Genomic DNA, 72,089 nt, shown 5'->3' with positions numbered 1-72,089 from the left:
GCTAACAGGAGCCGTAGAAATAACATACGCATAATTGGTTTAAAAGAAAATATTGAGGGAACGGACATGACTGCTTTTCTTGCAAAATGGTTGCCTAAAGTACTCCACCTGGATCCTGCCTGTGAGATTGACATAGAATGCTCCCACCGGGTCCCTTCCCGTATGAAACAGAATCAACCTTTCCCTCATCTGATCGTCGCTAAGCTCTTCCATTTCCCACAAGCACTCCATATTCTGACAGCTGCAAGATCTCATGCTGGTCTCACCATCGATGGCAGAAAAGTACTGATTGTACCGGATTTAGCCCAAACAACCTCTAGGAAACGAAAATCCTTCCTAGCAATGCGATCCAGACTGAAAGCTATGAATGCCCGATTTGGTCTGCAGTACCCCGCCTGCATGGTTGTCACCATTAACAATGCTACTACGGTGTTTGACTCTCCTGAATTATTACAAGCCCATCTCGATCAGATTTCATCACAGAGCATGGGAACCTGAACACTCCTTTCACAACTCCTTCGGTTCTGTTTAATCTACAGCATTGGCTCGTTTGCCGCATTGTTATTGAAAATTACACTTGTTTATAAACGAAATTACTTTCCTTATCTGAAATTACTTTCCTTTCCTTACCTTGCAGTTGTATTTCTCTTTGATACTTTAATTTACAACGCGGTTTTCATGTTCATATTAATGCAATTATACAAAGATTTTTCAGCGCTCGCTGCCATTTTGTTATATAAGTGTTTCTTCATGCTCTAGTTGCTTTCCCGCATCGCCTTCGACACCATTTTTCTGTCCCTCCTCTTGTTTTTTTCATGTCAGCACTGTATTTTACTGTCTACTGAACTTTAATTAATATACATCCTGCTACTCAACTCCATGCTGATTTTTCCCTAGCTTTTTCATCTGTATATCTTATATAACTTTTGTTGTGTTTCTTCTGTCCTTCTTGTCAATTTCCTTTCAGTTTGCCGTTCCCTATCTCAGGATTAGACTACCGAATGAACTTCTTCTATGTATTGATTTCCCTAACCGATCCCTTTCCTGACAACTGTTTTAAATTTTCAAATTGCTATTTAACTTTGTTTCTTCTGCTATGCACTTCGAATCCATAAGCTGCATAGGTGCTATGAATCCTCTTTTTTTTTTTTTTTTTTTACCGCTGGTAACCTTTGCATTAACTTAACTTCTTTACACTCATTAACACCCCATTAGTTTTTTCTTTCTTGTTACGTGCACTGTGATCGGAGCTCATGAATTCTCTTTTCTAGTTTTCTATTCTACTAGAGTTGATTCTCATAGCTCTCTGACGTGATGAACTTCAAATCTATTTATTATCCTTTTCTAATATGTATTTTATGTTATATAATAAACACTCTATCCTATATAACAATTTAGTTTATTGTTTTTAGTGTAATGAAATGAATTACCTTCTCTTCTTTATACTTATGTATCTAGGTTGCTGATTATTATAGTTATCTTATTAAATGTACTTCTCTCTTTCTACTAGCCATGCTATTTATGCCTTTCACAGTTTTAAATAATATATGTTTACTCAACTAGACTAGTTTTAGAAAACTATCCTTTAACATTTGACTTTATTTTCATTAAATTCTTCACTGCCTTATTTATTAACTCTTAATCAAATGCTAGTTCTTAATATCGATTTTATTTTTCTTTAGTTTTTTTATTCTAAGATCCCTTATTGAATGACTGCCTGTTCAGATGATTTGTACTTACCAATTTAATTTATCCAATGTATTACTTTCACTGTGTCTCTGTGATTATTAATATATTAATACCTGCTATTTTTTGCCTTACTTTTTCTCTCTTTTCCCTCTTACTTCAAGCACTATTAATGAATAGATTGCGTGCTTTCTATTTCTAATCTTTCTACCTATTTCTGTCTATATCAACTACTATATTTGGATTTCTGAATTTAATACAGCTGTTTGTAAAGTAAAACCAAATTACACCTTGTACATTATATTTGCTTGTACATTTCTATTACCATCTACTTGCTTTTTTAATGGATTTTGTACTTTATTGAATTCCTACGATTGATATCTTGCTTATGATCTTATTCCTTTATATATTTCACCATGGTAAATATTGATTGATTGTTTTGTGATTCTCTTCTCCTACCTTTTATTTCTTCTATACTTTGGTATTATGGTCTTTACTTGTCTTACCTTTCTTCATTGAATATGTACAATACTTTTACACTTATTTCTGACGCTGTTCTGTGCATATGGCTTTCTCATATTATTATATGCTATGTAATGGAGGACTTTTTTCTACTGGTCCTTCAGGTGCCTCTTGTTTACCTGCTTTTCCCCCATCACCTAAATTTTTCTCCATTTTGCTGAGCCTCTCTTAGCTCTTCATGCCTTCTCTGTACCTTTTCCCCCAGAGGTCCTTCTTTCCTGCTCTGTTCTTCTTACTTTCCATTTTCACGCAGTTCCTATTATGTCTTTATTTAGCTTTATTTTATAATGGCCCCTAGTGATAATTTTTCCAAGCTTACTTTTATATCCTGGAATGTTAATGGATTGCGACATCCTATAAAAAGGAAAAAAATCTTTACACATCTTAAAAAACTCAAATCATCCATTGTCTTTTTGCAGGAAACCCACATTTCTAACCTCTCACATTTCATAGGTACTAATGACTGGTTTACCCACATTGCGGATGCACCAGCCCTTGGTAGGAAACACGGAGTTGCAATTCTATCGCATAAAAATATTCCTTTCCAGCTTTTAGACATGAAACGTGACACTGAAGGTAGATGGCTGATTGCTAAAGTGAACATTTACTCCCAGGAGGTACTTCTCGCCAATGTCTATGCCCCTAATATAGATTCCCCTGAATTTTTTCTGCAACTTTTCCAAGCTATTTCTGAATTTGAACCTCTACCCCTCATTATGGCAGGTGATTTCAATCTGCCGCTGGATACATGGCTTGATAGATGCTCATCTTGTTTTCTCTCCCCCTCCAAGGCAAACCATACTTTACATTCCCTGCTCAAACACTATGACCTTACAGAGCCCTGGAGGTTACAACACCCAGATGCTAGAGAATATTCTTATTTTTCTTCTCCTCATAATAATTATTCAAGAATTGATTATTTTCTTATTTCCTCCTCACTAATACCCAATTTAGAACGCTCTACCATCAATCCTATTGTCATCTCAGATCATGCCCCAATATCTATTGACTTGAAATGGTCATCCCTGACTTCTTCTAGATCTCCTCTTTGGCGTCTTCCTAACCATCTATTAACTGATGAATCTGTCAAACAACGGATCGATAAATTTATCACTGAATTCTTTCATTTCAATAACACAGATTCTATGGATCCCTTGACTATATGAGAAGCTTTCAAAGTTTCTCTCAGCGGTGAACTCATTTCATGTCATGCATACAAATTAAAACAAAATAGTATAGAGCAGCAAAATATTGAACTTCAAATCAAATCCCGAGAACAGGAGTTCTTCCGCACTAATGATAAAACTCTTTTACCCGGGGGGCGTGTCCGAGCTCTAGACAAGATGGACGCCTGAACTCTTTTCTCCTCCTCAACTCCTACTAAATTTGAAAGCTGGACTTATTTTATTTGCTTGAAAACAATTTTTTCTTTCCTGCACTAATCAAGGACAATGTCATCTTCAAAACCATGTAAAATGGATGTGACAGCTAGCTCCTCTGCTGGTCTTAAAAGAACCAAACCTGATCCACCAACTCCAGAAAAACTGTCACCTGAAAAGAAGGCAGCAACTGCCAGTGATATAGTTCTGGACGAGCTGAGAGCCCTGAGTGAATTAACTACCAAACATTTTGAAGCGACGAAAGAATTAAAAGATGATTTGGCAGAAATTAATGCCTCACTATCCAATTTCCAGATGCGCATAAAGAAACTTGAATCTCGTGCTGATGCCACAGCCCTGGAAATAACACAAACCCGGAACCATATGGAAAAACAAATTAAAAAACTGGAACAAGATATGGAAGATCTGGCCAATAGAAGCCGTAGAAATAATTTATGTATAATTGGCTTAAAGGAAGGAATTGAAGGAACTGATATGAATACTTCCCTGAAAAAATGGTTGCCTAAAATACTGAATCTGGATCCTGACTGCTCCATTGACATTGAACGCTCTCACCGAGTACCATCAAGGATGCAAAATCAACCTTTTCCCCATCCGATTGTGGTCAAACTCCTGCGCTTCCCACAAGCCCTTCTATTAGTTACCACAGCAAGAGCACATACTGGTCTCATCATAGATGGAAAAAAGATCCACATTGTTCCTGAGCTGGCTCAAACCACCTCCAAGAAGAGGAAATCTTTTCTAGCCATGCGTCCGAGGCTGAAATCCATCAATGCTCGTTATGGTCTGCAATATCCAGCACGTATGATTGTCACCATCAATAATACCACCAAAGTGTTTGACTCTCCTGATCTCCTACAAGCTCATTTGGATCAACTTCGGTCCTAGGGCATGGGAACTTGACTGTCTTTTCTACACCCACTGGCTCCAGTCTGAATGCAGCTACAGCTCCTGTTATTATAATTCATCTGACTATTTGTACTCGTTCTGACTTTTCTTGTACTGAGTTTTTTCCTATTTTAATACTGTTGCTCTTATGCTGAATGTTTGAAGTTTTATAACCTGGTTCGTTTAATTCCTGTGCTAGCATGTGCTATAGCAACCATTTTGATTTGCCTGCTCCCTCTCGTCTTCTTAGCCTTTCCTGCTCTCAGCATGACTCCATTTTCTAATGTTGTGAGCTGAGAGGGCTGCCTTGCTTTAAACTTTTGAGTTATTTACTGCTGTGGTCTATTTTATTTAGTATTTGACTCTTACTCGCTCTTTATATCAATTCTCCGTTTGCTTACTTTAACATCTTCCTCCTCTGTTTGATCCTGCTAGTTACCACATGTGCTGTTGTTTGTTTGTTTGTTTTTCTGCCTTGTAACCTTATAAAGATATCAGGCCACTACACAATGTGTTGACACTGCAGAAGAGAGTGCAGACCTCGGTGGCTGAAGGGGCGGGTAAGGAGGAGGAAATGGACTGCTTGAAGTATTTCAATTGCAAACTACCGCTGGGTGAAATGAGGGACACTATTAAAAAACAAACAAACTGTGTAATTAGTTTGGAGATCTCTGGCACTCTGGAGCTGTTCAGCAGCACTAGCTCTTAGCAGCACTAGCTCTTATCACTTCAGCTGTTAGGGGTGTGGGGTGGTAGCCCTTGGGTTTAACACCAGGCTTTTGCTAACACCTTAACCACTTAAGCATCTGTCGACCTCATGCTTTAGCAGTAGCTGCAAAGAGCTTTGAGCATGCCTGATTCGGCTCCATTTGCAGTTTCAGTTCTTCTCTTCCACCCTTGTCCTTCTTGCAGAAGTAATAGGGAAAAAATGAAAATCGTTAGAAACGTAAAAGAACTATGCTACTGTTATTTAATTATCAGCTGTGCAGTAATACCTTGCACCAGAAGAATAAGGCTACAGTGATAATCCTGCTTTTCCTGCTGACTTCATTTGTCCTAGAACTCCTTCCTGTTGATTTATGTTTCACCTGTCCTCTATATATTAATTGCAATTCTGCTCTGATTTTTTCACACTGTATAAGCCCTCATGCTACTTTGATTCATGGCACTGTTTTTTTGTTTGTTTGTTTTTCGGTCTTCTGTTAGAATATATTTAACTTGATCCCTGCTCCCTATTCTGTGATATCAAATAGTTTTTTCATTGATTCATGGCTTACTTCTACAAATCTCGAATTCTGATATATCAATCTGACATATTTATTTAGATGAATTTTGCTTACTAACTCTTTATATCAGGGGTGTCCAATGTCGGTCCTCGAGGGCCGCAATCCAGTCGGGTTTTCAGGATTTCCCCAATGAATATGTATGAGATCTATTAGCATACAATGAAAGCAGTGCATGCAAATAGATCTCATGCATATTCATTGGGGAAATCCTGAAAACCCGACTGGATTGCGGCCCTCGAGGACCGACATTGGACACCCCTGCTTTATATGTTGTTATTAAATGCTTAGTCCTCAACTAGATGATATTCTCCCTAACTATTGCTTAGAATACTGTCTTCTGTTTTGTTAGTGTATGTGCTTTCTGTATCCCTCATGCTGCTTGACTCCCATTTATGAGACCCTCAATTTATAACCTATCCCCCCCCTTATAATGAAATCTCGTTGTAGCTCTCTCTGCCTAGAATGTAACTGGTGTTTCTCCCTGATTCCTTTAAAAGATGTATTGAATCTGTTTATTCCCAAGATTTATAATACTGTATTGTTATTTAAGCTATTATTTATTAGTCTTTCTCTCACTATCTCCTTAATCTATATATTTTTAATCGCACTTCAATATGAACTATACCTATTTATAATATATATTATTTTCATTAGCATTTTTCAATTCATTTACATAGCACTTTTGCTTATTATCAATTTGTATATTTGAAAGAGTTTACCCTTAGCCTCAGTTTCTAAATAAATTGTATTCTCATGCTCCTCAGATACTAGGAATCCCTTCTCCTTCAGTATCAAGTGTATTATATTAATTGATTTCCCACATGTTTTAGTTCTTTGTACTTGTCCTTTGTATTTTTTAATTATTTCTATACTCCCGTATGTCATCCTATGCTTTGACTATGTTATGATGACTTCATCACTCTATTTTACCTTCATCTTTTTATATAACATAAATGCTTTATTTTTTCATTATCCTCTGGGCTTTACATGTTGCTATAAGTAGTTTTATGGAATAATACTAGGTTCCCTGTGTTCACTCCTTACTCTTTGAACTAATCATTGTTGCTTATTGTTATAGATGCATTGAATTTTCTCACCCCTGGCTTTCCCATATTGTGTGCTACCTATAGGAGGGTATCTTCTTCACAGGCGTCTCTTGTCTATCTGCTTTTCCCCCTTTATTTCTCAATTTCTGTTCATCGGCTGAGCTTTTTATAGCTCTTCATGCCTTCTCTGCTCCTTCTTCCTCAGAGGCCCTTCTTTGCTTCTTTCCTCTTCTTTCTTTTTTCCAAAATGCAGTGCTTCATTCATACCAACAAAACGTTAATTTTTTATGGCCTGCAATAATCTGCCTTCTAATCTGTCCTTCGTATCCTGGAATGTTAATGGCTTGCGACACCCTGTTAAAAGGAAAAAAATTCTCACCCATCTTAAAAAACTCAGGCCGTCAATTGTCTTTTTACAGGAAACTCATATCTCTAATCTCTCTCACTGTTTAGGTGCCAATAATTGGTTGATACAAATAGCAGAAGCTCCATCACTTGGTAGAAAGCATGGGGTTGCAATACTATCTCACAACTCTGTCCCTTTCCAAGTCCCAGAAACCAAACATGACACAGAGGGCAGATGGCTGATTGTTCGGGCACATATCTTTTCACAAGAGGTTCTTCTTGTTAACATCTATGCCCCTAATAATGATTCACCTGAATTTTTTACTCAATTATTTCAAACTGTAGCTGAATTTGACTCTCTTCCTCTTATATTAGCTGGAGATTTTAACTTACCTTTGGATACCTGGCTTGACAAACACTCTTCCAACTGCATAGTTCCCTCTAAAGCTAATATTGTATTGAATTCCCTGATTAAACATTATGATCTAACGGAACCACGGAGATTACAGCACCCTGACGAAAGGGATTATACCTTTTTCTCCGCCCCACATAAAAGTTACTCAAGAATTGATTACTTTCTTATATCTTCTTCCTTCTTACCTAACCTAGTTTCTACTACTATCAATCCTATTGTCATCTCGGATCATGCTCTAATATCACTTGAGCTAAAGTGGGATATAGTAACTTCTCCTAGATCCCCCCTCTGGCGTTTGCCCAACCACCTGCTGGCAGATGAATCCATCAAACAACGATTAGGCAAATTTATAGAAGAATTTTTTCAATTCAACAATACGGATTCCTTGGATCCGCTAATTATTTGGGAAGCCTTCAAAGTTTTGCTACTTGGAGAACTGATCTCTTGTCAAGCGTACAAATGAAAGCAAGACAGAAAGGAACAACATGAACTCGAACTGCAAATTAAAAATCTCGAGCAGAACTTTTTTCACTCCAATGATAAAACACTATTACCTGAAATATATAAATTAATCTAATCTAATCCTTAGGTTTGTATACCGCATCATCTCCACGTTCATAGAGCTCGACGCGGTTTACAGTAGGAGAAATAGGAAGGAACTACAACAGAGGGTTAGAGGTAGAAGTGTGAAGAAAATTTAGAGGACTTGGTATGCCAAGATATAAGAGTTTCCTTGATTCCTAAGTTGGAGGGAGACTTACATTTTTTAAGAAAAGCCAGGTTTTCAGATGTTTGCGGAAAACTTGGAGAGAGCTCAAGTTCCGAAGAGGGGAGGTAAGGTTGTTCCAGAGCTCAGTGATTTTGAAGTGAAGGGAGGTTCCTAGCTTTCCTGTGTGGGAAATGCCTTTTAGCGAGGGGAAGGATAGTTTTAATTTGTGGGAGGATCTGGTGGTATTAGGGTTTGAGGAATTCCAAGAAAGAGGGATAAAGGGAGGGAGGATACTATATAGGATTTTGAAAGTTAAACAGGCGCATTTATAGGGGACCCTGGCGATTATCGGAAGCCAGTGGAGCTTGGCCAGTATTAGAACCATTTCCTCTGCAAATTCGATACAATCAATGTTCCTCTTCCATCATAGGACAACTTAGACACCCCAAAAGCTTAATACAGCTGGTGTACTCCCCACTAATAAATGTTGGAATTGTAAGACCTTCCCTGGCACCTTCCTTCATATGATTTTCGAATGTCCGTCGCTGAAGCACTTTTGGTTAGGCGTCTAGTCTATTTTTGGTTCGATTTTTCATTTTAACTTGGATCTTTCCCCTTCGATTATCTTGCTCAAATTAGAAGCACCGACTGTTAATATCCCTCTTCTTCAACATTCGCTATTTGATACACTTTTTATCATAGCTTTACGACTTATACTTTCTAACTGGAAATCATTTGACGCTCTCTCAGTTCATTTTTGGTTTCAATCAGTACAAACGTGAAATGTTGATTTCTACTCTCTCACCTCTATCTACCAAAATTCTCACCAAATAGGCAGTGTTTACAGAGTACTTGAATTCCCTGTAATTTATCACTCTCACTGCATCTCTTATCTCCTTCATTCTTTCTTTCTTACTTACTTGTTGCTTATTCCTATCTTTTTCTTCTTCTTCTTTCTTCCTTTTCTTTTTTTCCAGGCCTCTTAGAATCTCTTTCCCTCTTCCTTTTCTTTCTTGCCCCTCTCCTCTTCCTCCCTTTCCTAGATAGCTTCTCCTTTCCCTCCTACCGATTCTATCTTGCCCTTCCTCCTTTTTTTTTCTTTCCTTTCCTCCCCTGTCTACTCATCCTTCTTTTTTCTGTCCCTACCTGTATTAGATTTGGGATTATTGAGTATTATATTTTATACCCCTTCCTCACTTACATTGGTGTACTTTTCATATGACACCAACACTTTGTCTGTACATTATTGACTATTGTACTTTTCTTGTGTACCACTTTCCCTTTTGCATTTGTATTTTGTAAAACTTTCAATAAATTTTCAAGGAAAAAAAACCAAAAAAAAACTCTTTTACCTGATATCTATAAACTCAAATACTCCTTTAACAAATTAGCCAGTATGGCAGCACAACAAGATATTTTTACTACTTCTACTAAATATTATGTGGAGATTCATAAGAGCAGCAAACTACTTGCTAATTACCGTACCTCAAAAGGAAGAGAGTCAAAGTACAGATTTCTTCTATTAAGAGTCCTTCTGGGACACTTCTTTCCTCGCAATCAGATATCTCTTCATCTTTTCATTCCTATTATAACCAACTCTACACATCTGAGAACATGAATCATCTGACCGGTTCAGATGACTTCCTAGCGTCTTTGCAGCCACCCTCACTAGCAGCAACAGATGTAGAGGTACAATCTCAAATTGATATCTCGGAAATATTACTAGCTATACAAAGCCTCTCTTCTGGAAAATCGCCTGGGTCTGATGGCATCACTGCGGAATTCTATAAACTTTTTAAAACTAAATTTTCACCGATTCTCACTACCCTATTTAACTCGCTGACTCCTCAAAAAGAATCTAAGAGTCACTTCTTAGATGCCATTATTACAGTAATTCCAAAGCCACACAAAGACTCCCAACAAATTTCAAACTATCGACCAATCTCATTGCTAAATGCGAATTACAAAATATATGCTACTGTTCTTTCTTCCAGACTTCAACATTCTATCGGCTCGCTTATCTCTGCTCATCAAGTTGGTTTCATGCCGGGTAGATTTATTACAGACAATTCTCGGCTTTTTTTTCCATCTCGCCTCTACTGCACGCGCTGCTAAAGATCCATGTATAGCCCTCTCTCTTGATGCAGAAAAGACGTTTGATAGGGTAGAGTGGTCTCATCTGTTCAGCACAATGTCCTGGTTTGGAATCCCACTTAAATTTATAGAATATGTTAAAATATTGTATTCATCTCCAAAAGCCTCCATTATCACAAATAACATTCTATTAGCCCCTTTCTCATTACAAAGAGGTACCCGACAAGGATGTCCCCTTTCGCCTTATCTTTTTAACTTAGCCCTTGAAGAAGATCTTCTAGCCATCAATTCTGATGTGCGAATCTCAGGTATTGTGCATGATAAACAGGAATATAAATTATCAGCCTACGCTGACAATGTGCTCTTGTACCTCACTAAACCAGAATCTTCTTTGCCTGCCCTCTTTGATCTAATTCACACGTTTTCCCTCTTCTCTGGCTACAAGATTAATCAACAAAAAACTGAGGTTTTGCCCCTCAATGACCTTTCTCTCCCAACACTAGTTCAACAGTTCAGTCTCCTATGGTCTCCAACACACTTCAGATACCTAGGAATCGACTTGTATGCCACTCTGTCCACAACAATTCATCATAATACCATGAATCTTATTAGTGCAGTGAAAAACACTTCTGCAAATGTGGCACCCACTCCATCTCTCATGGTGGGGCAGGGTTGAAACTGTTTAAAATGGTTATTGCTCCTAAGATTAATTTTATACTCAGTATGATCACCAGATTATTTTCTGCTTCGTTCTATAAGCAAATAGATAAGCTTATCTCTAATTTTATTTGGAACCATAAGCCACCCAAAATTGCTCTTAAACAGCTCAAAGCTCCTAAAGAGTGTGCTTGAGTGTTATTCCCTGATTTCCTTACATATCACAAAGTTTTTATACTGCAACAATCTTGTCAATGGTTTTCTTTGACTCCTGCCTATTGTCCTCTCTGGTTACGACTAGAACAAACTCTTTGCAATACCTCACCTTCTTTAATTGCACTTTTGACCTCTGTCACCCTCTCCATAAATCTAATCCCATCATATCTCAGTCAGTGTCCTGCTTCATAGAATTAGATAAACTATTAGATGTATCTATCTGCAACGCTACTGCTACTTCTCTATGGTTCAATCCACTTTTTTTGATTGGCAATAAGCCAATATATTGGCCTACCTGGGCCCCAAAAGGGATCTGGTCCTTAGCAGATATTTGCACGCCTTCTTTACAACTTTTGACCTTCGCAGAGCTACAACACAAATTTGCTCTCCCTGCCTCATCTTTTTTTCAATGGATACAACTGACTAGTGTAATCAAAAAATCAAACGTTCTACATACCACTGTTTTGGGAGTTCCGTCCCTGATTTCCCTATGTCCTAAACTGCTCTCTACTGGACATCTGGCATCACAAATATATAAATTGTTTCTCACATCCCACGTTACCACTGATGCCTCCCTACGTAGATCTTGGGAACTTGATCTAGGATTTCCTATAAATGATAGGCAATGGACAATCCTTTGGTCTAAAATTATTCGAACGATTCCTTCTGCCAACTCAATTCAGTCTTTATATTTTCTGCATCATAGGACTGTTTGGACTCCTCAAAAATTGCATGTGGCTGGTCTTGCTCCCTCAAATAAATGTTGGAATTGTAAATCGTTACCAGGTACCTTGCTACATATGATATTTGAATGTTCCTCATTAAAACAATTTTGGACAGATGTCTGGTCCATTTTCCAATTAATATTCCAATTACATTCTGATTTATCTTCAGATATCATAATACTAAAATCAGAGGCTCCCTCCATTACTATTTCTAGACCTCAACATTCTTTGTTTGATACACTCCTTATCATTGCGTTCAGACTTATACTTTCTAACTGGAAATCTTTTGATTCACTTACTGTCCATTTTTGGTTCCAATCGGTCTTATTACAACATAAACGCGAGTTATTGATCTCCTCCGAAATGCCTCTTCTGCTAATGTTCACTCTAAATGGGCCACGTTTACAGATTATTTGTACTCTCTTTGAGAACACAATACATCTGAGCATATTATTGCTCTCTTTTTCAACTTTCTTCCTCTTTTCTTCCTTCTCTTCTTCTCTTTGGCCTCTGGGGGATCTTTTTTCCTTCTTCCCTTTTTTCTTTCCCCTGATTTAAGATCTTCTTCCTCCCCTTTGGCTTTTTCTTTATCACTCTCTCCTCTCCCTTTCTTTCCTCTTCCCTTTTTTATCACTTTCCTCCCCTTTCTCTTTTTGATTATCACAAGAATCCAATGACAATATTATTGTTATATATATACACATAATTTTTTTCTTTTATATATATTTCTGGAATTCTTTTGTCTTGATTATGGTAATCATTTATTGTTGACCTGTCTTGTTTATTTTTTATTTCTGTATTTTTGAAAATCTTCAATAAATTTTCAAGCAAAAAAAAAAAAAAAAATATATAAATTGCACTCAGGCAGGGAGAAACTTTGGTGCCCATCCAGTCTCTCCCCCAAATCAGCTGTATATGACTACGCCACTGAATACAAAAATAATTGTGATGCACATATCCCAAAGCTAACATATTCCAGTTAATAAATTCAAAATAAAACAATTTTTTCTACCTTGTTGTCTGGATGTTTTGTTTTTCCATCATCCTGGCCCCAGTTTCTCTTTCTGCTTTTTCTCTATCTTCAACTAATTCTCTTTCCTGTGTCTGCTGTCCATTTTTTTCTCCTCTTCTCTCATTCCATTTCCATCTTATGCCTGTCTCCAATGTATTGATTTTTCCCTTTCAGCTTTCTTAACTTTTTCTTTTCTCTTTTGCCTCTGTCCACCCAAATCTTGCCTTCTTTCTCATCCTTCTTCTTTTTAAATGTTCAGCTACCTCTCAATTCTCCATCTTCTCTCAGTCCCTAGCTCTCCCACCTCACTCCTTTCCCAGCCTCCTATTTCCTGCTATTTACTCCCCATTACCACATTTCTACCACTGTACTCACTGCTCTCTCACTCATCTTATCATCTCCCTTTTGACTTCATTCACATGGCTCACCACTTTAAGAATCCCCCTCCCTCTCTCCTCTGGTCAGGCTATAATTCCATGTCCCTTTCTTTCCATCCCTTTTCTTATCTCAGTTCTCTTCTCTCCTGCCCTCCCATGGTCCATCTCTCTTCCTCTATCTCCATGGTCCAACATTTTGCTCCCTCTCTTCTGTTTTTCTTCTTCCCTCTCCCCTTGATGTTGAACAATGAAATGGAGGGAAAAAAGAGAGTTGCTGCAGCTCTCTGCCTTCCATCCACAGGTCTAAAATTTCTCCCTATCTCCCTTCCATCCCCAGATCCAACTTCTCTCCCTTTCTCTTCTCAACTGCCCCCCACCCCATCTCTCCCCCTGCCTCCCTCCCCCAAGTCTACCATTTCTCCCTTTCTCTTCCCAACAGTTCTCCCTTCAAGTCTCTTTCCCTCTTCCTCCACACCACCCCAGTTCCAACTTCTCTCCCTTCAGACCATTGCACACCATCTCTCTCTCTGTCCTCTGTTTCTGGCCCCATAAGCTCTCCCCCACACCCAATCTAGCACTTCTTTTAATACCCTCCCCCTCTGTACTTTAAAAAAAACAAAACCAGTCCAGGAGGCTTCCTTGGCCCAGCATGTTCTCCACCTCCTCTTCGCACCCATGCATCTCTATCTCACTCCTCTCCCACCACCATGTCCAATAATTATCTCTCTCCCCCCTCCCTCATCTCTCTGTCCAACAGTTCTCCTCTTTCTTCATCTCTCCATGTGCACCATCTCTTTCCCTCTCTCAGACACCCAATTCTCCCTTACTGTTCCCTCCCCCTCACTCCCTCCATTCTTCAATCCTATGGCTCATGCGCCCTCCTTCATCATTTGTCCAAAGTTTGTGCTCCTTCCCTCTGGCGTTCCAACATGACCTTCTTCCTCCCTTCTGGCCGGCTCCCATACTGCAATTGTTTTTCTGGTGAAAGCTGCGGGCGGTGGTGGCTGGCTTCTCACGCGCTCCGTGGCTGTGCTGGAAGTATTTATTTTATGGACTTTGGCGATCTGAATAGGGGTCTGGATAAAAGACGGATTCCCCATGTGCTGTATGGAAACTAATCACTAACCTACCTGGCTCCCCCGTTTACTTCCTAAATCCACCACCTGTAGTGCCCACACAGTATATCCATGAACAATCTGCAGCACGAGAGATAAGAGGAAAAAAAAATTAAAAAAATCTCATTTTACAGAAGTTAACCTCCAACAGTCATTCTAGCCTACTATAATCCTTCTCTGAACAGAAACCCCACACTTTTTTTTTTTCTAGAAGACACCAGCACAAAGCATGCGCAATAGTGCAACTACAGAACTGGAAGCGGTGCGGGTAGTTTTCTGGAAGCGATGCGGGTAGTTTTCGGGCCAGCTCCCTTGCTGCAGTTGTCCGTGGGAGGCGTTGGCTCCTCGCGTGCGATTCATGGCTGATTCGGAAGCCTTCACTCTGACATCATGACGTCAGAGGGTACGCTTCTGACAGAGCCGCAAATTGCGCACGAGGAGCCGACACTGCCCACGGACAACTAACATAAGAATTGCCGCTGCTGGGTCAGACCAGTGGTCCATTGTGCCCAGCAGTCCGCTCCCGCGGCGGCCCTTAGGTCAAAGACTAGTGCCCTGAGACTAGTCTTACCTGCGTATGTTCTGGTTCAGCCGGAACTTTTCTAACTTCTCAATATTCATTCCTACCAGAACACAGATAAAACCCCATGCAACTACGGGACCAAAAACTAAAAGTACTAATATATACAAACAAACCCTAAGATGCAAGACTCTGCATGCAGAACAACCCCTGAGAAATAGAAATAAATGCATTTCTTCCTGAACAGCGTAAAATATAGACAGCAGATGTAAATTCTCAAAATTGACAATCACTAAATTAAAAATAAAATCAATCCCCCTACCTCCATGCTGTGCCTTGCCTTCTGGCCTGCCCTTCCCCAACCCCAGTGTTATCTTCAGGACGGCTACCTCCTCCTCAGCGCACAAAGTCATGGGCTGCGGCTCCCTGCGCCTCATCTGGAAGCCTTCCCTCCGACGTTGTGACATCAGGGAGGTCTCCAGTCCAGTCCAGGTGTGGGACACACGTAGGAGCCTCCGCCAACGGCTCCGTGCACTGCAGCACTGAGGAAGAGGGAGCCAGCCCAAAGACAAGGCCGCGCTGATTGCACCGTTGACCGGCAGCTGAAGAGCATTGTCTGGGCCCAATGCATGTGCCGGCCCTGTGAACTGGCACCAGTCCACAGACCAGCGGTTGAAGAATACTGGTTTAGTGTGCTGGACCTAAAAGGCTCGAGAGACTGCTGTGCACATGATGCCACCTGAACAAAGGCTACTCTCCTAAGATACTCCAATCAAAGTTAGTCTAGATCACGGGTCTCAAAGTCCCTCCTTGAGGGCAGCAATCCAGTCAGCTTTTCAGGATTTCCTCAATGAATATGCATGAGATCTATGTGCATGCACTGCTTTCAATGCATATTCATTGGGGAAATCCTGAAAACCCGATTGGATTGCGGCCCTAGAGGAGGGACTTTGAGATCCCTGGTCTAGATGAAGTTATATTCATGCTAGACATATTATCATTTGATATTAAGTGTTTCAAGACTGTGTAGCTGTTTAAACAGATGTTGGCTGGGAATAAATTTACTATGGCAGATTCCCCTAATATTGGAAAAGAAGGCTGAGTGGCAGATGCTTATTGATGAAAGTAAAGCTCATGCTTTATAGGTCTCTTCCATGGAAATGTCATGACCGACTTAATTACACATTCTGGAGGGCAAATGTATGGAATACATATAAATATGAAAGAATGCATGTGGAATGTTTGGGTTTTAGTAACCCATTGACTGAATATGTTAACATACAAAAATGGCAATGTATCTTTTCTTTTTTAGATTTCCTTGCACATCCAGGGAGGAGGGATTTTGATTTGAAGATTAAAAATTATTTAATTATAATGTTGTAATACATAATATGATTTGGTATCTAAATAATTGGGAGAAGGGTGGGGAAAATGATTGGTTCCTTTAATATTTGTGTGAGAATGGTGCATTTTATGTAATCTTTTTATGTTTGTAATGCGCTGTCAAAGACTGGAAATTAATAAAGATTTAATTGAAAAAAATCTCTTCCTACGTTTCTTCATCTGTCTCTACTATTGTCACCGTTTCCTTGACGTCTCCCCAAATCGTGTTTAAGTGCTGATCGTACGTCGAGGTGCCAACAATAGAGACAGATGAAGAAACAGAGGAAGAGATTTTTTTATTTTATTAGATCTTTATTAATTTCCAATCTTTGACAGCGCATTACAAACATAAAAAGATTACATTAAATGCACCATTCTCACACAAATATTAAAGGAACCAATCATTTTCCCCACCCTTCTCCCAATTATTTAGATACTAAATCATATTATGTATTACAACATTATAATTAAATAATTTTTAATCTTCAAATCAAAATCCCTCCACCCTGGATGTGCAAGGAAATCTAAAAAAGAAAAGATACATTGCCATTTTTGTATGTTAACATATTCAGTCAATGGGTTCCACGTGCATTCTTTCATATTTATATGTATTCCATACATTTGCCCTCCAGAATGTGTCATTAAGTCGGTCATGACATTTCCCTAGAAAGCAGGAGCTTTACTTTCATCAATGAGCATCTGCCACTCAGCCTTCTTTTCCAATATTAGGGGAATCAGCCGCCCTCGAAGCTCCCCATCGCGACGTATTCGCCCGTCCAGCCTGAGCCCGGCGAGATCCGCGTTCGTTGTCCGCCATCTTGCGTAGCGGCCCCGCCCTCGCGAGATTGCCAGAGCGAGGCCCTCGGGCGCGCGACACGTCCTTCACCAGCGTCGACCCCGGAAGAACCTGGCGCGTCGGAGGCGGCCGGGCTACGGCCAGAGCGAGGCGCGGAACGCACGCGGTGGGGGGCCGCTTCGGTTTCCGCAACTGGAGCTCAAGGAAAGGGAGCGCCGGGACTTCTTATACTGGAATAGAAGCATTTTCTAAATTATCGTGTGCCGTGGCTTCCAAAGGCGGTGTGAGAGGCAGTTAGAGATCTTTATAACCCCATCCTATCCATGTCCGGCAGCGATGCCCCGCCTCTTCCGCGGCACGCCCCCTCTACCACTACTTCTGCCTCCACGTGGGTGGATCGCGAAAGACTGCAGAAATGCTGTCAGAGGAGCATGTTGGAGAAGAGAAATTGGCATTTTAAAAGGTGAGGGCTTTTTTTAATTACCTGAACGGCGCTTGGGGAGGACAGTCATGAGGGGCTTCCTCCTTTATTTCTGCTCAGGGACCTATTATACCAGAATGTAGCATTATCTAAATAATTTGGTGCTTTCTCTTTTTCAAAGGGGTGTGAGGCTAGTTGGAGACCTTCCAACCCCACCCTAGCCATATATCCCTTGGTTCTGTAGGGATCTCACAAAATTAGTGGTCAAATTAATTGGTTAATGGACTCCAATGACTTAAATTACTTGGGCAGCTGAGTCTAGTTGGAGACCTTTCAACCCCACCCTAGCTATATATCCCTGGGTTATGTAGGGATCTCACAAAATTGGTGGCCAAATTCATTGGTTAATGGATTCCAATGACTTAAATTACTTGGGCAGCTGAGTCTAGTTGGAGACCTTTCAACCCCACCCTAGCTATATATCCCTTGGTTCTGTAGGGATCTCACAAAATTGGTGGTCAAATTAATTGGTTAATGGACTCCAATGACTTAAATTACTTGGGCAGCTGAGTCTAGTTGGAGACCTTCCAACCCCACCCTAGCTATATATCCCTTGGTTCTGTAGGGATCTCACAAAATTAGTGGTCAAATTAATTGGTTAATGGACTCCAATGACTTAAATTACTTGGGCAGCTGAGTCTAGTTGGAGACCTTTCAACCCCACCCTAGCTATATATCCCTGGGTTCTGTAGGGATCTCACAAAATTGGTGGTCAAATTAATTGGTTAATGGACTCCAATGACTTAAATTACTTGGGCAGCTGAGTCTAGTTGGAGACCTTTCAACCCCACCCTAGCTATATATCCTTGGGTTCTGTAGGGGTCTCAACAAAAATGGGTGGCCAAATTCATTGGTTAATGGACTCCAATGGCAGCTGAGTCTAGTTGGAGACCTTTCAACCCCACCCTAGCCATATATCCCTGGGTTCTGTAGGGATCTCACAAAATTGGTGGTCAAATTAATTGGTTAATGGACTCCAATGACTTAAATTACTTGGGCAGCTGAGTCTAGTTGGAGACCTTTCAACCCCACCCTAGCCATATATCCCTGGGTTCTGTAGATCTCACAAAATTGGTAGTCAAATTAATTGGTTAATGGACTCCAATGACTTAAATTACTTGGGCAGCTGAGTCTACTTGGAGACCTTTCAACCCCACCCTAGCTATATATCCCTGGGTTCTGTAGGGATCTCACAAAATTGGTAGTCAAATTAATTGGTTAATGGACTCCAATGACTTAAATTACTTGGGCAGCTGAGTCTAGTTGGAGACCTTCCAACTCCACCCTAGCCATATATCCCTGAGTTCTGTATGGGTCTCACAAAAATGGGTGGCCAAATTCATTGGTTAATGGATTCCAATGACTTAAATTACTTGGCCAGCTGAGTCTAGTTGGAAACTTTTCTACCCCACCCTAGCCATATATCCCTGGGTTCTGTAGGGGTCTCACAAAATTGGTGGTCAAATTAATTGGTTAATGGACTCCAATGACTTAAATTACTTGGGCAGCTGAGTCTAGTTGGAGACCTTTCAACCCCACCCTAGCTATATATCCCTGGGTTCTGTAGGGATCTCACAAAATTGGTAGTCAAATTAATTGGTTAATGGACTCCAATGACTTAAATTACTTGGGCAGCTGAGTCTAGTTGGAGACCTTCCAACTCCACCCTAGCCATATATCCCTGAGTTCTGTATGGGTCTCACAAAAATGGGTGGCCAAATTCATTGGTTAATGGACTCCAATGACTTAAATTACTTGGGCAGCTGAGTCAAGTTGGAGATCTTTCAACCCCACCCTAGCTATATATCCTTGGGTTCTGTAGGGGTCTCAACAAAAATGGGTGGCCAAATTCATTGGTTAATGGACTCCAATGGCAGCTGAGTCTAGTTGGAGACCTTTCAACCCCACCCTAGCCATATATCCCTGGGTTCTGTAGGGGTCTCACAAAATTGGGTGGTTAAATTAATTGGTTATTGGACTCCAATGATTTAAATTACTTGGGCAGCTGAGTCCAATTGGAGACCTTTCAACCCCACCCTAGCTATATATCCATGGGTTCTGTAGGGGCCTCGCAAAAAATGGGTGACCAAATTCATTGGTTAATGGATTCCAATGACTTAAATTACTTGGGCAGCTGAATCTAGTTGGAGACCTTTCAATGCCACCCTAGCCATATATCCCTGGGTTCTGTAGGGGTCTCACAAAAATGGGTGACCAAATTCATTGGTTAATGGACTCCAATGACTTAAATTACTTGGGCAGCTGAGTCTAGTTGGAGACCTTTCAACCCCACCCTAGCTATATATCCCTTGGTTCTGTAGGGATCTCACAAAATTAGTGGTCAAATTAATTGGTTAATGGACTCCAATGACTTAAATTACTTGGGCAGCTGAGTCTAGTTGGAGACCTTTCAACCCCACCCTAGCTATATATCCCTGGGTTCTGTAGGGATCTCACAAAATTGGTGGTCAAATTAATTGGTTAATGGACTCCAATGACTTAAATTACTTGGGCAGCTGAGTCTAGTTGGAGACCTTTCAACCCCACCCTAGCTATATATCCTTGGGTTCTGTAGGGGTCTCAACAAAAATGGGTGGCCAAATTCATTGGTTAATGGACTCCAATGGCAGCTGAGTCTAGTTGGAGACCTTTCAACCCCACCCTAGCTATATATCCCTGGGTTCTGTAGGGATCTCACAAAATTGGTGGTCAAATTAATTGGTTAATGGACTCCAATGACTTAAATTACTTGGGCAGCTGAGTCTAGTTGGAGACCTTTCAATGCCACCATAGCCATATATCCCTGGGTTCTGTAGGGGTCTCACAAAAATGGGTGACCAAATTCATTGGTTAATGGACTCCAATGACTTAAATTACTTGGGCAGCTGAGTCTAGTTGGAGACCTTTCAACCCCACCCTAGCTATAGATCCCTTGGTTCTGTAGGGGCCTCACAAAATTGGGTGGTCAAATTAATTGGTTATTGGACTCCAATGACTTAAATTACTTATGCAGCTGAGTCCAATTGGAGACCTTTCAACCCCACCCTAGTTATATATCCCTGGGTTCTGTAGGAGTCTCACAAAAATGGGTGGCCAAATTCATTGGTTAATGGATTCCAATGACTTAAATTACTTGGGCAGCTGAGTCTAGTTGGAGACCTTTCAACCCCACCCTAGCTATAGATCCCTTGGTTCTGTAGGGGTCTCACAAAATTGGGCAGTCAAATTAATTGGTTATTGGACTCCAATGACTTAAATTACTTGGGCAGCTGAGTCCAGTTGGAGACCTTCCAACTCCACCCTAGCCATATATCCCTGAGTTCTGTAGGGGTCTCACAAAAATGGGTGGCCAAATTCATTGGTTAATGGATTCCAATGACTTAAATTACTTGGCCAGCTGAGTCTAGTTGGAGACCTTTCTACCCACCCTAGCCATATATCCCTGGGTTCTGTAGGGGTCTCACAAAATTGGTGGTCAGATTAATTGGTTAATGGACTCCAATGACGTAAATTACTTGGGCAGCTGAGTCTAGTTGGAGACCTTTCAACCCCACCCTAGCCATATATCCCTGGGTTCTGTAGGGATGTCACAAAATTGGTGGTCAGATTAATTGGTTAATGGACTCCAATGACTTAAATTACTTGGGCAGCTGAGTCTAGTTGGAGACCCGTTCAACCCCACCCTAGCCATATATTCCTGGGTTCTGTAGGGGTCTCACAAAATTGGTGGTCAGATTAATTGGTTAATGGACTCCAATGACTTAAATTACTTGGGCAGCTGAGTCTAGTTGGAGACCTTCCAACTCCACCCTAGCCATATATCCCTGAGTTCTGTAGGGGTCTCTCAAAAATGGGTGGCCAAATTCATTGGTTAATGGATTCCAATGACTTAAATTACTTGGGCAGCTGAGTCTAATTGGAGACCTTTCAACCCCACCCTAGCCATATATCCCTGGATTCTGTAGGGATATCACAAAATTGGTGGTCAAATTAATTGGTTAATGGACTCCAATGACTTAAATTACTTGGGCAGCTGAGTCTAGTTGTAGACCTTCCAACTCCACCCTAGCCATATATCCCTGAGTTCTGTAGGGGTCTCACAAAAATGGGTGGCCAAATTCATTGGTTAATGGATTCCAATGACTTAAATTACTTGGGCAGCTGAGTCTAATTGGAGACCTTTCAACCCCACCCTAGCCATATATCCCTGGATTCTGTAGGGGTCTCACAAAAATGGGTGGCCAAATTCATTGGTTAATGGATTCCAATGACTTAAATTATTTTGCCAGCTGAGTCTAGTTGGAAACCTTTCTACCCCACCCTAGCCATATACCCTTGGGTTCTATAGGGGTCTCACAAAATTGGTGGTCAAATTAATTGGTTAATGGACTCCAATGACTTAAATTACTTGGGCAGCTGAGTCTAGTTGGAGACCTTCCAACCCCACCCTAGCCATATATTCCTGGGTTCTGTAGGGGTCTCACAAAATTGGGTGGTCAAATTCATTGGTTATTGGACTCCAATGATTTAAAATACTTGGGCAGCTGAGTCCAGTTGGAGACCTTTCAACCCCACCCTAGCCATATATCCCTGGGTTCTGTAGGGGTCTTACAAAAATGGGTGGCCAAATTCATTGGTTAATGGACTCCAATGACTTAAATTACTTGGGCAGCTGAGTCTAGTTGGAGACCTTTCAACCCCACCCTAGCCATATATCCCTGGGTTCTGTAAGGGTCTCACAAAAATGGCTGGCCAAATTCATTGGTTAATGGACTCCAATGACTTAAATTACTTGGACAGCTGAGTCTTGTTGGAGACCTTTCAACCCTACCCTAGCTATATATCCCTGGGTTCTGTAGGGGTCTCACAAAATTAGGTGGCCAAATTCATTGGTTATTGGACTCCAATGACTTAAATTACTTGGGCAGCTGAGTCTAGTTGGAGACCTTTCAACCCCACCCTAGCCATATATCCCTTGGTTCTGTAGGGGTCTCACAAAATTGGGTGGCTAAATTAATTGGTTAGTGGACTCGAATGGCTTAAGTTACTTGGCAGCAATCTGAATTGGTGGTATTCTGTAAAAATGGGAGGGGGGGCCTAAATTAGCTTATGTGGGTGAGACAGTTTTTCAGAGTAGCTGTATTGGGTCATAGTAAAGGGCCATCTGGCTCAATCCAGGTTGTAAGATTCCAGTCTATTTATCCCCAAAGGTAAGCAGTGTTTTTCCCCAGGTCTTTCTTGAAACAAATTATGGATTGCTTTTCTAGAAATGTATCCACTCTTTTTTGTAATGCCACCATATTAACTGTCTTAATTCTCTAGTTCCTGAGCCTATGTACTGAGTGAAATATATCTTCCATTTGTTTTAAGTGTACTACTTTGTATCTTCATGGCATTTCCTTTAATCTAGTACCCAGTCAATCAGATAAGTGGGAGACCCGTAAGGAATATGCATGGGTGAGATTTGCATGTGCCTGGATGACTGGGCAGAGAAACACTGATCTAGTCTCAAGTGATTCATGGTCTGCCCGTTCCTCTCCACACCAGTTTTTATAGAAGTCATCTCTTCTCCAGAGCCTCCAGCTGTTTGGCTTTCCTCAGATGAAAATCCTTCTAGCCCAGTGGTCTCAAACTCACACCCTTTGCAGGGCCACATTTGGGATTTGTAGGTACTTGGAGGGTCTCGGAAAATATAGTTAACGTCTTATTGGACAATTTTGCATGAGGTAAAACTCTATAGTTTATAAATCTTTCCTTTTGGTTAAGTCTTAAATAATAATATTGTCATTTATAGCTAAAGAGACATATGATCAAGAAACTGTTTATTTTGCTTTTCTGATTATGATAAATATACTGAGGGCCTCAAAATAGTACCTGGAGGGCCGCATGTGGCCCCTGGGCCGTGAGTTTGAGCCCACTGTTCTAGCCCCTTCTCCCCACCTTTTCTAGTTCCCACTATCTTTTTGGAGAGATTTAATTTTATTTATGTAACAGACTTATATACCGCCTAAAACCTAAGCGGATTACAAAGTACGTACATTAAGTGACATTTTAATTTTAGACTACTTATCCTGTATCTGTTTCCCCAATAGATAATGCTCTTCATCTATTTTTAATCTTTCACAAATGATACCCCCCCTTTTCAAAACTGTAGCGCAGTTTTTATCGCCAGCCATGGCGGTAACAACTCCAACACTCAGAATTCCTATGAATGTCAAAGCTTGTTACCACCATGGTTGGCCGTACTACAGTTTTGTAAAAGGGATGGGGGGGGAATATTTTTTAAAACTTTCTTAAAAGTGCTATATGTTGATCAGAATTGCTCATATACACAGTTCACACCATGGGGCGAGAGAGGCATTTTGATATTCTCTCTTATACTCTCGATCCCTTTCTTAATAACTAAGTATTCTGTTTGGGGGGTGGGGGTGGGGGGTGAGGTTAGCACACAGCGCAGAAGACTTTAACATGTAATGAGTATAAACTAACCTGGTCGTGCATGTGCAAGACCGGAGGGCTAGGACTTCGATAGGAAGGCAGGACTTAAATGGGAAACCAAGGTGGCAAGGGAGCCCTTTCTGATGATTCAGACAGGTCTTGACCTGTTTTGGGCCGCCGCGGGAGCGGACTGCTGGGCGGGATGGACCTGTGGTCTGACCCGGCGGAGGCACTGCTTATGTTCTTATGTTCCCAATGGTGAAATCTTCTAAATTCTTTTCCTAGGGGATTCCTAATATTGAACCCTAGCATTGTGTAGATCAGTGTCCTGCAAACTTTTCAGTGCCGGGGCACACTAAATCCAGTGCCACGGCCGGAAGGCATCTGAAAGTACACGGATGTTTGTTAGTTAAAAACCTTAATATACCGCCTGGAGTCTCAGCGGTTTCCCAATAAACATAGATCAAAAACGAAAGCAATACAAATTATTCTTCAAAATATCAACCCATGTGCAAACAAAACCTACAAAATCTTTAGTAACAAAAGTTAGGAAAGATATATCAATTAGTTGCCTAGTAAGCTTGTTCCAGCAATGGGAAACATTTGACGTTGAGTTGCCTCATATCTTAATTATCAGCTGTCATTGCTACCAATTTCATTTTCCCCTCGTTGATGCAGTGACATCACGTGCAGGCGTGATGACATTGCGTTGATGTCCATGCATGCGTGGAAGCCTTCCAGCCGCGACCCTGAACATGTCACTTCACCAGTGGGGGATCCAGGGGGAGAGGAGGAGAGTCGTCGGTGCCGGTTGACTGCCTACAGGAAGTGCCTCTCGCCATGAGAATCGCATTCTGTAAGCAGTTGGCTGGTGCCAGAACCTCTCCTTGTGGCAGACCTGGAATCTGCTGTGCCACACACTGGTTTAGGTATAACTTGTGTGGTTCTTTCCCTAAATTTCATCTGCCAAGGATTGATGCCAACACAATCCTCACCTACCACTTGCATTTTAGTGGTTAATTGCAGATACCAGGGTCCTTAAGTCTTATCTACAGGAGCCAGGAAATATTTTCCATACTCGGCCACCTGCTAGATTTTAGCACTCAGAACATTGACGTTTCAAGGTGTCCAGATAACCTTGGAGAAAACGAAGGTCAACGAGTCTGCCACCTAAACTGTAATTCTCAACTTGAAGACCAAATGACTGAAATCTAAGAATGGTGAGCTCACAAGGTTGCTCATGCCCTTTTTCATATTCACTGGTTTCTAGTAAGTGGTTTTTTAACACTTCTATGCTTTAGTAAAGTGATTTCAGTCAAAATAAATGCAAAAAGCCCAGGTTTTTAGTAATTTTCTCCCCCTTTGCTTTAACTACACTGCAACAAATTTTTTCTGAGCCAAGAAGAATCAGATTTACTTTATAATTTGACCTATGTATGAAAATAGCCTCACTTTTCTCCTATCGCTTATAGTTTTTGAGCAAATCGCAAATATTTATAGCATGAGGCGTCATAATGTAACGCATTGCGCCGATTGAAGAGTTCCTGTAAATATTTTCTAAAATCGTTTTGACACTGAAGTGTGTTTATAAACGAGATTAGGAACATCTCTAATGTCCAACAAAAGTCATCCAGCATTGATGAATTCCATCTGCCCTGATATCGTTTCTCCGTTGTAGCAATGTCCTGGTGAAACCTTTCCCCGTGCTCATCACTAACACTACTGAGATTATCGGGGGGAGAAATCAAATTTGGAGGCAAACTGTTAATATTTCACATATTGTTATAACATTTACTCCAAGCATTAGAAAATATAGCAAAAATGTGAATTTTAGTATTCTAATGCTCTTTTGCCAAAAATCAGAGGGTTATACTGAAAAATTAAGGTCAGTTTTGAATTCAGCAACCCACAAATCACTATAGAACACCGGCTACAATTCATGCCCCCAAACCTCTGTTGTACTACCGTGATACCAAATCTCTCATTAGGTAGGAGTGTCATCAGTAGCATAGCAAGGGAGATTGGTGCCGGGCATCGCTGCACCGTGTACCTCATGAAACGTTCGCTGATGCAAACATCTTCCGCCTGCTGCTCGCGCTGGCCTTGGCTCCCTTTTGACATCATGTCCTGGTCCTGCAACCTGGAAGTAATGTCGGAAGGGAGCCAAGGCCAGTGCAAGAAGCAAGTGGGAGAAGCTGCTTGTGCGGCAAACATTTAAAGATGCATGTGAGGGAGTGGAGAGGAGGCCAGTCCCCAGCACCCTTACCATGCCACACTGTAGGGAAATACCTCTAGAACCAGTAGGAGGATAGGTAAGTTCTGGAGGTTGTGGTAAAGGTGGATAGTGTAGCTGGTTTTAAGAAAGGTTTGGACAAATTCCTGGAAGAAAAGTCCGTAGTCTGCTCTGCTTGCCCTGGATCAGTAGCATGGAATCTTGCTTCCTCTTTGAGATTCTGGAATTTCCTGCTTTTGAGGGGGCATCTCTAATGTCAGGCGACCTCATTGTCAAAATCTGACCCTACGGTGGCCATTGTTGAAATGCCTGTGAGCATGGAGTTTGTGCCCAAGTACTGTGACTTGTTCTTTGAATTAAGGAAAGTTTCAATGTCTTGTGGTTTAAGCTAGTAAACATGTCTGCTTTTTTAATTGTTCTAGTGCAGCCTTGGATGTTCTGCAGCTTAGCAAAACACTGGATGGTCATCATCGACTTGGGCTGGGCTGAGCAGACTTGCCACCTAAGAACAGTGTGGAGTTGAATTCTAGTAGGAGATGTTTGGAGGAAGAAAGAAGTTTGAATGTAGAGGAGCAACATCGAAAGATAAGTATTTATGACTCTTCTGTAACATTTCAAACTGGGATGCACTTAAAAGCGTGCAGCTCTTGTTCTTGTCACTGCCCGCTTGCCAAAGTCTGGAGCTATTTAGTGCACTTAAAGCATTCAGCTATATTCTCGCCGTCACCATCACTGCCCACTTACAAAAATGATGTAAAGTCAGGGGTGACTCCTGGCCATTTGATTACATCCCTTTGGCAAGAGGGCGGTGATGGCCGAGAACATGAGCTGAACGCTTTAAAGGGCGCTGGATAGCCCCAGACTCTTTGGCAAGAACAAGAGCTGGATGCTAAGTGTGCTGGATAGCCCCAGATGAGATACCTAATCAAGGGTGACTCTTGGCCATTTAGATCCCTTGTCTGGGGCTATACTGCACACTTAAAAGCTTGCAGCTCTTGTTCTTGTCAAAGTGATGTAAACAGTCAGGGTCGACTTCTGGCAATTTAGATCCCACGCCTGGGGGCTATCCATGTTTAAAAGCGTGCAGCTCTTGTTGTCGTCACTGCCTGCTTGCCAAAGTGATGTAAACCATCAGGGTCAACTCCTGGCCATTTAGATCCCTCGTCTGCGGCTATACAGTGCACTTAAAAGCGTGCAGTTCTTGTTTTTGTCAAAGTGATGTAAACAGTCAGGGTTGACTCCTGGCCATTTGGATTCCTTGTCTGAGGGCTATCCTGCACACTTAAAAGCATACAGCTCTTGTTCTTGTCGTCACCGCCCTCTTGCCAAAGAGTCTGGGGCTATCCAGCAAACTTAAAAGCATGCAGCTCTTGTTCTTGTCGTCACCGCCCTCTTGCAAAAAGAGTCTGGGGCTATCCAGCAAACTTAAAAGCATGCAGCTCTTGTTCTTGTCGTCACCGCCCTCTTGCAAAAAGAGTCTGGGGCTATCCAGCAAACTTAAAAGCATGCAGCTCTTGTTCTTGTCATCACCGCCCTCTTGCAAAAAGAGTCTGGGGCTATCCAGCAAACTTAAAAGCATGCAGCTCTTGTTCTTGTCGTCACCGCCCTCTTGCAAAAAGAGTCTGGGGCTATCCAGCACACTTAAAAGCATACAGCTCTTGTTCTTGTCATCACCGCCCTCTTGCCAAAGGGTCTGAAAGCTATCTAGTGCACTTAAAAACATGCAGCTCTTGTTCTTGTCAAAGAGATGTAAACAGTCAGGGTTGACTCCTGGCCATTTAGATTCCTTGTCTGGGGCTTTCCTGCGCACTTAAAAGCATACAGCTCTTGTTCTTGTTGTAACTGCCCTCTTGCCAAAGGGTTTGAAGGCTATCCAGTGCTCTTAAGTGTGCAGCTCTTGTTCTTGTCGTCACCGCCCTCTTGCCATAGAGTCTGGGGCTATCCAGTGCACTTAAAAGCATACAGCTCTTCTTGTCATCACCGCCCTCTTGCCAAAGAGTCTGGGGCTATCCAGCGCACTTAAAAGCATACAGCTCTTGTTCTTGTCGTCACCGCCCTCTTGCCAAAGGGTCTGAAAGCTATCTAGTGCACTTAAAAACATGCAGCTCTTGTTCTTGTCAAAGAGATGTAAACAGTCAGGGTTGACTCCTGGCCATTTAGATTCCTTGTCTGGGGCTTTCCTGCGCACTTAAAAGCATACAGCTCTTGTTCTTGTTGTAACTGCCCTCTTGCCAAAGGGTTTGAAGGCTATCCAGTGCTCTTAAGTGTGCAGCTCTTGTTCTTGTCGTCACCGCCCTCTTGCCATAGAGTCTGGGGCTATCCAGCGCACTTAAAAGCATACAGCTCTTGTTCTTGTTGTAACTGCCCTCTTGCCAAAGGGTTTGAAGGCTATCCAGTGCTCTTAAGTGTGCAGCTCTTGTTCTTGTCGTCACCGCCCTCTTGCCATAGAGTCTGGGGCTATCCAGTGCACTTAAAAGCATACAGCTCATGTTCTTGTCATCACCACCCTCTTGCCAAAGAGTCTGCAGCTAACCAGTGCACTTAAAAGCATACAGCTTTTGTTCTTGTCGTCACCGCCCTCTTGCCATAGAGTCTGGGGCTATCCAGTGCACTTAAAAGCATACAGCTCTTGTTCTTGTCGTCACCGCCCTCTTGCCATAGAGTCTGGGGCTATCCAGTGCACTTAAAAGCATACAGCTCTTGTTCTTGTCGTCACCGCCCTCTTGCCATAGAGTCTGGGGCTATCCAGTGCACTTAAAAGCATACAGCTCTTGTTCTTGTCGTCACCGCCCTCTTGCCATAGAGTCTGGGGCTATCCAGTGCACTTAAAAGCATACAGCTCTTGTTCTTGTCGTCACCGCCCTCTTGCCAAAGAGTCTGGGGCTATCTAGTGCACTTAAAAACATGCAGCTCTTGTTCTTGTCAAAGAGATGTAAACAGTCAGGGTTGACTCCTGGCCATTTAGATTCCTTGTCTGGGGCTTTCCTGCGCACTTAAAAGCATACAGCTCTTGTTCTTGTTGTAACTGCCCTCTTGCCAAAGGGTTTGAAGGCTTTCCAGTGCTCTTAAGTGTGCAGCTCTTGTTCTTGTCGTCACCGCCCTCTTGCCATAGAGTCTGGGGCTATCCAGTGCACTTAAAAGCATACAGCTCTTGTTCTTGTCATCACCACCCTCTTGCCAAAGAGTCTGCGGCTATCCAGTGCACTTAAAAGCATACAGCTCATGTTCTTGTCGTCACCGCCCTCTTGCCATAGAGTCTGGGGCTATCCAGAGCACTTAAAAGCATACAGCTCTTGTTCTTGTCGTCACCGCCCTCTTGCCAAAGAGTCTGGAGCTATCCAGCGCACTTAAAAGCATACAGCTTGTCGTCACCGCCCTCTTGCCAAAGGGTCTGAAAGCTATCTAGTGCACTTAAAAGCATACAGCTCTTGTTCTTGTCGTCACCGCCCTCTTGCCATAGAGTCTGGGGCTATCCAGTGCACTTAAAAGCATACAGCTCATGTTCTTGTCATCACCACCCTCTTGCCAAAGAGTCTGCAGCTAACCAGTGCACTTAAAAGCATACAGCTCTTGTTCTTGTCGTCACCGCCCTCTTGCCATAGAGTCTGGGGCTATCCAGTGCACTTAAAAGCATACAGCTCTTGTTCTTGTCGTCACCGCCCTCTTGCCATAGAGTCTGGGGCTATCCAGTGCACTTAAAAGCATACAGCTCTTGTTCTTGTCGTCACCGCCCTCTTGCCATAGAGTCTGGGGCTATCCAGTGCACTTAAAAGCATACAGCTCTTGTTCTTGTCGTCACCGCCCTCTTGCCATAGAGTCTGGGGCTATCCAGTGCACTTAAAAGCATACAGCTCTTGTTCTTGACGTCACCGCCCTCTTGCCAAAGAGTCTGGGGCTATCTAGTGCACTTAAAAACATGCAGCTCTTGTTCTTGTCAAAGATGTAAACAGTCAGGGTTGACTCCTGGCCATTTAGATTCCTTGTCTGGGGCTTTCCTGCGCACTTAAAAGCATACAGCTCTTGTTCTTGTTGTAACTGCCCTCTTGCCAAAGGGTTTGAAGGCTACCCAGTGCTCTTAAGTGTGCAGCTCTTGTTCTTGTTGTCACCGCCCTCTTGCAAAAAGAGTCTGGGGCTATCCAGGGCACTTAAAAGCATAAAGCTCTTGTTCTTGTCATCTCTGCCCTCTTGCCAAAGGGTCTGGGGCCTATCCAATGCTCTTAAGTATGCAGCTCTTGTTCTTGTCATAACCGCCCTCTTGCCAAAGAGTCTGAGGCTATTTAGCGCACTTAAAAGCATACAGCTCTTGTTCTTGTCGTCACCATCACTGCCCACTTAACAACATGATGTAAAGTCAGGGGCGACTCCTGGCCATTTATTTACATCACTTTGGCAAGAGGGCAGTGATAGTGATGGCCGAGAACATGAGCTGAACAAAGGGGCGCTGGATAGCCCCAGATTCTTTGGCAATAGGGCGATGACGACAAGAACAAAAGCTGTACGCTAAGTGTGCTGGATAGCCCTAGGTGAGATATATAATTGGGGGGGGGGGGACTCCTGTCCATTTAGATCCCTTGTCTGGGGCTATCCTGCACACTTAAAAGCTTGGAGCTCTTGTTCTTGTCAAAGTGATGTAAACAGTCAGGGTTGACTCCTGGCCATTTAGATCCCTTGTCTTGGGCTATCCTGCACACTTAAAAGCATACAGCTCTTGTTCTTGTCGTCACCGCCCTCTTGCAAAAAGAGTCTGGGGCTATCCAGCACACTTAAAAGCATACAGCTTTTGTTCTTGTCGTCACCGCCCTCTTGCCAAAGGTGTCTGGGGCTATCCAGCACACTTAAAAGCATACAGCTCTTGTTCTTGTCGTCACCGCCCTCTTGCAAAAAGAGTCTGGGGCTATCCAGCACACTTAAAAGCATACAGCTCTTGTTCTTGTCGTCACCGCCCTCTTGCAAAAAGAGTCTGGGGCTATCCAGCACACTTAAAAGCATACAGCTCTTGTTCTTGTCGTCACCGCCCTCTTGCAAAAAGAGTCTGGGGCTATCCAGCAAACTTAAAAGCAAACAGCTCTTGTTCTTGTTGTCACCGCCCTCTTGCAAAAAGTCTGGGGCTATCCAGGGCACTTTAAAGCATTCAGCTCATGTTCTCGCCGTCACCATCACTGCCCACTTTACAACATGATGTAAAGTCAGTGGTGACTCCTGGCCATTTGTTTACATCACTTTGGTAAGAGGGCAGTGATGGTGATGGCCAAGAACATGAGCTGGACAAAAGGGCGCAGGATAGCCCCAGACTCTTTGGCAAGAGGGCGATGACGACAAGAACAAAAGCTGTACGCTAAGTGTGCTGGATAGCCCTAGGTGAGATATATAATTGGGGGGGGGGACTCCTGGCCATTTAGATCCCTTGTCTGGGGCTATTCTGCACATTTAAAAGCTTTGAGCTCTTGTTCTTGTTCTTGTCAAAGTGATGTAAACAGTCAGGGTTGACTCCTGGCCATTTAGATTCCTTGTCTGGGGCTATCCTGCACACTTAAAAGCATAAAGCTCTTGTTCTTGTCACTGCCCTCTTGCCAAAGGGTCTGGGGGCTATCCAGCAAACTTAAAAGCATACAGCTCTTGTTCTTGTCATCTCTGCCCTCTTGCCAAAAGGTCTGGGGCCTATCCAATGCTCTTAAGTATGCAGCTCTTGTTCTTGTCATAACCGCCCTCTTGCCAAAGAGTCTGAGGCTATTTAGCGCACTTAAAAGCATGCAGCTCTTGTTCTTGTCGTCACTGCCCTCTTGCCAAAGGGTCTGGGGCTATCCAGCAAACTTAAAAGCATACAGCTCTTGTTCTTGTTGTCACCGCCCTCTTGCAAAAAGTCTGGGGCTATCCAGGGCACTTTAAAGCATTCAGCTCATGTTCTCGCCGTCACCATCACTGCCCACTTTACAACATGATGTAAAGTCAGGGGTGACTCCTGGCCATTTGTTTACATCACTTTGGTAAGAGGGCAGTGATGGTGATGGCTAAGAACATGAGCTGAAGAAAAGGGCGCAGGATAGCCCCAGACTCTTTGGCAAGAGGGCGATGACGACAAGAACAAAAGCTGCATGCTAAGTATGCTGGATAGCCCTAGGTGAGATATCTAATTGAGGGGGACTCCTGGCCATTTAGATCCCTTGTCTTGGGCTATCCAGCGCACTTAAAAGCATGCAGCTCTTGTTCTTGTCGTCACCACTCTCTTGCCACAGAGTCTGGGGCTATCCAGCGCACTTAAAAGCATGCAGCTCTTGTTCTTGTCGTCACCACTCTCTTGCCACAGAGTCTGGGGCTATCCAGTGCACTTAAAAGCATGCAGCTCTTGTTCTTGTCATCTCTGCCCTCTTGCCAAAGGGTCTGGGGCCTATCCAGTGCTCTTAAGTGTGCAGCTCTTGTTCTTGTCATCTCTGCCCTCTTGCCAAAGAGTCTGGGGCTATCCAGCGCACTTAAAGGCATACAGCTCTTGTTCTTGTCGTCACCGCCCTCTTGCCAAAGGGTCTGAAGGCTATCCAATGCTCTTAAGTGTGCAGCTCTTGTTCCTGTCGTCACCGCCCTCTTGCCAAAGAGTCTGGGGCTATCCAGCGCACTTAAAGGCATACAGCTCTTGTTCTTGTCGTCACCACCCTCTTACGAAAGAGTCTGGGGCTATCCAGCGCACTTAAAGGCATACAGCTCTTGTTCTTGTCATCACTGCCCTGTTGCCAAAGGATCTGGGGCCTATCCAGTGCTCTTAAGTGTGCAGCTCTTGTTCTTGTCGTCGCTGCCCTCTTGCCAAAGGGTCTGGGGGCTATCCAGCAAACTTAAAAGCATGCAGCTTTTGTTCTTTTCGTCACTGCCCTCTTGCCAAAGGGTCTGGGGGCTATCCAGCAAACTTAAAAGCATGCAGCTCTTGTTCTTGTCATCACTGCCCTCTTGCCAAAGGGTCTGGGGGCTATCCAGCAAACTTAAAAGCATGCAGCTCTTGTTCTTGTCATCTCTGCCCTCTTGCCAAAGGGTCTAGGGCCTATCCAGCACACTTAAAAGCATACAGCTCTTGTTCTTGTCATCACCGCCCTCTTGCAAAAAGAGTCTGGGGCTATCCAGCACACTTAAAAGCATACAGCTCTTGTTCTTGTCATCACCGCTCTCTTGCAAAAAGAGTCTGGGGCTATCCAGCACACTTAAAAGCATACAGCTCTTGTTCTTGTCGTCACCGCCCTCTTGCAAAAAGAGTCTGGGGCTATCCAGCACACTTAAACATACAGCTCTTGTTCCTGTCGTCACCGCCCTCTTGCCAAAGGGTCTGGGGGCTATCCAGCAAACTTAAAAGCATACAGCTCTTGTTCTTGTCGTCACCGCCCTCTTGCAAAAAGAGTCTGGGGCTATCCAGCACACTTAAAAGCATACAGCTCTTGTTCTTGTCGTCACCGCCCTCTTGCCAAAGGTGTCTGGGGCTATCCAGCACACTTAAAAGCATACAGCTCTTGTTCTTGTCGTCACCGCCCTCTTGCAAAAAGAGTCTGGGGCTATCCAGCAAACTTAAAAGCAAACAGCTCTTGTTCTTGTTGTCACCGCCCTCTTGCAAAAAGTCTGGGGCTATCCAGGGCACTTTAAAGCATTCAGCTCATGTTCTCGCCGTCACCATCACTGCCCACTTTACAACATGATGTAAAGTCAGTGGTGACTCCTGGCCATTTGTTTACATCACTTTGGTAAGAGGGCAGTGATGGTGATGGCCAAGAACATGAGCTGGACAAAAGGGCGCAGGATAGCCCCAGACTCTTTGGCAAGAGGGCGATGACGACAAGAACAAAAGCTGTACGCTAAGTGTGCTGGATAGCCCTAGGTGAGATATATAATTGGGGGGGGGGGACTCCTGGCCATTTAGATCCCTTGTCTGGGGCTATCCTGCACATTTAAAAGCTTTGAGCTCTTGTTCTTGTTCTTGTCAAAGTGATGTAAACAGTCAGGGTTGACTCCTGGCCATTTAGATCCCTTGTCTGGGGCTATCCTGCACACTTAAGCTTGCAGCTCTTGTTCTTGTTCTTGTCAAAGTGATGTAAACAGTCAGGGTTGACTCCTGGCCATTTAGATTCCTTGTCTGGGGCTATCCTGCACACTTAAAAGCATAAAGCTCTTGTTCTTGTCACTGCCCTCTTGCCAAAGGGTCTGGGGGCTATCCAGCAAACTTAAAAGCATACAGCTCTTGTTCTTGTCATCTCTGCCCTCTTGCCAAAAGGTCTGGGGCCTATCCAATGCTCTTAAGTATGCAGCTCTTGTTCTTGTCATAACCGCCCTCTTGCCAAAGAGTCTGAGGCTATTTAGCGCACTTAAAAGCATGCAGCTCTTGTTCTTGTCGTCACTGCCCTCTTGCCAAAGGGTCTGGGGCTATCCAGCAAACTTAAAAGCATACAGCTCTTGTTCTTTTGTCACCGCCCTCTTGCAAAAAGTCTGGGGCTATCCAGGGCACTTTAAAGCATTCAGCTCATGTTCTCGCCGTCACCATCAGTGCCCACTTTACAACATGATGTAAAGTCAGGGGTGACTCCTGGCCATTTGTTTACATCACTTTGGTAAGAGGGCAGTGATGGTGATGGCCAAGAACATGAGCTGAAGAAAAGGGCGCAGGATAGCCCCAGACTCTTTGGCAAGAGGGCGATGACGACAAGAACAAAAGCTGCATGCTAAGTATGCTGGATAGCCCTAGGTGAGATATCTAATTGAGGGGGACTCCTGGCCATTTAGATCCCTTGTCTGGGGCTATCCAGCGCACTTAAAAGCATGCAGCTCTTGTTCTTGTCGTCACCACTCTCTTGCCACAGAGTCTGGGGCTATCCAGTGCACTTAAAAGCATGCAGCTCTTGTTCTTGTCATCTCTGCCCTCTTGCCAAAGGGTCTGGGGCCTATCCAGTGCTCTTAAGTGTGCAGCTCTTGTTCTTGTCATCTCTGCCCTCTTGCCAAAGAGTCTGGGGCTATCCAGCGCACTTAAAGGCATACAGCTCTTGTTCTTGTCGTCACCGCCCTCTTGCCAAAGGGTCTGAAGGCTATCCAATGCTCTTAAGTGTGCAGCTCTTGTTCCTGTCGTCACCGCCCTCTTGCCAAAGAGTCTGGGGCTATCCAGCGCACTTAAAGGCATACAGCTCTTGTTCTTGTCGTCACCACCCTCTTACGAAAGAGTCTGGGGCTATCCAGCGCACTTAAAGGCATACAGCTCTTGTTCTTGTCATCACTGCCCTGTTGCCAAAGGATCTGGGGCCTATCCAGTGCTCTTAAGTGTGCAGCTCTTGTTCTTGTCGTCGCTGCCCTCTTGCCAAAGGGTCTGGGGGCTATCCAGCAAACTTAAAAGCATGCAGCTTTTGTTCTTTTCGTCACTGCCCTCTTGCCAAAGGGTCTGGGGGCTATCCAGCAAACTTAAAAGCATGCAGCTCTTGTTCTTGTCATCACTGCCCTCTTGCCAAAGGGTCTGGGGGCTATCCAGCAAACTTAAAAGCATGCAGGTCTTGTTCTTGTCGTCACCGCCCTCTTGCAAAAAGAGTCTGGGGCTATCCAGGGCACTTAAAAGCATTCAGCTCTTGTTCTTGTCATCACTGCCCTCTTGCCAAAGGGTCTGGGGGCTATCCAGCAAACTTAAAAGCATGCAGCTCTTGTTCTTGTCATCTCTGCCCTCTTGCCAAAGGGTCTGGGGCCTATCCAGCACACTTAAAAGCATACAGCTCTTGTTCTTGTCATCACCGCCCTCTTGCAAAAAGAGTCTGGGGCTATCCAGCACACTTAAAAGCATACAGCTCTTGTTCCTGTCGTCACCGCCCTCTTGCCAAAGGGTCTGGGGGCTATCCAGCAAACTTAAAAGCATGCAGCTCTTGTTCTTGTCGTCACTGCCCTCTTGCCAAAGGGTCTGGGGGCTATCCAGCAAACTTAAAAGCATGCAGCTCTTGTTCTTGTCGTCACCGCCCTCTTGCCAAAGAGTCTGGGGCTATCCAGCAAACTTAAAAGCATACAGCTCTTGTTCTTGTTGTCACCGCCCTCTTGCAAAAAGTCTGGGGCTATCCAGGGCACTTTAAAGCATTCAGCTCATGTTCTTGTCGTCACCACCCTCTTGCCACAGAGTCTGGGGCTATCCAGTGCACTTAAAAGCATGCAGCTCTTGTTCTTGTCATCTCTGCCCTCTTGCCAAAGGGTCTGGGGCCTATCCAGTGCTCTTAAGTGTGCAGCTCTTGTTCTTGTAATCTCTGCCCTCTTGCCAAAAGGTCTGGGGCCTATCCAGTGCTCTTAAGTGTGCAGCTCTTGTTCTTGTCATCTCTGCCCTCTTGCCAAAGGGTCTGGGGCCTATCCAGTGCTCTTAAGTGTGCAGCTCTTGTTCTTGTAATCTCTGCCCTCTTGCCAAAAGGTCTGGGGCCTATCCAGTGCTCTTAAGTGTGCAGCTCTTGTTCTTGTCATCTCTGCCCTCTTGCCAAAGGGTCTGGGGCCTATCCAGTGCTCTTAAGTGTGCAGCTCTTGTTCTTGTCATCTCTGCCCTCTTGCCAAAGGGTCTGGGTGCTATCCAGCAAACTTAAAAGCATGCAGCTCTTGTTCTTGTCGTCGCTGCCCTCTTGCCAAAGGGTCTGGGGGCTATCCAGCAAACTTAAAAGCATGCAGCTTTTGTTATTGTCGTCACTGCCCTCTTGGCAAAGGGTCTGGGGCCTATCCAGCAAACTTAAAAGCATGCAGGTCTTGTTCTTGTCGTCACAGCCCTCTTGCAAAAAGAGTCTGGGGCTATCCAGGGCACTTAAAAGCATTCAGCTCTTGTTCTTGTCATCTCTGCTCTCTTGCCAAAGGGTCTTGGGCCTATCCAGTGCTCTTAAGTGTGCAGCTCTTGTTCTTGTCGTCACCGCCCTCTTGCCAAAGAGTCTGTGGCTATCCAGCAAACTTAAAAGCATGCTGCTTTTGTTCTTGTCGTCACTGCCCTCTTGCCAAAGGGTCTGGGGCCTATCCAGTGCTCTTAAGTGTGCAGCTCTTGTTCTTGTCGTCATCGTCCTCTTGCAAAAGGGTCTGGGGCCTATCCAGTGCTCTTAAGTGTGCAGCTCTTGTTCTTGTCACTGCCCTCTTGCCAAAGGGTCTGGGGGCTATCCAGCAAACTTAAAAGCATGCAGCTCTTGTTCTTGTCGTCACTGCCCTCTTGCAAAAGGGTCTGGGGCCTATCCAGTGCTCTTAAGTGTGCAGCTCTTGTTCTTGTCACTGCCCTCTTGCCAAAGGGTCTGGGGGCTATCCAGCAAACTTAAAAGCATGCAGCTCTTGTTCTTGTTGTCACCGCCCTCTTGCCAAAGGTTCTGGGGCCTATCCAGTGCTCTTAAGTGTGCTGCTCTTGTTCTTGTCGTCCCTGCCCTCTTGCCAAAGGGTCTGGGGGCTATCCAGCAAACTTAAAAGCATGCAGCTCTTTGTTCTTGTCGTCCCTGCCCTCTTGCCAAAGGGTCTTGGGGCTATCCAGCAATCTTAAAAGCATGCAGCTCTTGTTCTAGTCGTCACCGCCCTCTTGCCAAAGAGTCTGGGGCTATCCAGCGCACTTAAAAGCATACAGCTCTTGTTCTTGTCGTCACCGCCCTCTTGCCAAAGGGTCTGAAGGATATCCAGTGCTCTTAAGTGTGCAGCTCTTGTTCTTGTCGTCACCGCCCTCTTGCCAAAGGGTCTGGGGCCTATCCAGTGCTCTTAAGTGTGCAGCTCTTGTTCTTGTCGTCACCGCCCTCTTGCTAAAGGGTCTGGGGCCTATCCAGTGTTCTTAAATGTGCAGCTCTTGTTCTTGTTGTCACCGCCCTCTTGCCAAAGAGTCTGGGGCTATCCAGCGCACTTAAAAGCATACAGCTCTTGTTCTTGTCACCGCCCTCTTGCCAAAGGGTCTGGGGCTTTCCAGTGCTCTTAAGTGTGCAGCTCTTGTTCTTGTCGTCGCTGCCCTCTTGCCAAAGGGTCTGAAGGCTATCCAGTGCTCTTAGGTGTGCAGCTCTTGTTTTTGTCATCCCTGCCCTCTTGCCAAAGAGTCTGGGGCTATCCAGCGCACTTAAAAAGCATGCAGCTCTTGTTCTTGTCGTCACCGCCCTCTTGCCAAAGAGTCTGGGGCTATCCAGCGCACTTTAAAGCATTCAGCTCATGTTCTCGCCGTCACCATCACTGCCCACTTGACAAAATGATGTAAAGTCAGGGGCGACTCCTGGTCATTTGTTTACATCACTTTGGCAAGAGGGCAGTGATGGTGATGGCTGAGAGCATGAGCTGAACAAAAGGGCGCTGGATAGCCCCAGACTCTTTGGCAAGAGGTCGATGACGACAAGAATAAAAGCTGCATGTTAAGTGTGCTGGATAGCCCTAGGTGAGATCTAATTGGGGATGACTCCTGGCCATTTAGATCCATGTCTGGGGGGCTATCCACATTTAAAAGTGTGCAGTTCTTGTTCTCGTCGATACCACCCTCTTGCCAAAGTGATGTAAATAGTCAGGGGCGACTCCTGGCCAATTGTTTACATCCCTTTTGCAAGAGAGCGGAGACACGAACAAGAGCTGCGCGCTTCTATGTACACTGGTTAGTCCCAGACGAGAGATCTTAATGGCCAGGAGTTGCCCCTAACTGTTTACATCACTTTGGCAAGAGGGCAGTGATGGTGACAATTGGAACATGAGCTGAACGCTTTAAAGTGTGCTGGTTAGACCCAGATGAGGTTTCTAGTCGGGGGCAACTCCTGGCCACTTAGATTTCTTTCTGGGGCTATGCTGCCCACTTAAAAGCGTGCAGTTCTTGTTCTCGTCGTCACCGCCCTCTTGCCAAGTGATGTAAATAGTCAGGGGCGACTCCTGGCCATTTGTTTACATCCCTTTTGCAAGAGAGCGGAGACACGAACCCTGCAGTAAAGATTATATTTAATGCAAAGAAGTTTGACCATGTCTTCCCCCTCCTACATAAAGCTTATTGGTTGCCAGTAGAATACAGGACTATAGGGGATAAGACTAAAATTCGGGTTCATTATTTTGTCTAGTTTTAAGTTAGTAAAAGAATTTTCTAAGTGTTCTAAGACTAAGAACGTCTGCCAAAAATCTTATTTCGATCCCTTCTCTGAAGTATATCAATACAATGAGATCTACCATTTTCTCTGTTAGCGCTCCATCTCTTCGGAATAATATTCTGTCCCATTTACGGGAAGAATCAATTCTTAATAATCAAGCTATGGAGCCCTGAAAAGGACATTAGGTCTCAAACATGTCAAAAAAAGAAATACTTTTTAACTTAGTCTGAATTGTTTTCAGCTACCCTTCCTTTTGTTTTCTTCCCTATGGTTTTCTCTGTACTTGATTATTGTAGCTCTTGCTCTTTTCCCTTTTGTTCCTGTTTGTCTGTTTTTGAAATGTTTAATAATAGTTTTTAATGATGTTCTGTCATCTTAAATGTTTGTCCATACATGTTTTTATTACGTTGTACACTACCTAGAAGGCTGATTGGGTGGTATATGAAATGTTAAACTTGAAGAGCTGGATAGCCCTAGATGTAAAAAGTCAGGATTGACCCTGACCATTTAGATACATCACTTTGGCAAGAGGGTGGTGATGACAAGAACAAGGAACGCTTTAAGTCATTTTCCAGGCAATCTAATTTTAATGTGATATCTTATTTTTCTAGATGGTTGCAAGCAAGACAGTGTCATAGCGAACTTCACTACACCTATATCAGGTTTCAGAAACACTAACCCCTGAAAAAAGAAATATGTGAAACGGATGATCCTCCATCTGGAGTAAGTAAAGCTAAGTGTTTCTCAGAGTGCTGTTTATTGAATATGGAGCTATCTGTCTTGCTTCTCAAACAGCAGAGATGGATACGTTTGGTAATGACGGCAGGTCGACTTGTATTGTCATCTGCCTCGGAACAACCAGATCTTCCGGCATTTTGAGTATTGTTGACTAAAAAACAATTTATACAACAAATGTCAAAATTGACCGCTCTTTGGAGAAATCAGATACATAGCTATAATACCATTAGGGGTGCATGTGAAACTTGGATCAGTTCCCTTGGGGGTACTTCCATTGATCATTGATAGTTTTTATATTTCTGCATCTTATGAATCTCCTGCACACATCCTCTCACCGGGGTGGGGGGGGGGAGGGAGGGTATGGCTATAGAAGTTATATAGGAAAATGGATGCACTTCTCCCTCCCTATTCACAGGGGTTAAGGGCAGAGCCGGCCCGCGAATAGGGAAAAATCGCCAATAACTTTTGGCCGGCTCTGACCCACCCCCAGACCTTACCCTGGTGGTCTCGCAGTGATGCGGGGCAGGAGGGATCTTCCTACACTCCTGCCCTGTGTAGAGCTGTGCTGTGAATTCCTGTGGTCTCAGCAGCACGGTTCTGCACAGGGCAGGAGTGTAGGAAGGTTGCTTCTGCTACACGTCACCGCTAGACCACTGGGTAAGTTCCATGCTCCGATCGTCCCCCTGCCGCCTCCGATAGCCCCCCTCCAAGTTCTGGGGACATTTTTTTTTCGATGCCAATAAGCGATTCTCAGGGGGGCGGCCAGGGTAAAAAACCGCAGATAATCAAAACCTGTGAACATCAAAACTGCAAATAGGGAGGAGGAAGTGTACATTTAAATGCATTTTTTAAACGTCTTAAAAAATTAATGTATTGTTTTGTCTGGTTATATAAGTATGGGGTGGGGGGGGGAGAAGAAATTTGTGAAAAAGCTTTAATTACTCCCAGATCATCTAACTGTTTCTCTTGTTTGAACAACTTGCAACTGTACAGATTATCCACTAATTTTCGGGTATGAATTAAGCACTAACAAACTTGAGTATTAAAAAAACTTTAGAGTGCAAGAAGGTATTGGGAGATGGGTGATATTCATGACCCCAGCAAGATGCGGGGTTTGTTCCCACGTTCGGGTGTTTGAGGTCCCCACCCTTCTTGCTATAATATTGGTCCATTCTTACTAGATCCAGTTCTGTAAACATAAGTTTGTGCATTTGATTGTGTATAGAACTTTTTGCTTCTACACCATTTCCTAATACGTATATCCTGGAAATGTATGCCATCATATGATGAGCTGCATTGGTGACATTTGTAAATTATGACTAACGTTCACTATGCCAGGACAAGCAGGCAGCCTATTCTCACATGTGGGTGATGTCATCCGCGGAGGTCGAGGAGACAGGATGACACACTGTAGCACGCTTGACCGAATCGGAGGTCGAGGTTGTATTAGGGGGTTTCCATCAGTGTTCCCTCTAAGCGGGCGGGTGTTGTGAGCAAACTTTTTTCACTGTGAGCTAAAAATATCGGGCGCCAGCAAGTTATGAGCCAAATAAATATGTTGCTTTCTACCACAGAACTTCCTTACATTTGTATGGAATCTATCCCCTTTCAACTTTAGAGAGTGCCCTCTCGTTCTCCCTGCCTTAGCTACTAAGTCTATTCCCTTCAGTACCTTGAATGTTTCTATCATGTCCCCTCTCAATCTCCTCTGCTCAAGGGAGAAGAGGCCCAGTTTCTCTAATCTTTCGCTGTACGGCAACTCCTCCAGCCCCTTAACCATTTTAGTTGCTCTTCTCTGGATCCTTTCGAGTAGTACCGTGTCCTTCTTAAAGTACCAGTGCTGAACGCAGTACTCCAGGTGAGGGCGTACCATGGCCCGGTACAGCAGCATGATAACCTTCTCTGTCTCTTCAGTCCAGCATCTGCCCCTTCCATTCACTGTCTGTCTTTCCCTGCCATCTCTCCTCCTGCCCCCCCCCCCACCCCCCAATTTGGTCTAGCATCCATCATCTTCCTTCTGTTCCCCTCATGGTCTGGCATCTCTATCCTTCCCTCCCCCCTGTGGTTTTTAGCATATCTCTCTTCTCATTTCCTCCACTCAGATCTGATCATTCTCTGCTCTCTCTTCCCTTTTCTTCTCTGGTCTTCCTTCTCTATTTTCTGCCTCCATCTAAATTAAATTCTTTCTTACTATTTAGTCCCGTTTCCCTCTTTTCACTGTGTCTACACACAGCTTGTCACCCCTTTCCCTCACCCCTCCATTATCTTACTATTTTCTTCCCCCTTTATTTATCTCCTCCTTCCATCCAGTATGTGTTCTTTCCCCACTTCCATTCAGCATCTGCTCTCCCTTCTCAACTGACATCCATCTGCCTTCTGCTCTCTCTCCCTTCTTCTCACTTCCATCATCTGTCTCTCTCTCTCATCTCCTCCATTCCATCATCTGCCCCTTCTCTCTCTCTCCCCCCCCCCAACTTCCATCATCTGCCCCCCTTCCCCTCACCTTTGTGGGTCACTTTCTTTCCCCTGAGGGTGGCTCATGTCACAGGGGAAGCTTTGGCCGAGCAGAACCGCTTGATTGACAGTGGAACTTACTTGATTGATGTCGATGCTGGGGCCCGTTGCCGTTTGAAGGAAAAAAAAAAAGGTGGAAAAAAGGAACCTGTAAAGGCGAGAGGAAGGGAAACCTCCAGGACAGCTGCTTTTTGCCCTCCTTCAGCGGCCCAAGAGTTCAGACCAGCAGCGGCAGCTGTGTATGCTTTTAACTTCGGCACAGAGCTGCCCCTAATCAATAGTTTAGCGCGGTTTCATGAGGCAGCCTCGGGGCCTTTGATAGCCGGCCCGCTTCGATGATGCGATGTGGGCCGGCCTAGCAAAGGCCCCGAGGCTGCCTTATGAAACCGCGCTAAACTATTGATTAGGGGCAGCTCTGTGCCGAAGTTAAAAGCATACACAGCTGCCGCTGCTGGTCTGGAGGTGCGGAGACAAGGCAGGAGGCAAACGCGGTGGAAGGCAGGAGTCCCGGCGAAGGCAGGAGTCCCGGCACAGCGACTGCAACAGGAAGTTGCAAGTCAGCTGACGCCGGCCTTTCGTTGCGGCGGGGACCGAATCCTTCGCGGACCGGCAAGATTTTGTTTGTGGACCGGCGGTTGAAGAACTGTGCTCTACACTGTGTGCGCTGTGACGAGAAACTTGTGTGCTGCGAGGTAATATTTTGTGCGCCAACGCACCCCAGCGCAGCTTAGCGGGAACACTGGTTTCCATACCAGAAAACTTCTCCACTTTAACTTAACGACATTTGAAGGCTCAAGGTTGAAGGGTAGCACAGCCAATGCACAATTCCGGGCAGTAGTCGGGGCCCAAACACTGAAGGCACCAACGGTGTGGGTCAGTGAGGGATGTTGCGCACTGGCTATACTTCTTAAAGCCCGTGACCGGCAGGGATGTAGGAAAAATAGCTGCCACAAAGTGAAAGCCCGCATGCTGAGGGCAAGCAACAGGCACCGCTGTCACTCGACGAAAAAATTAACTTTTTTTATTTTTTTAAACAATGACCGAAAGAAAACAGTGACACTGTAATAAAGAAATAGAACACGAGCCGCGGTGAGAAAAGGCACAACAAACTTCTCGGCTCCGGAAAACTGAGAACTAAGGAAATATGCCCTGTGCTGGGTGGGAAGGCACTCGCGCATGTGTGGTGCAGCAGACTCAACTTCTAAGTTTCTTTGAGCAAGTCTGCTTGCGAGGTTTCCAGGCTCCTCGGACGACGTTGCCCACATGTGAGAGAAGCTGCCTGCTGTCCCTGGATAACACCTGTTACGGTAAGTAACTGTGCTATACTGAAACACGGGTAGAGAAATGTTTATCCTTCATTTTAATGGAGCACTGCCTCGGACATATATTGCACAGTTGTTGGGGTAACAACCCAGCTTCAGGTGACTAAATGAGTGTTTTGTGTGCTTAATATAATAGTGCAAATGAAGCCATGTGCAGAAAAGAGCAGGAAGATCAGCTTTAAGCAAGGGGTGACGTGGCGTTCGTTTGAAAAGTTGCCGCCATCTTTTTCAGAACAGTTAAACAGGCAGTAGTTTTGTAAGTGAATAAAAGTAAAATTAAGGGATGATACATTACATGTAAATGGTGCAGGCTTTAAAACCTTTCATTTGTTATCCATTAGGTACAGGCAAATATAGCCGCTGAAATAGATAAACCAGGCTGGAAAAGTCTTTGAACCCATGAGGAAGCTACAATTGGTGATACTGCTGAGCTCCCGTTGGATCAAGTTAAGTACTTTTGCTACATTATACTCAGGCTATTGATATTGCTAAAAATGCTGAGAATTTTACATCAGTTTGGGAGTTCCGTAGGCTTTGTGGTGATATTCATACCCCATTGAAACACCAATGATGGACATTTTGAACTCTATGTTCCCTTTATTAATGATATCAGTTTAACTAGCATTTCACCACACTTGTCTCACTTTGTATGTTTGATTCAACTCCACTTAAGCAAGTTTTCTTTGTTCCAAGTTTGGTTAGAGTTTTATTTGAGATCTCCCCTGTTTACATCACTTTGGCAATAGGGCGCTGATGACAAGAACAAGAGCTGCATGCTTTTAAGTGTGCTGGATAGCAATAGAAGAGGATCTAAATGGAGGGGAGTCGACCCTGACAGTTTACATCACTTTGGGAAGAGGTCGGTTGATGGTGATGACATGAACAATAGTTTCATGCTTTAAAATGTGCTGGACAGCCCCAAACGAGGGATCTAAATGGCCAGGAGTCGACCCTGAATGTTTACATCACTTTGGCAAGAGGGCGTTGACAAGAACAAGAGCTGCAAGCTTTTAAGTGTGCTGGATAGCAATAGGAGAGGGATCTAAATGGAGGGGAGTCACCCCTGACTATTGTTCGTGTCATCACAGTCAACCGACCTCTTCCCAAAGTGATAAAAACAGTTTCATGCTTTAAAGTGTGCTGGATAGCTTCAAACGAGGTATCTAAATAGCCAGGAGTCGATCCTGAATGTTTACATAACTTTGGCAAGAGGGCGTTGACAAGAACAAGAGCTGCAGGCTTTTAAGTGCACTGGATAGCAATAGAAGATTTAAATGGCCAGGAGTCACACCAAAATGTTTACATCACTTTGGCAAGAAGGCGTTGACAGTGACGACAAGAACAAGAACTTCATTCTTTAAAATGTACTGGATAGCCCTAGAAAAGGGATCTAAATGGCCAGGAGTCGCCCCTGACTGTTTTCATCACTTTGGCAAGAGGGCGTTGACAAGAACAAGAGCTGCTGGCTTTTAAGTGCGCTGGATAGCAATAGAAGATCTAAATGGCCAGGAGTCACCCCAAAATGTTTACGTCATTTTGGCAAGAGAGCGTTGACAGTGACGACAAGAACAAGAGCTTCATTCTTTAAAATGTACTGGATAGCCCTAAAAAAGGGATCTAAATGGCCAGGAGTCGCCCCTAACTGTTAACATCACTTTGGCAAGAGGGCGTTGACAAGAACAAGAGCTGCAGGCTTTTAAGTGCGCTGGATAGCAATAGAAGATCTAAATGGCCAGGAGTCACCCCAAAATGTTTACGTCACTTTGGCAAGAGGGCTTTGACAGTGATGACAAGAACAAGAGCTTAATGTTTTAAAATGTGCTGGATGGCCCCAGAATAGGGATCTAAATGGCCAGGAGTCGCCCCTGACTGTTTACATCACTTTGGCAAGAGGGCGTTGTCAAGAACAAGAGCTGCAGGCTTTTAAGTGCGCTGGATAGCAATAGAAGATATAAATGGCCAGGAGTCACCCCTAAATGTTTACGTCACTTTGGCAAGAGGGCGTTGACAGTGACGACAAGAACAAGAGCTTCATTCTTTAAAATGTACTGGATAGCCCTAGAAAAGGGATCTAAATGGCCAGGAGTCGCCCCTGACTGTTTACATCACTTTGGCAAGAGGTCAGTTGACAAGAACAAGAGCTGCACGCTTTTAAGTGCGCTGGATAGCAATAGAAGATCTAAATGGCCAGGAGTCGGCCCTGACTGTTTTCATCACTTTGGCAGGAGGGTGACAGTGACGACAAGAACAAGAGCTTCATGTTTTAAAATGTGCTGGATAGCCCCAGAATAGGGATCTAAATGGCCAGGAGTCGCCCCTGACTGTTTACATCACTTTGGCAAGAGGGCGATAACAAGAACAAGAAATGCACGCTTTTAAGTGCGCTGGATAGCAATAGAAGATCTAAATGGTCAGGAGTCGCCCCTAACTGTTTACATCACTTTAGCGGGAAGGTGTTGACAGTGACGACATGAACAAGAGCTTAATGCTTTAAAATGCGCTAGATAGCCCCAGAACAGGAATCTAAATGGCCAGGAGTCGTCCCTGACTGTTTACATCACTTTGGTAAGAGGGCGTTAACAAGAACAAGAGCTGCAGGCTTTTAAGTGCGCTGGATAGCAATAGAAGATCTAAATGGCCAGGAGTCACCCCAAAATGTTTACGTCATTTTGGCAAGAGAGCGTTGACAGTGACGACAAGAACAAGAGCTTCATTCTTTAAAATGTACTGGATAGCCCTAGAAAAGGGATCTAAATGGCCAGGAGTCGCCCCTAACTGTTTACATCACTTTGGCAAGAGGGCGTTGACAAGAACAAGAGCTGCAGGCTTAAGTGCGCTGGATAGCAATAGAAGATCTAAATGGCCAGGAGTCACCCCAAAATGTTTACGTCACTTTGGCAAGAGGGCGTTGACAGTGATGACAAGAACAAGAGCTTCATGTTTTAAAATGTGCTGGATAGCCCCAGAATAGGGATCTAAATGGCCAGGAGTCGCCACTGACTGTTTACGTCACTTTGGCAAGAGGGCGTTGACAGTGATGACAAGAACAAGAGCTTCATGTTTTAAAATGTGCTGGATAGCCCCAGAATAGGGATCTAAATGGCCAGGAGTCGCCCCTGACTGTTTACGTCACTTTGGGAAGAGGTCGGTTGACAGTGATGACAAGAACAAGAGCTTCATGTTTTAAAATGTGCTGGATGGCCCCAGAATAGGGTTCTAAATGGCCAGGAGTCGCCCCTGACTGTTTACATCACTTTGGCAAGAGGGCGTTGTCAAGAACAAGAGCTGCACGCTTTTAAGTGCGCTGGATAGCAATAGAAGATCTAAATGGCCAGGAGTCGCCCCTGACTGTTTTCATCACTTTAGCAGGAGGGTGACAGTGACGACAAGTACAAGAGCTTCATGTTTTAAAATGTGCTGGATAGCCCCAGAATAGGGATCTAAATGGCCAGGAGTCGCCCCTAACTGTTTACATCACTTTGGCAAGAGGGCGTTGACAAGAACAAGAGCTGCAGGCTTTTAAGTGCGCTGGATAGCAATAGAAGATCTAAATGGCCAGGAGTCACCCCAAAATGTTTATGTCACTTTGGCAAGAGGGCGTTGACAGTGATGACAAGAACAAGAGCTTCATGTTTTAAAATGTGCTGGATAGCCCCAGAATAGGGATCTAAATGGCCAGGAGTCGCCCCTGACTGTTTACGTCACTTTGGCAAGAGGGCGTTGATAGTGATGACAAGAACAAGAGCTTCATGTTTTAAAATGTGCTGGATAGCCCCAGAATAGGGATCTAAATGGCCAGGAGTCGCCCCTGACTGTTTACATCACTTTGGGAAGAGGTCGGTTGACAGTGATGGCAAGAACAAGAGCTTCATTCTTTAAAATGTGCTGGATAGCCCCAGAATAGGGATCTAAATGGCCAGGAGTCGCCCCTGACTGTTTACATCACTTTGGCGGGAAGGTGTTGACAGTGACGACATGAACAAGAGCTTAATGCTTTAAAATGCGCTGGATAGCCCCTGAAGAGGAATCTAAATGGCCAGGATTCGCCCCTGACTGTTTTCATCACTTTGGCAGGAGGGTGACAGTGACGACAAGAACAAGAGCTTCATGTTTTAAAATGTGCTGGATAGCCCCAGAATAGAGATCTAAATGGCCAGGAGTCGCCCCTGACTGTTTACGTCACTTTGGGAAGAGGTCGGTTGACAGTGATGACAAGAACAAGAGCTTCATGTTTTAAAATGTGCTGGATGGCCCCAGAATAGGGATCTAAATGGCCAGGAGTCGCCCCTGACTGTTTACATCACTTTGGCAAGAGGTCAGTTGACAAGAACAAGAGCTGCAGGCTTTTAAGTGCGCTGGATAGCAATAGAAGATCTAAATGGCCAAGAGTCGCCACTGAATGTTTACGTCACTTTGGGAAGAGGTCGGTTGACAGTGATGGCAAGAACAAGAGCTTCATTCTTTAAAATGTGCTGGATAGCCCCAGAAGAGGGATCTAAATGGCCAGGAGTCGCCCCTGACTGTTTTCATCACTTTGGCAGGAGGGTGACAGTGACGACAAGAACAAGAGCTTCATGTTTTAAAATGTGCTGGATAGCCCCAGAATAGGGATATAAATGGCCAGGAGTCGCCCCTGACTGTTTACATCACTTTGGCAAGAGGGCGTTGACAGTGAAGACAAGAACAAGAGCTTCATTCTTTAAAATGTACTGGATAGTCCCAGGAAAGGGATCTAAATGGCCAGGAGTCGCCCCTGACTGTTTACATCACTTTGGTAAGAGGGCGTTGACAAGAACAAGAGCTGCAGGCTTTTAAGTGCGCTGGATAGCAATAGAAGATCTAAATGGCCAGGAGTCACCCCAAAATGTTTACGTCATTTTGGCAAGAGAGCGTTGACAGTGACGACAAGAACAAGAGCTTCATTCTTTAAAATGTACTGGATAGCCCTAGAAAAGGGATCTAAATGGCCAGGAGTCGCCCCTAACTGTTTACATCACTTTGGCAAGAGGGCGTTGACAAGAACAAGAGCTGCAGGCTTTTAAGTGCGCTGGATAGCAATAGAAGATCTAAATGGCCAGGAGTCGCCCCAAAATGTTTGTCACTTTGGCAAGAGGGCGTTGACAGTGATGACAAGAACAAGAGCTTCATGTTTTAAAATGTGCTGGATAGCCCCAGAATAGGGATCTAAATGGTCAGGAGTCGCCCCTGACTGTTTACATCACTTTGGCAAGAGGTCAGTTGACAAGAACAAGAGCTGCACGCTTTTAAGTGCGCTGGATAGCAATAGAAGATCTAAATGGCCAGGAGTCGCCCCTGACTGTTTACATCACTTTGGCAGGAGGGTGTTGACAGTGAAGACAAGAACAAGAGCTTCATTCTTTAAAATGTACTGGATAGCCCCAGGAAAGGGATCTAAATGGCCAGGAGTTGCCCCTGACTGTTTACATCACTTTGGTAAGAGGGCGTTGACAAGAACAAGAGCTGCAGGCTTTTAAGTGCGCTGGATAGCAATAGAAGATCTAAATGGCCAGGAGTCACCCCAAAATGTTTACGTCACTTTGGCAAGAGGGCGTTGACAGTGATGACAAGAACAAGAGCTTCATGTTTTAAAATGTGCTGGATAGCCCCAGAATAGGGATCTAAATGGCCAGGAGTCGCCCCTGACTGTTTACGTCACTTTGGGAAGAGGTCGGTTGACAGTGATGACAAGAACAAGAGCTTCATGTTTTAAAATGTGTTGGATGGCCCCAGAATAGGGATCTAAATGGCCAGGAGTCGCCCCTGACTGTTTACGTCACTTTGGGAAGAGGTCGGTTGACAGTGATGACAAGAACAAGAGCTTTATGTTTTAAAATGTGTTGGATGGCCCCAGAATAGGGATCTAAATGGCCAGGAGTCGCCCCTGACTGTTTACGTCACTTTGGGAAGAGGTCGGTTGACAGTGATGACAAGAACAAGAGCTTCATGTTTTAAAATGTGTTGGATGGCCCCAGAATAGGGATCTAAATGGCCAGGAGTCGCCCCTGACTGTTTACATCACTTTGGCAAGAGGGCGTTGTCAAGAACAAGAGATGCAGGCTTTTAAGTGCGCTGGATAGCAATAGAAAAGGGATCTAAATGGCCAGGAGTCGCCCCTGACTGTTTACATCACTTTGGCAAGAGGTCAGTTGACAAGAACAAGAGCTGCACGCTTTTAAGTGCGCTGGATAGCAATAGAAGATCTAAATGGCCAGGAGTCGCCCCTAACTGTTTACATCACTTTGGCAGGAGGGTGTTGACAGTGAAGACAAGAACAAGAGCTTAATGCTTTAAAATGCGCTGGATAGCCCCAGAAGAGGAATCTAAATGGCCAGGAGTCGCCCCTGACTGTTTACATCTCTTTGGCAAGAGGGCGTTGACAAGAACAAGAGCTGCAGGCTTTTAAGTGCGCTGGATAGCAATAGAAGATGACAAGTGATGACAAGCACAAGAGCTTCATGCTTTAAAATATATCACTTTGGGAAGAGGTCGGTTAACAATGATGACAAGAACAAGAGCTTCATGCTTTAAAATGTGCTGGATAGCCCCAGAAGAGGGATCTAAATGGCCAGGAGTCGCCCCTGACTGTTTACGTCACTTTGGGAAGAGGTCGGTTGACAGTGATGACAAGAACAAGAGCTTCATGTTTTAAAATGTGCTGGATAGCCCCAGAAGAGGGATCTAAATGGCCAGGAGTCGCCCCTGACTGTTTACGTCATTTTGGCAAGAGAGCGTTGACAGTGACGACAAGAACAAGAGCTTCATTCTTTAAAATGTACTGGATAGCCCTAGAAAAGGGATCTAAATGGCCAGGAGTCGCCCCTAACTGTTTACATCACTTTGGCAAGAGGGCGTTGACAAGAACAAGAGCTGCAGGCTTTTAAGTGCGCTGGATAGCAATAGAAGATCTAAATGGCCAGGAGTCACCCCTGACTGTTTACGTCACTTTGGGAAGAGGTCGGTTGACAGTGATGACAAGAACAAGAGCTTCATGTTTTAAAATGTGCTGGATGGCCCCAGAATAGGGATCTAAATGGCCAGGAGTCGCCCCTGACCGTTTACATCACTTTGGCAAGAGGGCGTTGTCAAGAACAAGAGCTGCACGCTTTTAAGTGCGCTGGATAGCAATAGAAGATCTAAATGGCCAGGAGTCGCCCCTGACTGTTTACGTCACTTTGGGAAGAGGTCGGTTGACAGTGATGACAAGAACAAGAGCTTCATGTTTTAAAATGTGCTGGATAGCCCCAGAATAGGGATCTAAATGGCCAGGAGTCGCCCCTGACTGTTTACATCTCTTTGGCAAGAGGGCGTTGACAAGAACAAGAGCTGCAGGCTTTTAAGTGCGCTGGATAGCAATAGAAGATCTAAATGGCCAGGAGTCACCCCTAAATGTTTACGTCACTTTGGCGGGAAGGTGTTGACAGTGACGACATGAACAAGAGCTTAATGCTTTAAAATGCGCTGGATAGCCGCAGAAGAGGAATCTAAATGGCCAGGAGTCGCCCCTGACTGTTTACATCACTTTGGCAAGAGGTCAGTTGACAAGAACAAGAGCTGCACGCTTTTAAGTGCGCTGGATAGCAATAGAAGATCTAAATGGCCAGGAGTCGCCCCTAACTGTTTTCATCACTTTGGCAGGAGGGTGACAGTGACGACAAGAACAAGAGCTTCATTCTTTAAAATGTACTGGATAGCCCTAGAAAAGGGATCTAAATGGCCAGGAGTCGCCCCTGACTGTTTACATCACTTTGGCGGGAAGGTGTTGACAGTGACGACATGAACAAGAGCTTAATGCTTTAATATGCGCTGGATAGCCCCTGAAGAGGAATCTAAATGGCCAGGATTCGCCCCTGACTGTTTTCATCACTTTGGCAGGAGGGTGACAGTGACGACAAGAACAAGAGCTTCATGTTTTAAAATGTGCTGGATAGCCCCAGAATAGAGATCTAAATGGCCAGGAGTCGCCCCTGACTGTTTACGTCACTTTGGGAAGAGGTCGGTTGACAGTGATGACAAGAACAAGAGCTTCATGTTTTAAAATGTGCTGGATGGCCCCAGAATAGGGATCTAAATGGCCAGGAGTCGCCCCTGACTGTTTACATCACTTTGGCAAGAGGTCAGTTGACAAGAACAAGAGCTGCAGGCTTTTAAGTGCGCTGGATAGCAATAGAAGATCTAAATGGCCAAGAGTCGCCACTGAATGTTTACGTCACTTTGGGAAGAGGTCGGTTGACAGTGATGGCAAGAACAAGAGCTTCATGTTTTAAAATGTGCTGGATAGCCCCAGAAGAGGGATCTAAATGGCCAGGAGTCGCCCCTGACTGTTTTCATCACTTTGGCAGGAGGGTGACAGTGACGACAAGAACAAGAGCTTCATGTTTTAAAATGTGCTGGATAGCCCCAGAATAGGGATATAAATGGCCAGGAGTCGCCCCTGACTGTTTACATCACTTTGGCAAGAGGGCGTTGACAGTGAAGACAAGAACAAGAGCTTCATTCTTTAAAATGTACTGGATAGTCCCAGGAAAGGGATCTAAATGGCCAGGAGTCGCCCCTGACTGTTTACATCACTTTGGTAAGAGGGCGTTGACAAGAACAAGAGCTGCAGGCTTTTAAGTGCGCTGGATAGCAATAGAAGATCTAAATGGCCAGGAGTCACCCCAAAATGTTTACGTCATTTTGGCAAGAGAGCGTTGACAGTGACGACAAGAACAAGAGCTTCATTCTTTAAAATGTACTGGATAGCCCTAGAAAAGGGATCTAAATGGCCAGGAGTCGCCCCTAACTGTTTACATCACTTTGGCAAGAGGGCGTTGACAAGAACAAGAGCTGCAGGCTTTTAAGTGCGCTGGATAGCAATAGAAGATCTAAATGGCCAGGAGTCGCCCCAAAATGTTTGTCACTTTGGCAAGAGGGCGTTGACAGTGATGACAAGAACAAGAGCTTCATGTTTTAAAATGTGCTGGATAGCCCCAGAATAGGGATCTAAATGGTCAGGAGTCGCCCCTGACTGTTTACATCACTTTGGCAAGAGGTCAGTTGACAAGAACAAGAGCTGCACGCTTTTAAGTGCGCTGGATAGCAATAGAAGATCTAAATGGCCAGGAGTCGCCCCTGACTGTTTACATCACTTTGGCAGGAGGGTGTTGACAGTGAAGACAAGAACAAGAGCTTCATTCTTTAAAATGTACTGGATAGCCCCAGGAAAGGGATCTAAATGGCCAGGAGTTGCCCCTGACTGTTTACATCACTTTGGTAAGAGGGCGTTGACAAGAACAAGAGCTGCAGGCTTTTAAGTGCGCTGGATAGCAATAGAAGATCTAAATGGCCAGGAGTCACCCCAAAATGTTTACGTCACTTTGGCAAGAGGGCGTTGACAGTGATGACAAGAACAAGAGCTTCATGTTTTAAAATGTGCTGGATAGCCCCAGAATAGGGATCTAAATGGCCAGGAGTCGCCCCTGACTGTTTACGTCACTTTGGGAAGAGGTCGGTTGACAGTGATGACAAGAACAAGAGCTTCATGTTTTAAAATGTGTTGGATGGCCCCAGAATAGGGATCTAAATGGCCAGGAGTCGCCCCTGACTGTTTACGTCACTTTGGGAAGAGGTCGGTTGACAGTGATGACAAGAACAAGAGCTTTATGTTTTAAAATGTGTTGGATGGCCCCAGAATAGGGATCTAAATGGCCAGGAGTCGCCCCTGACTGTTTACGTCACTTTGGGAAGAGGTCGGTTGACAGTGATGACAAGAACAAGAGCTTCATGTTTTAAAATGTGTTGGATGGCCCCAGAATAGGGATCTAAATGGCCAGGAGTCGCCCCTGACTGTTTACATCACTTTGGCAAGAGGGCGTTGTCAAGAACAAGAGATGCAGGCTTTTAAGTGCGCTGGATAGCAATAGAAAAGGGATCTAAATGGCCAGGAGTCACCCCTGACTGTTTACATCACTTTGGCAAGAGGTCAGTTGACAAGAACAAGAGCTGCACGCTTTTAAGTGCGCTGGATAGCAATAGAAGATCTAAATGGCCAGGAGTCGCCCCTAACTGTTTACATCACTTTGGCAGGAGGGTGTTGACAGTGAAGACAAGAACAAGAGCTTAATGCTTTAAAATGCGCTGGATAGCCCCAGAAGAGGAATCTAAATGGCCAGGAGTCGCCCCTGACTGTTTACATCTCTTTGGCAAGAGGGCGTTGACAAGAACAAGAGCTGCAGGCTTTTAAGTGCGCTGGATAGCAATAGAAGATGACAAGTGATGACAAGCACAAGAGCTTCATGCTTTAAAATATATCACTTTGGGAAGAGGTCGGTTAACAATGATGACAAGAACAAGAGCTTCATGCTTTAAAATGTGCTGGATAGCCCCAGAAGAGGGATCTAAATGGCCAGGAGTCGCCCCTGACTGTTTACGTCACTTTGGGAAGAGGTCGGTTGACAGTGATGACAAGAACAAGAGCTTCATGTTTTAAAATGTGCTGGATAGCCCCAGAAGAGGGATCTAAATGGCCAGGAGTCGCCCCTGACTGTTTACGTCATTTTGGCAAGAGAGCGTTGACAGTGACGACAAGAACAAGAGCTTCATTCTTTAAAATGTACTGGATAGCCCTAGAAAAGGGATCTAAATGGCCAGGAGTCGCCCCTAACTGTTTACATCACTTTGGCAAGAGGGCGTTGACAAGAACAAGAGCTGCAGGCTTTTAAGTGCGCTGGATAGCAATAGAAGATCTAAATGGCCAGGAGTCACCCCTGACTGTTTACGTCACTTTGGGAAGAGGTCGGTTGACAGTGATGACAAGAACAAGAGCTTCATGTTTTAAAATGTGCTGGATGGCCCCAGAATAGGGATCTAAATGGCCAGGAGTCGCCCCTGACCGTTTACATCACTTTGGCAAGAGGGCGTTGTCAAGAACAAGAGCTGCACGCTTTTAAGTGCGCTGGATAGCAATAGAAGATCTAAATGGCCAGGAGTCGCCCCTGACTGTTTACGTCACTTTGGGAAGAGGTCGGTTGACAGTGATGACAAGAACAAGAGCTTCATGTTTTAAAATGTGCTGGATAGCCCCAGAATAGGGATCTAAATGGCCAGGAGTCGCCCCTGACTGTTTACATCACTTTGGCAAGAGGGCGTTGACAAGAACAAGAGCTGCAGGCTTTTAAGTGCGCTGGATAGCAATAGAAGATCTAAATGGCCAGGAGTCACCCCTAAATGTTTACGTCACTTTGGCGGGAAGGTGTTGACAGTGACGACATGAACAAGAGCTTAATGCTTTAAAATGCGCTGGATAGCCGCAGAAGAGGAATCTAAATGGCCAGGAGTCGCCCCTGACTGTTTACATCACTTTGGCAAGAGGTCAGTTGACAAGAACAAGAGCTGCACGCTTTTAAGTGCGCTGGATAGCAATAGAAGATCTAAATGGCCAGGAGTCGCCCCTAACTGTTTTCATCACTTTGGCAGGAGGGTGACAGTGACGACAAGAACAAGAGCTTCATTCTTTAAAATGTACTGGATAGCCCTAGAAAAGGGATCTAAATGGCCAGGAGTCGCCCCTGACTGTTTACATCACTTTGGCGGGAAGGTGTTGACAGTGACGACATGAACAAGAGCTTAATGCTTTAATATGCGCTGGATAGCCCCTGAAGAGGAATCTAAATGGCCAGGATTCGCCCCTGACTGTTTTCATCACTTTGGCAGGAGGGTGACAGTGACGACAAGAACAAGAGCTTCATGTTTTAAAATGTGCTGGATAGCCCCAGAATAGAGATCTAAATGGCCAGGAGTCGCCCCTGACTGTTTACATCACTTTGGCAAGAGGGCGTTGTCAAGAACAAGAGCTGCAGGCTTTTAAGTGCACTGGATAGCAATAGAAGATCTAAATGGCCAGGAGTCACCCCTAAATGTTTACGTCACTTTGGCAAGAGGGCATTGACAGTGACGACAAGAACAAGAGCTTCATTCTTTAAAATGTACTGGATAGCCCTAGAAAAGGGATATAAATGGCCAGGAGTCACCCCTGTCTATTTCCATCACTTTGGAAAGAGGGCGATAACAAGAACAAGAACTGCACGCTTTTAAGTGCGCTGGATAGCAATAGAAGATCTAAATGGTCAGGAGTCGCCCCTAACTGTTTACATCACTTTGGCGGGAAGGTGTTGACAGTGACGACACGAACAAGAGCTTAATGCTTTAAAATGCGCTAGATAGCCCCAGAAGAGGAATCTAAATGGCCAGGAGTCGCCCCTGACTGTTTACATCACTTTGGCAAGAGGGCGTTGACAAGAACAAGAGCTGCAGGCTTAAGTGCGCTGGATAGCAATAGAAGATCTAAATGGCCAGGAGTCACCCCAAAATGTTTACGTCATTTTGGCAAGAGAGCGTTGACATTGACGACAAGAACAAGAGCTTCATTCTTTAAAATGTACTGGATAGCCCTAGAAAAGGGATCTAAATGGCCAGGAGTCGCCCCTAACTGTTTACATCACTTTGGCAAGAGGGCGTTGACAAGAACAAGAGCTGCAGGCTTTTAAGTGCGCTGGATAGCAATAGAAGATCTAAATGGCCAGGAGTCACCCCAAAATGTTTACGTCACTTTGGCAAGAGGGCGTTGACAGTGATGACAAGAACAAGAGGTTCATGTTTTAAAATGTGCTGGATAGCCCCAGAATAGGGATCTAAATGGCCAGGAGTCGCCCCTGACTGTTTACGTCACTTTGGGAAGAGGTCGGTTGACAGTGATGACAAGAACAAGAGCTTCATGTTTTAAAATGTGCTGGATGGCCCCAGAATAGGGATCTAAATGGCCAGGAGTCGCCCCTGACTGTTTACATCACTTTGGCAAGAGGTCAGTTGACAAGAACAAGAGCTGCACGCTTTTAAGTTCGCTGGATAGCAATAGAAGATCTAAATGGCCAGGAGTCGCCCCTAACTGTTTTCATCACTTTGGCAGGAGGGTGACAGTGACGACAAGAACAAGAGCTTCATTCTTTAAAATGTACTGGATAGCCCCAGGAAAGGGATCTAAATGGCCAGGAGTCGCCCCTGACTGTTTATATCACTTTGGCAAGAGGGCGTTGACAAGAACAAGAGCTGCAGGCTTTTAAGTGCGCTGGATAGCAATAGAAGATATAAATGGCTAGGAGTCTCCCCTGACTGTTTACATCACTTTGGCAAGAGGTCAGTTGACAAGAACAAGAGCTGCACGCTTTTAAGTGCGCTGGATAGCAATAGAAGATATAAATGGCCAGGAGTCTCCCCTGACTGTTTACATCACTTTGGCAAGAGGTCAGTTGACAAGAACAAGAGCTGCACGCTTTTAAGTGCGCTGGATAGCAATAGAAGATATAAATAGCCAGGAGTCTCCCCTGACTGTTTACATCACTTTGGCAAGAGGTCAGTTGACAAGAACAAGAGATGCACGCTTTTAAGTGCGCTGGATAGCAATAGAAGATATAAATGGCCAGGAGTCTCCCCTGACTGTTTACATCACTTTGGCAAGAGGTCAGTTGACAAGAACAAGAGATGCACGCTTTTAAGTGCGCTGGATAGCAATAGAAGATATAAATGGCCAGGAGTCTCCCCTGACTGTTTACATCACTTTGGCAGGAGGGTGTTGATAGTGATGACAAGAACAAGAGCTTCATGTTTTAAAATGTGCTGGATAGCCCCAGAATAGGGATCTAAATGGCCAGGAGTCACCCCTGACTGTTTACGTCACTTTGGGAAGAGGTCGGTTGACAGTGATGACAAGAACAAGAGCTTCATGTTTTAAAATGTGCTGGATGGCCCCAGAATAGGGATCTAAATGGCCAGGAGTCGCCCCTGACTGTTTACATCACTTTGGCAAGAGGTCAGTTGACAAGAACAAGAGCTGCATGCTTTTAAGTGCGCTGGATAGCAATAGAAGATATAAATGGCCAGGAGTCTCCCCTGACTGTTTACATCACTTTGGCAGGAGGGTGTTGACAGTGAAGACAAGAACAAGAGCTGCAGGCTTTTAAGTGCGCTGGATAGCAATAGAAGATCTAAATGGCCAGGAGTCACCCCTAAATGTTTACGTCACTTTGGCGGGAAGGTGTTGACAGTGACGACATGAACAAGAGCTTAATGCTTTAAAATGCGCTGGATAGCCCCAGAAGAGGAATCTAAATGGCCAGGAGTCGCCCCTGACTGTTTTCTTCACTTTGGCAGGAGAGTGACAGTGATGACAAGAACAAGAGCGTCATGTTTTAAAATGTGCTGGATAGCTCCAGAATAGGGATCTAAATGGCCAGGAGTCGCCCCTGACTGTTTACATCTCTTTGGCAAGAGGGCGTTGACAAGAACAAGAGCTGCAGGCTTTTAAGTGCGCTGGATAGCAATAGAAGATGACAAGTGATGACAAGCACAAGAGCTTCATGCTTTAAAATATATCACTTTGGGAAGAGGTCGGTTAACAATGATGACAAGAACAAGAGCTTCATGCTTTAAAATGTGCTGGATAGCCCCAGAAGAGGGATCTAAATGGCCAGGAGTCGCCCCTGACTGTTTACGTCACTTTGGGAAGAGGTCGGTTGACAGTGATGACAAGAACAAGAGCTTCATGTTTTAAAATGTGCTGGATAGCCCCAGAAGAGGGATCTAAATGGCCAGGAGTCGCCCCTGACTGTTTACGTCATTTTGGCAAGAGAGCGTTGACAGTGACGACAAGAACAAGAGCTTCATTCTTTAAAATGTACTGGATAGCCCTAGAAAAGGGATCTAAATGGCCAGGAGTCACCCCTGACTGTTTACGTCACTTTGGGAAGAGGTCGGTTGACAGTGATGACAAGAACAAGAGCTTCATGTTTTAAAATGTGCTGGATGGCCCCAGAATAGGGATCTAAATGGCCAGGAGTCGCCCCTGACTGTTTACATCACTTTGGCAAGAGGGCGTTGTCAAGAACAAGAGCTGCACGCTTTTAAGTGCGCTGGATAGCAATAGAAGATCTAAATGGCCAGGAGTCGCCCCTGACTGTTTACGTCACTTTGGGAAGAGGTCGGTTGACAGTGATGACAAGAACAAGAGCTTCATGTTTTAAAATGTGCTGGATAGCCCCAGAATAGGGATCTAAATGGCCAGGAGTCGCCCCTGACTGTTTACATCACTTTGGCAAGAGGGCGTTGACAAGAACAAGAGCTGCAGGCTTTTAAGTGCGCTGGATAGCAATAGAAGATCTAAATGGCCAGGAGTCACCCCTAAATGTTTACGTCACTTTGGCGGGAAGGTGTTGACAGTGACGACATGAACAAGAGCTTAATGCTTTAAAATGCGCTGGATAGCCGCAGAAGAGGAATCTAAATGGCCAGGAGTCGCCCCTGACTGTTTACATCACTTTGGCAAGAGGTCAGTTGACAAGAACAAGAGCTGCACGCTTTTAAGTGCGCTGGATAGCAATAGAAGATCTAAATGGCCAGGAGTCGCCCCTAACTGTTTTCATCACTTTGGCAGGAGGGTGACAGTGACGACAAGAACAAGAGCTTCATTCTTTAAAATGTACTGGATAGCCCCAGGAAAGGGATCTAAATGGCCAGGAGTCGCCCCTGACTGTTTATATCACTTTGGCAAGAGGGCGTTGACAAGAACAAGAGCTGCAGGCTTTTAAGTGCGCTGGATAGCAATAGAAGATATAAATGGCCAGGAGTCTCCCCTGACTGTTTACATCACTTTGGCAAGAGGTCAGTTGACAAGAACAAGAGCTGCACGCTTTTAAGTGCGCTGGATAGCAATAGAAGATATAAATGGCCAGGAGTCTCCCCTGACTGTTTACATCACTTTGGCAAGAGGTCAGTTGACAAGAACAAGAGCTGCACGCTTTTAAGTGCGCTGGATAGCAATAGAAGATATAAATGGCCAGGAGTCTCCCCTGACTGTTTACATCACTTTGGCAAGAGGTCAGTTGACAAGAACAAGAGCTGCACGCTTTTAAGTGCGCTGGATAGCAATAGAAGATATAAATGGCCAGGAGTCTCTCCTGACTGTTTACATCACTTTGGCAAGAGGTCAGTTGACAAGAACAAGAGATGCACGCTTTTAAGTGCGCTGGATAGCAATAGAAGATATAAATGGCCAGGAGTCTCCCCTGACTGTTTACATCACTTTGGCAAGAGGTCAGTTGAAAAGAACAAGAGATGCACGCTTTTAAGTGCGCTGGATAGCAATAGAAGATATAAATGGCCAGGAGTCTCCCCTGACTGTTTACATCACTTTGGCAGGAGGGTGTTGACAGTGATGACAAGAACAAGAGCTGCAGGCTTTTAAGTGCGCTGGATAGCAATAGAAGATCTAAATGGCCAGGAGTCACCCCTAAATGTTTACGTCACTTTGGCGGGAAGGTGTTGACAGTGACGACATGAACAAGAGCTTAATGCTTTAAAATGCGCTGGATAGCCCCAGAAGAGGAATCTAAATGGCCAGGAGTCGCCCCTGACTGTTTACGTCACTTTGGGAAGAGGGCGTTGTCAAGAACAAGAGCTGCAGGCTTTTAAGTGCGCTGGATAGCAATAGAAGATCTAAATGGCCAGGAGTCACCCCTAAATGTTTACGTCACTTTGGCAAGAGGGCGTTGACAGTGACGACAAGAACAAGAGCTTCATTCTTTAAAATGTACTGGATAGCCCTAGAAAAGGGATCTAAACGGCCAGGAGTCGCCCCTGACTGTTTACATCACTTTGGCAAGAGGTCAGTTGACAAGAACAAGAGCTGCACGCTTTTAAGTGCGCTGGATAGCAATAGAAGATCTAAATGGCCAGGAGTCGCCCCTGACTGTTTTCATCACTTTGGCAGGAGGGTGACAGTGACGACAAAAACAAGAGCTTCATGTTTTAAAATGTGCTGGATAGCCCCAGAATAGGGATCTAAATGGCCAGGAGTCGCCCCTGACTGTTTCCATCACTTTGGCAAGAGGGCGTTGACAAGAACAAGAGCTGCAGGCTTTTAAGTGCGCTGGATAGCAATAGAAGATCTAAATGGTCAAGGGGTCGCCCCTGACTGTTTACATCACTTTGGCAAGAGGGCGTTGACAGTGACGATAAGAACAAGAGCTTCATTCTTTAAAATGTGCTGGATAGCCCCAGAAGAGGGATCTAAATGGCCAGGAGACACCTCTGACTGTTTGCATCACTTTGGGAAGAGGTCGGTTGACGGTGACGACAAGAACAAGAGCTTCATGCTTTAAAATGTGCTGGATAGCCACAGAAAAGGGATCTAAATAACCAGGAGTCGTCCCTGACTGATTACATCACTTTGGGAAGAGGTCGGTTTGACGGTGACGACAAGAACAAGAGCTTCATGCTTTAAAATGTGCTGGATAGCCACAGAAAAGTGATCTAAATGGCCAGGAGTCGTCCCTGACTGTTTACATCACTTTGGCAAGAGGGCGTTGACAAGAACAAGAGCTGCACGCTTTTAAGTGCGCTGGATAGCAATAGAAGATCTAAATGGCCAGGAGTCTCCCCTGACTGTTTACATCACTTTGGCAGGAGGGTGTTGACAGTGACGACAAGAACAAGAGCTTCATTCTTTAAAATGTGCTGGGTAGCCCCAGAAAAGGGATCTAAACGGCCAGGAGTCGCCCCTAACTGTTTAAATCCCTTGGCAAGAGGTCAGTTGACGGTGATGACTAGAACAAGAGCTTCATGCTTTAAAATGTGCTGGATAGCCCCAGAAGAGGGATCTTATTGGCCAGGAGTCGCCCCTGATTGTTTACATCATTTTTTTAGGAGGGCAATAATTGTGACGACAAGAACAAGAGCTTCATGCTTTAAAATGTGCTGGATAGCCCCAGGAAAGGGATCTAAATGGCCAGGAGTCGCCCCTGACTGTTTACATCACTTTGGGAAGAGGTCGGTTGACAGTGATGACAAGAACAAGAGCTTCATGCATTCTAATGTGCTGGATAACCCCAGAAGAGGGATCTAAATGGCCAGGAGTCGCTCCTGCCTGTTTAAATCCCTTTGGCAAGAGGGCAGTGACCGTGACGACAAGAACAAGAGCTGTAACCCCAGAGAAGGGATCTAAATGGCTAGCAGTACGACCCTGAGTGTTTGCATCACTTTGGAAAGTGGGCAGTGATGATGAGAACGAGAGCTGCATGCTTAATTGCACTGGTTAGCCCCAGATGAGTGATCTGAGTGGCCGGGAGCAACTGTTGGCCCATTACATGATTTATAATATCGACTTGTATGTATCTCCCTTTGTCCAGAGTTTTTAATCCCCTGTTGTATTAGTAATTTAGCTTAGGTTCTATTGTCTGCTTGAGCTTCATATCATGTTGATTCAGTGGCTGAAATGGAGCTTTGAGAAAAACGTCCAAAATCAAAGACTAACCCTAGATTTCTGGTCACCAGTTTTAGATATGTTCCTTCCCACAGGTAGAAAGACAAGGTTCTGCAGGAGATTGCAAAGCTAGATTGAGATCGAACTTATGCTGGTGAGTCCACATCTGCTTTTTCTGAGCCATTGCTTGAGGTTTTGTTCCACAAGAGCGTGGCGAGAATAACTGTGTTGTCTGTCATCTCTTTGGCTCAGCTGCAGTTACTAAGGAGTACGACAACAGCTGCTAGAGATAATCCTGGTATCTTTCATCTGAATGCGCTTGGGACATCTGATAATTTGCAGCTGCCATCCTGGAACCCTCTGGAATAAATACCGATGGGGACTGGTGCCTGATTTAGGGTCCCTGGAGGACCATGAATATTCATGAGATCTACATGCAATGGTTCGCTAATATACAGTATGCATATTCATTGTATACAGTATGCATATTCATTGTATAATCCTAAAACACCTGGCCAGCCAAGTGTACCTCCAGGAGAAGGGCAGTGCTGTGTCCATAGGATTAGTATGGTTCAGAGGACCTGTTGACCCTAAACATAACACTAGCCTTACTGGGTCAGACCAATGTTCATCAAGCCCATTAGCCCGGTCTCACGATGGCCAATCCAGGTTACTGGTACCTGGCCAAAACCCAAAGAGTAGCAACATTCCAGAGTCTCAGAGTGAGATTCTGGAACCCCAAAGAGTGTCAAGATTCCATGCTACCAATCCAGGGCAAGCAGTGGCTTCCCCCATGTCTTTCTCAATAATAAGAGTAGTGTTAAGGGTTTGGACAATTTACTGGAGGAAAAGTCCATAATCTCTCTGGTCCAGTGAACTTTTTGCTGATTAAGTTCAACTTTTATGGCGTTTTGAAAATTCTGCTTTTGATCCACATCTGTTCTCTAATCTAATCTTCCATTTGTGAGTTGCACATACCTATATAGGCTCTGACCCCCCACTACCATAAATCAAAGTTCCAAAGAACATAAGAAGTGTTTGCTGGGTCAGACCAGAGGTTCATCATGCCCAGCAGTCCGCTCTCGCAGTGGCTCAACAGGTCCAGAACCTGTGTAGTAGTGGTACTATTTGTACCCCTTATCCCTTCAGAAAATTGTCCGATTCCTTCTTGAACCTTAACACCGTACTCTGTCCTATCACGCCCTCTGGAAGCACATTCCAGTTGTCCACCACCCGTTGGATGAAGAAGAACTTCCTAGCATTGGTTCTGAATCTTTCTTCTTTCAACTTTTCTGAATGCCCTCTCGTTCTTGTAGTTTTCGAAAGTTTGAAGAATCTGTTCCTCTCCACGATCTTGTAAGTCTTATCATATCCCCTCTAATTCTCCTCTTCTCCAGGGAAAAGAGCCCCAGTTACTCCAGTCTCGTAGAATATGGAGGGTGGTGAGTAACCTTAGTGTAATATATACAGGAAACTAATAAGTGAATGAAAAAAGAGAATGGAAACTAGAACCACTATGCAGGACAAACATACATACCCCGAGGGTCCTATGGGGGGAATACGTGGAAAAACGAATTCAAAAAAATGTATGTATTAAAAGCACAATTTCCATAAATTAATTAAAATTTCAAAGATATCTGTAGCTTAGCATTGTTATCAAATGTTACATCAAGCATATTCAGTGCAATATAAAAATGCAGGGAAAGGGAAACAATAAAAAGAAGCAGATGAAAGAAAAGTAAAAACAAAAAAACCCAGTCAATCCAGACCATATGCCAATAAAATACCAATAAAATAACCACGTACTGCTGATAAATTAGAATAGAAAGAACTTCCGGTAACTGATTTTATATGTGCAATTCTTTTTTAGTCACGGTTCAAAGTAAACTATCATCTTGTGATGCTTGGAAAACATCTGCCCAGGTCTAAAAAAAAAGGGGGGAAGAAGGCGGAAACCCGGAACAAAAGACAAACTATATAACAATAACGGTAACAATTAAAAAGACCGGACAGGAAAGCCGCAATAAAGAAGGGCTGTGCAGATAAAAACTAAAGCGAAAACCCAAGTGAGGGACAGGTGTGGGAGACACAAAGTAACTTACCTAATATGCAGAGAGTCTCAAGCGAAACGCTGCTAACAAACCAAATAGGGATGCGCGTAGAAGGAAGAGCATTTAAATGTGTATGGCAAAGGATTAGACAGAACCTAATTGGTGGAGAATTCCACGTGACTAAAAAAGGGGAGGAGCAGGAAACGGGCAAGCATGCAAAAGAAAAACTAAGGTGAATGGAGAATCTAAAGTTAGGGGAAAAAAGCGTTAAGCACATATGAAAGCAGTATAGAGGATATGGAGAATGGAGTGATACAGCTGTGTGGTACACAAAAGTTTTGGCGATTACTAAACCCAACTGCAAAGGAACACAGAATAACGTTAAAAAAATCATCAAGTTTAAACATAATAAACAAGACATTCCTATCAAATGAGACATGAATAACTAGTAAAAGATATAGAGATACTATAATTACAATAAAGATGCCTATAGAAAAAATTAATATCTAAAATTTCTAATAAAGCCACACAAATAATAAACAAGCAGAAAACCTATATGTAAGTACATCAGTGCAATGTAATTCATATAAAAAAGTATAATTTACGATGCAAAGTTAAAATATAAAGAGTCTATTTGTCAAGAAAGAAACATAAAATGATTATATGAAAATAAGTGAAGCAACTAAACATCTTTAAAAATAGGTTTTGTCATATTTAAAATCAATAGTTAAACATAATGAATTTTGAAGGGCAACAATTTATGGGCGGCCATTACTAATTCTCAATGGCCATGGATGAAATAAGGAGCATTTGGAACATATAAAATGCATGAGAAATATAAAAGCACATGATGAAATCCACTATCTTCTGAATATGTAATTAAGAGACCATAACAAACATAAAAATCAAATGCATCATAATTTATATATAGATAAAATAAGGCACATTAGAACATATAAAATACATAATGTGTATAAAACCACAATGAAATTCAAATAAATATGGAACATCAATAAATATCATTGAAGTATACAATATATTTCAAAATTCTTAAATAATTAAGACCATAATCGTTAAAAATCTAAACACAAAAAGATACTACTAGATGCATCATGATAAGTGTGTGTTAAGTAAGATATCCAATTTAGAATATATTAACATAATCTGCTTTTATCGGTTAAAGGTCAATTTGATATAAACAAAAAATTCAAAGTAAATATATAGAGTTCTCAAAGAAAAGAGACGTAATCTACGTCGTGATTAAGACCGTCGGGGTTTGTGGTGGTCATTTCTCATCTCTTTCTCGCAGGTCAAGATCGATTGGTTCCCTCAGCATTACCTATGATTGAGCAGGATGCATATAGTTGTCCATGATGCATCTCTTGTTGTCTCTTGTCTGTAAACATACTTCGAATATTCAATTTTTTAAACCTCCCAGAACAAAAAAAAGAATACAGACTTAACTGTAATACAGACAATGTTCTTTACATTATTATGTGCCCGTGCAATCTTCTATACATGGGAAAAACCAAAAGAACATCGTAGTTGTGTTCTGAGATGAGTAGTATCTGCCCCATTGGTTAATCATTGGATCGAAATGGATCACATTGTTGATCTTTCTTTCTTTCTATTTAAGACATTTACACCAAGGCAGAAGGGAGGTGACATTAACCAGTTACTTCTACAATCGGAACACTACAAACCCTGCAGGTATTAATCACAATGTAGATTACATCTCTTTTTCTTTGAGAAATCTAATATTTACTTTGAATTTTTGGTTTACATCAAATTGACCTTTAACTGATAAGCAGATTATGTGCATATATTATCAATTGGATATCCTAACACATGCTCATCATGATGCATCTAGTCATATCTTTTTGAGTTAAGATTTTAACGCTTATTATGGTCTTAATTATTTATGTGGTTTGAAATATATTATATACACCTCTTCAATGATATTTATTGATGTTCCATGTTTATTTGAATTTCATTATGTGGTTTTATACACATATTTTATATGTTTTTATATGCCTTATATTTTATCTATATATATATTATGATGCATTAGATTTTTATGTTCATTATAGTCTCTTAATTACACATTCTGAAGATATTGTAGATTTCATCGTGCTTTTATATTTGTCATGCATTTTGTTACAAATGTGCTTTATTTCATTCATGGCAATTGAATTAGTAATGGCCCTATAAATTGTTACCCTTCAAAATTAATTATGTTTAACTATTGATTTTTAAATATGACAAATCTATTTTTAAAGATATTTAGTTGCATCACTTATTTTCATATATACCGTAATCGTTTTATGTTTCTTGCTTAACTAAATAGACTTTCTTTATATTTTAACTTGGTATCATAAATTATACTTTTTCATATGCATTACATTGCACTGATGTACTTATACATATAGGTTTTCTACTCGTTTATTATCTGTGTGGCTTATTAGAATTTTTAGATTTAATTTTTTCTATAGGCATCTTTATTATAATTATGTATCTCTTTCTTTTACTGTTATTCATGTCTCATTTGATAGCATGTCTTTGTTTATTATGTTTCAACTTGATGATTTTTTTTAATGTTGTTCTGTGTTCCTTTGCAGTTGGGTTTAGTAATCGCCAAAATTTTCTGTGTACCACACAGCTGTATCACTCCACTCTCCATATCCTCTATACGCTTTCATATGTGCTTAACGCTTTTTTCCCCTAACTTTAGATTCTCCGTTCACCTTAGTTCTTCTTTTGCATGCTTGCCCGTTTCCTGCTCCTCCCCTTTTTTTAGTCGCGTGGAATTCTCCACCAATTAGGTTCTGTCTAATCCTTTGCCATACATATTTAAATGCTCTTCCTTCTATGCGCATCCCTATTTGGTTTGTTAGCAGCGTTTCGCATGAGACTCTCCGCTTATTAGGTAAGTTACTTCGTCTCCCGCACCTGCCCCTCACTTGGGTTTTCGCTTTCGTTTTTATCTGCACAGCCCTTCCTTATCGTGGCTTTCCTGTGCGGTCCTTTATTGTTACCGTTTATTTTGGCTTGTTCCGGGTTTTCGCCTCTTCTTCCCTCTTAGACATGTGCAGATGTTTTCCAAGCATGACAAGATATGATGATGATGATAACAGTTTATATACTGCAGGACTGAAGTTCTATGCGATTTACAATGATTAACTCTACTCAATCTGTAGCATCTTTTTAAAGTTAAGGGTTAGTGATAACAGTTCTTGAGGTCAGTTGTCGTGGACTAAGATTGTATAGGTCAGTTACTAAATACTTCAAGAACAGATATGTTTTTAGGTGTTTCCTAAATTCCCCATAAGTAGTATGCCTAAGAAAGTTGTTCCAGATCTTTACCCCATAATGCTGCTTGATGTGAGAAAAGTTGTTGTTGATGACTTCAGAATTTACATCCTTTAACCAGTGGAGAAACAAAATTCAGATGTGAGCTTCTCTTACATCTGTTGGTTGTGATAGTTTACTTTTATATCTTTAATTCCTTTTTAGTCACGGTTAAATTACCGGAAGTTTCCTGTTGGAAAAGTGGATAGAGGGGTATAGATAGAGGATTATTATGCAGGTCCTGGGCCTGTTGGGCCGCCGCGTGAGCGGACTGCTGGGCACGATGGACCTCAGGTCTGACCCGGCAGAGGCATTGCTTAAGTTATTTCTATTCTAATTTATCACCAGTATGCGGTATTTTATTGGCATATGGTTGGATTGACCGTGTTTTGGGGTTTTTACTTTCATCTGCTTCTTGTAGCCCCGAGGGCACCAGAAGTTAAGATTTTTCATCTGTATCGGCAATATGCCGTTTTTTCCCTGCATTTTTATATGGCACTGCTAATTTGCTTGATGTAACATGTGGTTCTAGCTTCCATTCTCTTTTTTCATTTTGGTAGGCTCACTTATTAGTTTCCTGTATATATTACACTAACCACCCTCCATATCCTACTTTTAAAGTGTTTTTTTTTTTCTATATATTTAAGGTTTAATACCACTATTTTTTGGCTGATATCTATTATGGTCTTTCACTAATTTATCACATTTTGTATTTTATTCAGATGAAACCTTTTTATACCTGCTTGTTTCTTATTCTTTCTTACTGTTTATCAGTCTCTCACCAATTTATCATTACTAGCTTCATCTCCACATCACTGTTATATCCCACAATTCTTGCATGCATGAAATCACTTAATTTTAAGTGTTTTAAACATTACATTATTAATTTTAATGTACCCCTCATTTATAGGACCACCTGAAGAAGACTTTGTCGAAACGCAAACCATTTTGAGTCCTGCACTCTTAGTGGACTAGGTCCTTTTTATGTGGATTTTAATAGTCTGTTTAAGGAACATGGTCACTCCATAGGGCTTTTTTGTTTCTCTTGGATTTTCTTCACTGGATATTTTGGGGTCATTCTTTTGGTTTTGGCTGGTCTCCCGCGTACCAGTAATGGGTCAGGTGTTTTCAGATGCCTAGAAGTAGGCAAATTAACCTGACTCCCAAACCACATACTCGTATGTAAGGATAACTGTGGCCATGCATCTTGGAAATCCAACCTATCGCTGGCTCTTGAGAGAGAAGCTGGGCATCAGCTGGGTTGTCTTGTGGTGCAATTGACTTAAGATTTCTGCTTGTTGCCCCATTGCATGCTGGGTGCTGTAGTTTTTGATTACACACTGGGGTTTGTGGTCTTATTTTTTCTCTGCACATTGACCTCACCCGAGTTGATTTTTAAGGGCTGAAATGAGGACCGGGGTCCCCTCTTTTCTCCTCTGCAGCCAGCCAGCCAGCAGGGAGTTGATATGGGAGCCATGGTAGTAATCGCTGTTTCTGCCTTCATAATTGGGGGTTTCCTGATCAGCAGCCTAGAGTTTATCTATTCCCAAACGGGTACATAGTCTAGCTACACCCTTCTATCCAAAGCATGGCCACTGCTGCCTTTGAGTGCTTGCATGTGTGGGGGAGCAGGTCTGATTTTTGGGTGCACACAATGTGTTCCATTTTTCTAACAGGGTAGCAGCTGACTCTCCTGTTATTGTATGAGAGGGTGAATGTAGAGGCTGAGCCACTGCAAACTATTTATACTAAAATGGTAGTCAATGAAAAGCTGTACAGCCAAAAATGTGTGGAAACCAATTTGAGTTTGCACAATAAAATTGACCCCATTGTCTGCTGACCATTGTAATCTGCAAATTCCATCTGTGCGGGATCTGAGGTTAACATCTAGCGATAGTATCTTTCATTGTATTGGTCCCAGGGAATGGAACAACCTCCCTTGAGTACGTTCGCCAACAGCAGAATATGCCAAACTAAGAAATTACTCAAAAGGCACTTGTTTTGTCAGATGAAATATAAGGTCTGAGATTGTTTAACAAACAGGAGTGGAGATTGGATTGTAGGGTGCTGGTCACTGATGTATTCTATGGTTTGATCTGTTTAATTATTGTTTAATCGTTGATGCAACTTGTTTGTTAGATGTAATTTTGTATGCAAGTGTGTAACTCACCCAGGCAGGGATAAACATAAAACCCTTCACAGGCCATGTTTTGCCCACATTATGGGCTGCATCAGGGGTTAATAAAACTAGGTGGTGTATAAAAACTGAATCACCAACAGGTGAACGCCACAAAGTAAAAGGTAACGCCCCCTCAAGTGTCTGGAGACGCAGCATTAGATAACACTCAAATGCAGCTCTTAATGTAGGCGAAACATGGCCTGTGTCGGGTTTTATGCGATCAATTTTATTGTGCAGACATTTAGATAAAATTCAGTTATCTAATGCTGCTGTCTCCACAGAGACATACTTTTGAGGGGCGTTACCTTTTACGTTGTGGCATTTCACCTGTTGGTAATTCAGTTTGTATACACCACCTAGTTTTATTAATCCCTGATGCAGCCCTTAATGTGGTCGAAACATGGCCTGTCGGGTTATGTGTTATCTGGGGTTTTTTATCTTACATCTGCACAAAAAAATTTGAACTTGGTTTCCACACCTTTTTGGCTGTGCTGTTTTTTGCTGACTTCTATTTTGGATCTTACAGACCACCTACCCTGTTTACTAAGAAACGGTAAACTTTGCATTCAAAGCTGACACACTGGGATTCCCCCAGCACAGGTTCAGACATCACCGCTTTAAATTTTCTGCACATTTACTTGTCTCTCCTCCTCCCTTGCCCCTTAAATCTAATTGTGGACAGACAAAGAAGATGTATGCAACTATTGAAAACCAATTTCATGCCGATCTCATGCCTAGTCATTTTGGATACCCTGAAAACCCAAGACAGGTTTGGGAATCCCTGACCTAAGCAGTAACTTTCTCTCTCTTCCCTAGACCCAAGAAGGACCTTTCTCCTGGGACCCCCTGCTGCCTCTGACTGTTGAGAAACCGCAGAAAGATTCCTCGGATACGGAGTCTCCTCAGACTGAGATTCTGAGAGGAACCCTCAATAGGTAAGGCACCATTAATGTGGCCTTCAGCTGCCCTCCTGTCTTCTCCTCCTCCTGTTTAAGGGAACTTGGTTGGGCTTTTTGTCTCTTGCCTGTTTCACTGGCAGGATGTCTTGGACTTCCTCCCTCTGCAAATTCCTGGGTTCCAATCTCTGCCCTGTTTGGCTCAGCCTGTCCAGTTCCAACACTCATGCCTGAGAAGTCATATCTTCTGTTGTGCTGAATAAAGAATCAGAAAAGTAATTTTATTTATGCTTAAAAGTTCAAGACCAAACTCTTGTGTTTCAATTCTTTCCTGAGTCCATACCTCTCCCTTATTTGGACGAGATCCTCTTATCCCCCCCCCCCCCCATTGCTATAAACTTGCAGTTTTTAATCGTGTGCCTTTCTGATCTCTCTGCAGCCTTTAGGAGGTGAATCGTTGGATATCCTGGAAACAGTGGCCAGAGAAGCTCTTTGAAGAGCTGTGAAGACCTTTCTCCAACTAAGAGGTCCAGCTGCAAACAAGCCAACAGTTCAGTGCAAAGCTTTACAAATGGTCCAAAATGCGGCTGCAAGGCTAATTTGTGGAGTTAGAAAATTTGACCATATAACACCTTGACAGATTTCTTAAATACATTGAAAACACAAGAACATTTGTATCGTGGGGGTAACGCTGTGGAACAAATTAACTGGAGCTTTAAGAGCGTTATCGGATATTCTGAAATTTAATGCTGTTTTTAAGATGAACTGTGAAGATCTTTTCAAGATGTGATTATTCATCTGTAAACCAAGACGTTTGTAAAATTCTTCTTTGTTATATTCTGTGCATGTTATTGCAATGCCACCTCGATATAGGCAGTTGATAAATTTTTTTAAATACTCTCCCAACGACCACTAGTTGGTGACCCTCTGGTCTAATCTACTGTATTGTATGGTATTGTATTGCCAAACGTACTGTCCAATTTAACCTACTGTGAATGTTGGCTTATAACCCGTTCTGAGCTCCCTGGAGGACAAGATAGAAATCAAATTAAATAAATGGAGGGAACTGAACATGTTCTGGAAATGTTGTAGCAAACAGATCTTATATAATAAAAGTTTTTTTCATGAACTTTGCACTTGGGTGTCAACCTTATTCCTCTGGAAGGTGAGAAATTTCAGCATTTACTGTGTTTATAAATTGTGTTGGTCTGTGTCCACGTAAAGAGACTGTCTTCCCATACGAGCTTTGGAAGTCAGGCACTAGCCAGCTCTTAGATCCCAACAGGCTCTACTTTATCTTGATATGAGGGCCTTGGGAAATAACAGCTGCAGAGGGACTGTTGAGCAAGGCTTAAGTGGATA

The 72,089-nt window shown here is 43.6% G+C and overlaps 1 long non-coding RNA gene across 5 annotated transcripts; it reads left to right on the top strand.

The window, feature by feature from the left end:
* The first annotated feature begins 39,975 nt into the window (after nt 1-39,975).
* On the top strand, nt 39,976-71,856 carry LOC117350165. 5 transcript variants are annotated; one of them, XR_004537252.1, is made up of 6 exons: nt 39,976-40,092; nt 44,285-44,802; nt 62,349-62,407; nt 62,506-62,695; nt 70,648-70,766; nt 71,167-71,856. It is a non-coding gene; the product is annotated as an uncharacterized LOC117350165 (long non-coding RNA). The 5 variants fall into 5 exon arrangements; XR_004537253.1 differs by lacking the exons at nt 39,976-40,092; nt 44,285-44,802 and adding exons at nt 63,651-63,695; nt 65,941-66,014 and having other exon boundaries at nt 60,963-62,407; XR_004537254.1 differs by lacking the exons at nt 39,976-40,092; nt 44,285-44,802 and adding an exon at nt 65,941-66,014 and having other exon boundaries at nt 60,963-62,407.
* The last annotated feature ends 233 nt before the right edge of the window (nt 71,857-72,089 follow it).

The sequence above is a fragment of the Geotrypetes seraphini genome, chromosome 16 (genome assembly GCF_902459505.1).
Source record: "Geotrypetes seraphini chromosome 16, aGeoSer1.1, whole genome shotgun sequence".
Lineage (NCBI taxonomy): Eukaryota > Metazoa > Chordata > Amphibia > Gymnophiona > Dermophiidae > Geotrypetes > Geotrypetes seraphini.
Note: the sequence above shows the minus strand (reverse complement) of the source record. Positions and strands in the feature narration are given on the sequence as shown.